This window comes from Coregonus lavaretus, assembly GCF_964263955.1.
Source record: "Coregonus lavaretus genome assembly, chromosome: 11".
In the NCBI taxonomy this organism is placed as follows: Eukaryota; Metazoa; Chordata; class Actinopteri; order Salmoniformes; family Salmonidae; genus Coregonus; species Coregonus lavaretus.
Window position 1 is genome coordinate 11,508,632 of NC_139998.1, and position 72,089 is coordinate 11,580,720.

A 72,089-nucleotide genomic window follows, 5' to 3' on the forward strand; every position below is an offset into this window, starting at 1 on the left:
TAAACATATTCCAAAACATGCATCTTGTTTGCAACAAGGCACCAAAGTAAAACTGCAAAAAATGTGGCAAAGAAATGAACTTTATGTCCTGAATACAAACATTATGTTTGAGGCAAATGTTTTATTTCTTTTCTTTTCTTTTAGTCATTTAGCAGACGCTCTTATCCAGAGCGACTTACAGTTAGTGAGTGCATACATTTTCATACTGCCCCCCCGTGGGAAACGAACCCATAACCCTGGCGTTGCAAGCGCCATGCTCTACCAAATGAGCTACACAGGGCCCTACACGGGGCCCTACAAATCCAACACAACACATCAGAGTACTCTCCATATTTTCAAGCATTCTGGTGGCTGCATCATGTTGTGGGTATGCTTGTCATCGGCAAGGACTAGGGAGTTTTTTGGGGATAAAAATAAACCGAATAGAGTGAAGCAAAGGCAAAGTCCTAGAGGAAACCCTGGTTCAGTCTGCTTTCCAACAGACACTTGGAGACAAATTCAGCAGGACAATAACCTAAAACACAAGACCAAATATACACTGGAGTTGCTTACCAAGATGACATTTAATGTTCCTGAGTGTCCTAGTTAAAGTTTCGACTTAAAATCGTCTTGAAAATGGCTGTCAAGCAATGATCAACCAACTTGACAGAGCTTGAATAATTTTAAAAAGAACAATGTGCAAATATTGTACAATCCAGATGTGCAAAGCTCTTAGAGACTTATCCAGAAACACTCAGCTGTAATCGCTGCCAAAGGTGATTCTAACATGTATTGACTCAGGAGTGTGAATACTTATGTAAATTAGATATTTCTGTATTTAATTTTCAATACATTTGCTAACATTTCTAAAAACATGTTTTCACTTTGTCATTATGGGGTATTGTGTGTAGATGGGTGAGAAAAAAATGAATGTAATCCATTTTGAATTCAGGCTGTAACACAACAAAATGTGGAAAAAGTCAAGGGGTATGAATACTTTCTGAAGGCACTGTACATTAGAACAGCAGCGTTGACTCTGTGTGTCAGTGTGTGTGTGTGAGCTATGAGTACATGTGTGCTTGTGTGTGTGTTTATGGATGTTTGTGTGAGTGTGTACGGGTTGGATGTGTGGGTAGTCAGTGCAAATAATTTCTAAGGTGCATATAGTTTCTCCAGTGCAAATAGTCTGTAAGGTGCAGGTCTGTGCAGGGAGACAGCTAGGTTTAGCTTTTCAGCAGTCTGATGGCCTGGTGGTAGAAGCTGTCTCGGAGGCTGTTGGTCTGAGACCCGATGGTAACGGAGTGAACAGTCCGTGGCCCGGGTGATTGGAGTCCTTGACGATCTTTCGGACCTTCCTCAGACACCGCCTGATGTCCTGGAGGGCAGGAAGCTCTCCCCCAGTGATAGTGGGCCATTCGCACCACCCTCTATACAGCCTTCCGGTGGAGGGTGGTGCAGTTGCCGTACCAGGTGGTGATGCTGCCGGTCAAGATGCTCTGTGATTGGACAATGTCAGGTTCTCTGTGACATGCACACCGAGGAACTTGACCCGCTCCACTGCAGCCCCGTCGAGAGAGAGAGAGTGTGAGGCTGTCTTACCTCAAGTTATGTGTTGTTTTCAGGGTAGTGGAGATGCCCTATGCCTTCCAGTGCTGTGCCTTTGTAGCTGGCCCTGGTGAAAACTCAGTCTCCCAACATCTGAAGACCGAGAACATCAGTAAAGACCTTGTCACTGGAAAGGAAATACACACCATAGCCAACCAAGGTGGAAACATTACTTTAAAAAAACAGCCCTAAAATATGATTTTGTTTGGGTTGGTGTATTAAGTGAAAATAATGATGACTTACCATTTGCTTATAGAAGATAGAGACCAGGAGAACTTCCTTGTGGCGAGTGAGGCAGATGCCAGACCCCAGCACTCTGTCCACTGTTGCACAGCTCCAGGTAAAAAATCTGAAGATTGATTGGTTGAATAAGCCTGAACAAAAGCCTTCACACTCTGTACCTCTATAGGACTAAGTTCGACACCTTGCCCATACATACCTAATTTGACACAGTTTAAATCTAATACTGTGGTTGTTGACCAACATTTCTGTTTGTCCCCAGGTCCCTTCCGGCCATGTCAAAGCCTTGTTGGGAGCTGGCCGGTACGACTTGGTGTCATCGTCATCCACTCCTTCGCTTGTAACTCCTTGGTCCTAGTCTCCATCTTCCTGTCCTCAGCGACCCACTCCTCCTCTACCCAGCACTTACTGGCTGTCCTGGCATGGGTCCACCTCCTCACTGGGCTCTAGCGCCGCCCAGGCTGTACTGGACGCCATTACTTTTGACCACTATGCTGATTATGGTGCATGGTAGGGTAGGTTGTAGGGTCTTTGACTTCCTGTCTGTCTTCTTCCCGGAGGCCAGTGTCTTCCTGTTGACGGCAGTTGTCGTAGAGCGTGGATATACTGGAAGTACTGTCCGTGGTTCAAAACGGTCTGAGACAGACTGGGAGCAGGAGAAGTCCATTGGGCTGGAGCCATTGCCGCCTTACCTCCCCTCACTATGAACGAGTATGGTCTCTCCTCTCTCTGTGTGGCCTCTCCCTATGGACACTCCTCCTGTTTGGACTACAGCTACTCCACAGCCCTGGTGCTGCTCAACTCCCTGTGCTACCTCCTGATGACAGCCACCTAAACCAGACTCTACTGCCACATGGACAAAGGGACACCAGAGACCGACTCTGACCAGCACCAGGACTGCTCCGTGACCAAGCTGCTGGCCAGTCTCCTCTTCACCAACTGTCTCCTTTCTTTCCCCGTGGCCCTGCCCTCCTTCTCCAGTTCTCCATCCCTGAGGTGGCTAAGCCAATCCTGCTCCTCGTGGTACCCCTGCCCCCATGTCTTGACCCCCTGCTCTACATTCTCCTCAGCCCTCATTTGAGGGAGGATCTCAGTAGGCTTCTATTGGACAACATACAGGCTACAGCGCCGCACCAGTTTGGTCTCAAGGAACTCGGAAGACGCAGAGAAACAGTCATGTGACTCTGCAAGCACTGGTCTCTCTTGCACTGTAGATGGAGGACATGACACCTTACTGCTCACTGGTACTAGTCCCCCTGTCCTCTCCCAGGTGTAGTCCTAGGCATGTGCTGTGCACTTCTCTCCACACTCAAACTCTCTAATTCAGGTGTCAAGCAGTGTCACATCAGCAAGTCTCAGTATACTGAAACAGTGTGGAGAGATAGTGACAGGTTGGGGGATGGATATACATACAATAGGTAATGATGTAGGGGTAGGGCCCTGTGTTTTGGTTAATCATGTTGCGACCTGGATTTACACCTTTATTTTGAGGGCTCGATTCAATCTGTAAAGCTGAAGCTTAACATATTCCACGTTAGAAATGTAAGAGTAATTTCCGATTGAGCAGTTTCCGCTAAACTTCAATCACGCTGTAAAGCTGAACTTCCGCGATGCAGATTGAATAGGGCCCCAAGCCTTTTCTAGAAATAAGAATTAGACTGAAAATGAAAGGAATTGTCTGAGGATGGAGCTGGACCATCTGACATGAAAATAAATAAGCTTTAAATAAAAGGTTAAAATCCAAGTCATGTGACATGATTAACAAAAACACAGGGCCCTGATCATGAGGTATGTCCAAAGGTACAGATAACATGGTGACCATCAGATACACATGGAAGTGGTCATGTAACTGTGGTATTTTTAAGCAACTCAAGTACATTAAATATAAAATATCAGTACGGTTACTGTGACAACGACCCATTTGGAATAGTTTTTAATGAATTACAATATTTAAACATTTTGTTTACCTTTCTTTAACTAGGCAAGTCAGTTAAGAACAAATTCTTATTTACAATGACGGCCTACACCGGCCAACGCTGGGCCAATTGTGCGCCACCCAATCACGGCTGGTTGTGATACAGCCTGGAATGGAACCAGGGGGTCTGTAGTGACGCCTCAAGCACTGAGATGCAGTGCCTTAGACCACTGCGCCACTCGGGAGCCCAGTATACTAGGCCTATACTTGAAATGTCATATTTATACAAAAATAATAAGGACATGTTAATTGCCTTTTTTGCTACAAGTTCAATGATATTACCAAATGTCACACAGTAAGGTCAGATGTCTTAAAACTTGTATATAAAGTGTATGTTAATTTAAAATGTAGTGTTTGAAATGTGTAATGCAAATTATTTAAATCATGTCTGTTATTCATGGTCTGACTGCTATGTATTTGATGGAACACTCAACATTTAAATTTTAAATGCCATTTAGCAGACGCTTTTATCCAAAGCGACTTAGTCATGTGCGCATACATTTTTACGTATGGGTGGTCCCGGGGATCGAACCCACTACCCTGGCGTTACAAGCGCCATGCTCTACCAATTGAGCTACAGAGGACCACAACATGTTCTCACTCCAGTTGACAAGTTACCTCTTTGACCTAACCCACTAAGTTTACACAGTTAATAAAGACAGAACATAATAAATTCATTAGATAATAATTTAATATAAACACATTCAACATACAAAAAGTGTTGAAAGACTCATCCTTGGCTCCTCTCAAATAGTCTAATAATTGTAATATATTTTTGACAAAAACAAAATTGCACATGAGAACATTTAAACTAGATGTTTGTGACTATCCTCGCCTGGAGATGTGTTTAAAGGGTCTTCCCCGCTGGTCGACTGTCTGGCAGAGAGGATATCACAGCATTCAGCAGTCTCAAAAATACATGGGACAATGATGAGGGGCCAAATATAAATACTTTTGCAGGAAGCCATTTTGAAGTCACCATGGCCGGCCCTTTAAATTTTCATGCGGTTGTTAATGTTTTTTTAATCACTTAAAACAAATAGCGAAATAAACAAGTCATTTTATCTCTTCCCTTGGGAGACACTGGAACAAAAAAGTTACACATACTGTAGAAGGCAGCAGCGAGCATCACTATTTGGGGAAAACATCCTTTAAAACACTCAGACAGACGCCCGTCAACATCCCAGTTAGGATGTCATAGTCAGTCAAAACTCTTCAACCTCGTACGTAAAGGTAAAAGGTCAAAATAAAATTAAGTGACATTACGAGAAAAGGAACATGTAAATTAAAAAGGGAAAAGCAAATACTTGTCACTTAGGTAGCAGGTCTATACTTACGTACATGATGTAAGGTGATATAACCCTGAGTGCGTGGCCCAGAGTTTGGACAGGGAGGGAGTTCATTCATTGGCTTCGGTGATGAGCGAGCAACCGTCCTGCCCACAGGCGTCTCCTGGCTGGAGAGAGTCCTACTGCGGGAGGGTCTGCCTCTAGAGTCTGCCCCCCTCTCACTGGCTAACCTAGGCAGTGGTCTGGTCTGATTGGACTTCGATTTAATCTAGTTATTTATTTATTTTGAGGGAGGGGGGGGGGGGGTGGTGATCTTCAGTGATCCTCTCCCTCCATTTTGCTCGAGCCTAAATTTAGGGGCTCACTTAGACTCACTCCCACCTCTTGACATTTGTCAACAAGTTTCCTCAGTTTATCAGTTTTACCTCCCTCCGCAGCTTCAAACAGCAGGCGCTGGAAAGGGAGAGAGAGGAGGGGGAAGGTGGGGCAGGTGAACATGCGTGCATTACCTGTTAGGTGAACAAAAAACGAACTTTTTTTGTTGAGAAGTGTGTGTGTGTGTGTGTGTGCAGAGAGATAGTAACTGAGGGGGAAATTACATCTTTCCATAGGATGGCACACAGTGGAAGCTTCTGCAGGGCTTGCTGATAGAGAAGCCGGACCTACAAAAACAAACAAAAATACCGAACGCGGGAGCCACGTGTCAGTTTAGCAGAGGACAAGGACAAAACAGGAGAAAGAGTGTGGAATGAGGTCAGTGGTTTTAGTAACTAGTTTAGTTTGTCTCTAATAGACCAAACTGTTACCGAGCAACAAAATCCAACCATTCCATTTTGTCCCCACCGTCAGTTGTAAGCCTTAACTGTCATACATTACATTGTGGCGAACACTGACAATAGCCTGTAGGGAAGAAATAGATTACAACAAAATGAAGGGAAGATTATGGAACAGCTGGGTCAAGGTAAATATGCAAAGCGAAACACTGAGACACAAGAGGTTGGGACAGCAGCAGAGTCATCAACAGGTTAACAGAGCAACATACATTATATAGTGTACATCCACACAACCCCCTGCTAACTTTACTGTCATATCTCCCTCCATGTCATATCCCTCTCCCTAAACTTTAACCTTCATCCATCCACTCCCTTACCAGCAGGGCTCTACAGTGCGTCCATTTTACTCGCATATGCGCCTAAATATTTTGCGGTGCGACCTGGAATTTTCAATTAGGAGCACCAGTTCACCTAGAAAGAAATGAATCACCCAGATGATAGTTACAATGATTATTTCACTGTACCGCAGCCAGAGTGCCACGGAGAATACACTGAGCGCAGATTCATGACCATCATGCCTGCACCATTACTAAAGAAAACGGCTTGTTACGTCAAATATTTTTCATTGTGGTCCTACATTTGTGGGCTCTTACATTTTTCAACTCCTTGTACAAAAGGTCAGCGTAGAGCCCTGACCAGTCTTTTGCGCTTCTATTTTTACTCAACCAGTCTTTCCTTCTTTCACTCGCCCGTCTCTCACTGCCCCTACTCACTTCTCTCATTTCCCCCTGCCCACCCACCCCTGCCTCCCTCTAACTCACCTCGGAACGCTCCTTGAGTTCCCTCTCCACAGCGATCGCTCTGCCGAGAAACACAGCACAAAAGCCTGTCAGCAATTCCTGCTTTTCAAGTGCAGCAGCTTTTCAAAGCTGTGATTGAAGCATGACAGAAGCCACATTTTGTACGTGAAAAAGGGCATTGGAAAAGTGCATCAGAACAGTGAGAACCCATCTAGAAAGATATTCACCTTGTTGCCATACCAGCAGCACAAGTGCTGTTCAGCGCAGGAGAAAGTTTGGACTTACATTTTCCAGTTGGCCAGATAGTTTGGAATGCTACTGCTCAACATTCTGGCCTGGAATTTCAGATGTTCTATATTTCCGTCCTGCCATTCTTGATGCAGCAACCTATACAACAACAACAACAACAAATCTAATCTAACCGTCTGGACAGTACAGCCTAGACAACAACAAAATAAGACCGGATCAGCAGTTATAAACACTATAACCTAAACAATAGACTCCACAAACAGATAAATGCAGACGTAACAACCAGTAACTAATATAACAAATAGAGATTCAACAAATGAAACAATAACAAGGCACTAAAACACAGTTCCAACTTGAATATATTCTGACTCCTATCACCCTCTGTCCATGTCCAAGCAAGCAGGACTAGTTTACAACAGGTTTAGGCCTGTAGTGTTGTGAAGTGGCGTTGGGTGCTTTGGGTACCTCAGGGCCAGTTCAGCGTTGGTGGGCATGGTGTATTTTAGTCTCTCCAGGATATGGGGGTGCTGGGATTGGGGCAGACAGCTCAGGTAGTGGGACATAACCTGAGAGTGGAGAAGTTTGCAACTGCACATTTCAAATACCACAAACCAAAAAGAAAAGTGAAAACGCTAACAAAAGGATTCAACTTCATAGTCTCTTCCTGACCAACATTGGCTCTCTGGATTTATTTTAGTCATTGGGGCTCATCTGATCAGTGGTTACAGTGAAGATAACAAGTCCAGTTGTATTACCTTGTTGTGAAATCTGAAACAGCTCCAGTACTGGGCCGTGCTGAACGGAACCTCCAGCCTGGAAGGGACAGTTACTAGGCAACGCTGGACAAGTTCTGATAACATCCGGAGCTCTCGGCCGTTGGAGGGGCTCCCAGCTAGCTTACTGCTGGTAAAAAGGAGATAACTGGAGAGAACAGTAAGATGGTTAGTTAGGTCTCTGGGCCTACCCCCACCTGGACGTGTGGACATGCTAATGCTAAGGCAGCCCCTGGGTGGAGGATAGCCGCTAATCAACCACACTGGGGTTGGTTAGTTGGTAAGGCCTTCTGATTGGATGCAATGTCATCCTGATGAAAGCCTGCACTCCCTCTTGGGGACCCTTTTATTGTATGTGTGCCTGTTATCATTGCTATAAGAGCTTAAGATCTGTCTTGACCCTCATCAGATGTGGCCCCTTCAGCCCATGGGACGATAGTACTATCATTATGGCGATGGTGGTGAGAGGATGAAACAGATGCATGCTAAGGAGTTGGTGTAAGACATTGTAAGACTTGACTCACTCCATCCATAGCTTGTGAAGGACATCTAGCTGCATTACGGCTCCCAGGGCTCTCTCGAAGGCATCAATCGCCTCCCCAACATTACCGTGCACCCACTGCCACAGACTGCAAAACAAGACACCAGAAAACATAACACTGTCTCGAACTGTATGAAATGACTTATGATCAGGAAGCCCAACTGTCTTCATGTTTTATTGCATTTATAAATGAATTAATAACCGTTAATAACCCTTTATAAAAGGTAACCTTATTGTAAACTGTTACCGGTAAATGTTAACGATGGTGCATTGAACTGCCATATATGAATAAGAACTGGGTTTATGTGTAGTGCAGGGTCAGCCGGCATATCACAGCACAATACTTACCAGTGGACGAGGTTCAGGTAAGGCTTATGGTGACTAAGCTGCCCTTGAAGTTGCTTTTTGATAACTGGGCATCTTAGGATGTCTTCCGTTGGAATACCAAGGATGTACCTTGAAAATAAATGGAGATTGCATTAATTCAAGGAACATTTAACCATATACCAATCTACAAAAGGAAGCAACTTTGTTTACAAAAAGTTAGTTGTTTTTTTTACATTTTAGGAGTTAGGACATTCATTCCTGCTTAAGTTCTAGGAGAAAATGTCCTACCGTAGTACATCCACAGGTTTCTGTTCACTTCTCTCCCCATCACAGAAAGATAGGACAAACTCGCGGAACAGAGGAGTGATGCAACTGGACTTCTCCTGTTCAGACATATACAGTGCCTTCAGAAAGTATTCACACCCTTGACTTTTTCCACATTTTGTTGTTACAGCCTGAATTTAAAATTGATTCAATTGAGATTGTGCCACTGGCCTACACACAATACCCCATAAAGTGGAATTATGTTTAGAAATGTTTACAAATTAATTCAAAATGAAAAGCTGAAATGTCTTGATTCAAATATTCAACCCCTTTGTTATGACAAGCCTAAATAAGTTCAGGAGGAAAAGAATGCTTAACAAGTCACATAAGTTGCATGGACTCACTGTGTGTAATAATAGTGTTTAACATGATTTTTGAATGACTACTGCATCTCTGTACCCCACACATACAATTATCTGTAAGGTTCCTCAGTAGAGCAGTGCATTTCAAACACAGATTCAACCACAAAGGGAGGTTTTCCAATGCCTCGCAAAGGGCACCTATTGGTAGATGGATTTTTTAAAAAGTAGACATCGAATACCCCTTTGAGCATGGTGAAGTAATTATGTACACTTTGGATGGTGTATCAATACACCCAGTTACTACAAAGATACAGGCAAACTTCTTAACTCAGTTGCCGGAGAGGAAGGAAACCGATCAGGGATTTTACCATGAGGCCAATGGTGACTTTCAAACAGTTAGAGTTAATGGCTGTAGTAGGAGAAAACTGAGGATGTAAACTACAACATTGTAGTTACTCCACAATACTAACCTAAATGACAGAGTGAAAATAAAAAAATATGTCAAAACATGCATCCTGTTTGCAATAAGGCACTAAAGTAAAACTGCAAAAAATTTAACAGAAATTAACTATGTCCTGAAGAAAAACCACTCTTCATATTTTCAAGCATGGTGGTGGCAGCATCATGTTATGTCATCAGCAAGGTCTAGGGTGTTTTTTGGGGATAAAAAGAAACGGAATAGAGCTAAGCACAGGCAAAATCCTAGAGGAAAACCTGGTTCAGTCTGCTTTCCAACAGACACTGGGAGACAAATTCACCTTTCAGCAGGACAATAATCTAAAACACAAGGTCAAAAATATACTGGAGTTGCTTACCAAGACGACATTGAATATTCCTGAGTGGCCTAGTTACAGTTGACTTCAATCGTCTTGAAAATCTATGGCAAGTCTTGAAAATGGCTGTCTAGCAATGATAAACAACCAACTTGACAAAGCTTGAAAAATAAATGTGCAAATATTGTACAATCCAGGTCTGCAAAGCTCTTAGAGACTTACCCAGAAAGACTCACAGCTGTAATCGCTGCCAAAGGTGATTGTAACATGTATTGACTCAGCGGTGTGAAAACATATGTAAATGTAAGTTAGCTAGGTCATGAAACTATGTGTACAAGCAACTTGAAAGAGACACATCCTGTTAAGAATCTTAGTGCAAAAAACACAAAATGATGTTGCTACATGTAAATTGACTTTCTTAAAATTGCCCCCGTGAGGATATATAACATTTGAAATGACCAGGAGTGCCACCCAGACCACTGACAGCCAGACTAACCTGTGCCATAAGGAATTTGCAAGTGTGGTAGAAGACCTCTGCGTTGTGTGGACACTGGGACAGAGACCGTAGCCACACCCAGACACCCTGCTCACAGTCCCCCTTCCCCACGTAGAGCCCTGACAGGGCATCTAAAAGGACACAGGACTGCGGGCACAGCGCCAACAGGGACTCACACAGCTCCAGGCCTGCATCGTACCTACGGGGTGCAAGTCAGTTTTACGTTAAGACTAGCAGTAGCTAGTGAATGACACACCCACCAAACCACACACATTAAGACCTTTCTTGTCCAATCACAAAAGTAGGACGGGGCAATATGGCCAAAATGTCATAATATTTTATCATTTGTGACGGTATGGCAGTATTTGACAATATGATGTTTTTGAATAATAAAAGTTCTAAATATTTATGAGTAGTTCGTGAACCTAGGGTGGCAACACATACTATATATACACAAAAGTATGTGGACACCTTCAAATTAGTCGATTCGGCTATTTCAGCCACACTCGTTGCGGACAGGTGTATAAAATCAAGCACACCGCCATGCAATCTCCATAGACAAACATTGGCAGTAGAATGGCCTTACTGAAGAGCTCAGTGACTTTCAACGTGGCACCGTCATAGGATGCCACCTTTCCATATTTCTGCCCTGCTAAAGCTGCCCCCGTCAACTCTAAGTGCTGTTATTGTGAAGTGGAAACGTCTTGGAGCAACAAAGGCTCAGCCCCAAGTGGTAGGCCACACAAGCTCACAGAACGGGACCGCCAAGCGCTAAAGCGCGTAAAAATCGTCTGTCCTCGTTGCAACTCTAACTTAAAGTTACAAACTGCCTCTGGAAGCAACATCAGCACAATAACTGTTCGTCAGGAGCTTCATAAAAAGGGTTTCCATGGCTGAGCAGCCGCACACAAGCCTAAGATCACCATGCGCAATGCCAAGCGTCGGCATGAGTGATGTAAAGCTCGCCGCCAATAGACTCTGGAGCAGTGGAAACTCATTCTCTGGAGGGATGAATCACGCTTCACCATCTGGCAGTCCGACGGACGAATCTGGGTTTGGCGGATGCCAGGAGAACGCTACCCGCCCGAATGCATAGTGCCAACTGTAAAGTTTGGTGAAGGAGGAATAATGGTCTGGTGCTGTTTTTCATGGTTCGGGCTAGGCCTGACAATGCCCCCGTGCACAAAGCGAGGTCCATACAGAAATGGTTTGTCGAGATCAGTGTGGAAGAACTTGACAGGCCTGCACAGAGCCCTGACCTCAACCCCATCGAACACCTTTGGGATGAATTGGAACGCCGACTGCGATTAATGCCTAATTACCCAACATCAGTGCCTGACCTCACTAATACTCTTGTGGCTGAATGAAAGTAAGTCCCCGCAGCAATGTTCCAACATCTAGTGGAAACCCAGCGTCGTCCAGGGTAGGGGAGGGAATGGCCAGCAGGGATGTAGCTCAGTTGGTAGAGCATGGCGTTTGCTGTAAGTCGCTCTGGATAAGAGCGTCTGCTAAATGACTAAAATGTAAATCCTTCCCAGAAGAGTGGAGGCTGTTACAGCAGCAAAGGGGGTACCAACTAGATATTAATGCCCATGATTTTGGAATGAGATGTTCGACGAGCAGGTGTCCACATACTTTTGGTCATCTAGTGTACATTATAAGGGATTTCAATGGGGCCTTCTCCATTCTGATCGTTTTATACTGTTCAATCCAACTTATACCAAGTGCTCGAGCAATTCCACTCTTCTTGACTGACAGGGGGAAGGGCTTGGTGTGACAGAGTGGCATGAAGGAGGAGAGAGATGACCCAAGTGGCAAACGCGTAAACTATACTAAACAAAAATATAAAACGCAACATGTTTCATGAGCTGAAATAAAAGATCCAAGAAATGTTCCATATGCACAAAAAGCTTATTTCGCTCAGATTTTGTGCACAAATTTGTTTACATCCCTGTTAGTGAGCATTTCTCCTTTGCCAAGATAATACACCTGAAAGGTTTGGCATAACAAGAAGCTGATTAAACAGCACGATCATTACAGGTGCACCTTGTGCTGGGGACAATAAGGCCACTCTAAAATGTGCAGTTTTGTCACAACACAATGTCACAGATGTCTGAGGGAGCGTGCAATTGGCATGCTGACGGCAGGAATGTCCACCAGAGTTGTTGCCAGAGAATTTAATGTTAATTTCTCTACCATAAGCCGCCTCCGTCATTTTAGAGAATTTGGCAGTACGTTTAACCGGCCTCACAACCGCAGACCACGTGTAACCACGCCAGCTCAGGACCTCCACATTTGGCTTCATTGTCTGAGACTAGCCACCCAGATAGCTGATGAAACGGTCTGTAATAAAGCCCTTTTGTGGGGAAAAATTCATTCTGATTGGGTTGGCCTGTGCCCTCCCAGGCCCACCCATGGCTGCACCCCTGCCCAGTCATGCGAAATCCATAGATTAGGGGCTAGTTAACTTATTTCAATTGAGTAATTTCCTTATATGAACTGTAACTCGTTGAAATTGTTTCATGTTGAATTATATTTGTGTTCGGTATATAAAAAAAAAGTCCATTAAAATGCGCCGGAGTTACGTAGCACATTTAACAAACCAAACATTGAAATACCATTATACAAGGTAAAGTAAAAACCCAAACCGGTCCGTGTATCAATACCGGTATATAGTAAAATACGGTTTACCGCCCAGTGCAACACACAAGACAGATTTTATTGGGGGCCACACACACACCCCTAGCTAGCAGAATGTCAGTGTTGAGCTCACTTTCCCAGCAGGCTGTAGCAGGTGATGAGGTTTGTGTATAGAGGCAGACAGGCCAGGGTTCTCTCACTGGGAGGCAGAGTCTGGTCTGTGCACTGACGTACTGCATCTAGCATTGAAAAAACAAGTATGAAATCAATGCCCCTCTCAGCTGTAAACTACATTTACATCAATAATGTGGCAGTAATTGTAGAAACATTTAAGAAGTGACTGAGTGGAAATAGTCGAACTGGAAGCGTAAAATTTTTATGCGTGCAAATAAACAACATTTACCATGAGTAAGTGTGGAAAAAGTGAACATTTATAGATTGTGGGAAAAAGCTAATTAGGAGACCTGTAAAAAGCATGGACAGTTCCCTTGTGAGTCATTGAACCCTGTGGCGATGGTGAAGGCTCACCTTCGAACACAGCGATAAGTGTATCAGGCTCGGTGCGGACGTCGAGCGGCATTCTCCAGGGGAGGGCGAAGGCCTCGGTGCTTACCACCCGGGAGGGGTTGGAGTTGGCTGGGTCATACAGGCTGGCCGGCAGGCGGTCAAACTCTGTCAGGTGGATGAAGGACAGCCAGACCAGGCAGCGGTCACTCACGGTCAGGTGGTCAGCAATGCACTGCTCAGTGACTGACTTCAAGGCATTCTGGAATGAACAGGGATGCCATTGAGGTTATTGATTGTCCTCGAGCATCTTGTGTATTTTGTGTAGCAGTAGCTAATCCAAGAGCTATGAATCGGTTTGGCCTGATGGTGGAAACAAGATGCCATGACTTGGACCCCGGGAAATTGATGTGTGCAGCTATATTGGTGAAGCTCAAGGTTCTTTTTTTTTACAGTTCCTTACCTGTAGGATGGCCAGGGCATTCTGTATCCGGCCTGTGAACACGCTGAGTTGGACCCTGTAGAGTAGAGTCTCCAGCAGCTGGAAGGATAGCCTCTCAGAGCGTCCACTAGTCCAAGAACAGTCTAGTAGGTACTTCAGCAGACGACCACACACGAAGTCCTTCCCCTCAAACGAGCTCTCCATGGTTAGGTACTGTGGTGAGGGGGGGGGGGGGGGTTACATTCTATTTCACATAGTTAGGGGAAAAGGGCAGTGTGTACTTCACTCTCCAACAACATTAAGTGCTGGAAGGAAATAAAAACCAGCAGGACTGCAGAACCAGAGAGCCTGAGTTGTGCACCCTGCCCTTATCTAGGGCTAAACTAGTAGTAGGTATGTAGACTGTAGAGCAGTGGTCACCAATCTTTTCTGAGTCAAGATCACATTCGCAGTCAAAAAGCAAGCAGAGATCTACCGCTCAATTATTATTTTTTTTACACGACTTCGAAAATGTAACATTAACCTAATAAAAACAGATCTGTAGGAATGAGGTTTGCCACTAGGCCTAATACATTATAACAGCATATTGGCTATATGCTTGGCCTACCAATATTGTTCTTCTCAGACCAGATTATATTTCAAAACTCGAGCTTTGATAACAAAATAGATCAGTTGGTGTAGCACTTGCGAGGCACAGCTGAGCATAAATGTAAATCATTTGCAAATAATTCCCTTTATTTTTCTACTGATGGTACCTGCATATGATGGTCATGGTGCTTTCAAGACAACTGGGAACTCTGAAAAAACAAGGTCAAATCATGACGCCAGTAATCTTCAGGTCGGAGCTCTAGAAACATGCCCGATCAAAACGATTTTCCCGAGTCGGACCTCATTATTTTCCAAGTTCTCAGTACTGAACACGGCATTAGTCTCAGCGGAGGGGGGGAGAGAGCAGCAGAGGGTCCACCTCTTACGGTCCCTGCTCTCTCCTTCCTTTTCTCCGGTGAAACCGACCAAAGAGGGGACACCGTCTTCCACCTGATGGCGAAAGTCAAGTCGCACCGCATCTGCCTCACGCACAAATTAATGTTGTTCCTATGACCAGAGAAAGTGAAATAGGCCTACTCCTCAATATTAAAATAGACACGACGAGCTGCTAATAATAATACTAATAATAAAAATGCAGGGCTATAGACACACTTGGCTACTCATTCATTGCAGCTGCAGTGGAAGCAGATAGAAGCACGTTTTATGTTCTGTAATAGTGTTGAATAAAAAGTTGACAATACTGAATAAAACTTAGACATGAACTCATAAAAACAGCAGCTCTTTGCCATATTCTTTTACAGTCTCTGGTCATGGTTTTAAAAGTTATGAAATCTCACGTAGGCTAGTATCAAACTTTGCTGAGGCCGGGGTAGTAGAAGCTGTAGGTAGGCACAGCGATTTCAGCTATCCGATTGGCCAGCGCAGTAGGCGCACTCGATTTGGTCTGCCGGGTAGGCAGAGTTTGACTTTTCAGACAAATAAAATAGTTCAAAAGGGAACTCACGCCTACCCGGTACGCAGGGCTTCTGAGTCAAGTGCACCCACCGCCAATAACGCAACACGGAAGAACAAAAAAATTACCGCAAGCCGTTATGCTTTTATCGTTGGCTTTTCTACAGAAATGTTTGGTGATCGACTAGGAATGCCTAGAAGATCGACCGGTTGGTGACCACTGCTGTAGAGGGTAGGTTGGACATGAAAACTTACACTCCACCAGACTTGGTAGTCGGGGGCGTGTTCCACAGCCATCTCACACATCTCCTGCACCTCGTCCCTCTTCCCTCGGCGGGAGAACAGAGACAGGTAGTGGCACCAGATCTCTGGGTTGTCCCGGTTGTCTTCCAGGGCACGAGACAGCGTGTTCAACGCAGCGTCCAGGCATTCAGCCGCTGAGCTACAGGGAAGCAACACGATACAATTCTTATATCACGTTATATTACAACAAATATACAGTATAATACATATCCAATCTGATACAAATGTATCACCCCAAAAAATTACTATTTCACAGCAGATCCAGATTTGAGTATGCCTTGAGTAGAGGGTCATATATATATATGTATATAGAGAGAGAGAGACTAGAGGGTTTCTTTCAGGCCGAGGTACTTACTTACGTTTCTTTCTGGCTGAGGTATTTCCTTACTTTTCTTTCTGGCTGAGGTATTTACTTACGTTTCTTTCTGGCTGAGGTATTTGAAGGCCAGTTTGATCCAGAGCTGTGCGTCGCGGGGGCTCTCCAGGACACTGGTCTCCAGGTTAGATATGTCGTCAGTCTCACTAATGAAATAACGCTTGTCGTCTGGGGTCACACACACGTCCATGGCAGCAGACAAACTCCTCTTGGAACAACCGTCTATGACAAGGAAAGAAACCAACAAACAGCAGAGGATAACGGTCAAATCTCCAGGAGAAAAACGAACAGTTGTGATCTGCACAATTGAAGAGAAGCAATTGTTGTGTTAGTGCAGCTTCCATCATTTACACTGCGCTTCAGATCAGTTGTAATTCTGCTCGTCCATTGTGGTTTGTTGTTGGGAGATGAACCTACAGACTGACTCACCGTATTTGACCGGACCAGGGTTGGCGTCTGCACTTTCGTCCCCGCTGTCGTCCCCTGCGTTTGGGCTGGCCTGGCGAGTGGGCTGAGGCCTCCACCTCCTGAGATCCTTACACGTGGTGAAGGGAGGGACTAGACAAAACACAAGAGAGACTAGAGTCAGAATGCTTCTATTGTTGAGTAGGTTCCTTAAATACTCAACATATTGTTGAGTGAATAGGAGATATAAGGAAGGACATCTCACCATGTCTTTTGCTTTCATTCACTTTGCTCAAGAGTAGGACGGCCTTCTGGTCCATTCCCATGCAATCCTTGTTTGTCCCAAAGAGCTTTTTGATATACTTTTCTGAAAATAGGACACAAGCAACATTGTCACAACTGACATTGTCAGTGAACGCTTCAAACATGTATTTAACATGGAATAAGAGGTTAAAGATAAAACATATGTGCATTAATCAGTCGCCAGTCCATAACTTCTAAGCTCAATGGCATTTCAATATTGCCAGGTGGCAGTGTGGTTCTGTTACCTGTGGCAACACTGATGTCATCAGTAGTACTGCTCTCCGAGCAGCCAATCAGGGCCAGGTTGTACGACAGGATATCATGGAAAAGCTGGTTTCCACCAAAAGTGCAGTTTCTCATATGCTGCCTAGAAACATAGACCAGGAGAAACCAACATTAGATCACCCAAAAGACAAGGAGATGGGGTGATTATAATGAAACAGAAATGAGTCTAGATTCACATGCATGTTTACACAAACACACTAAGAGGACTGACTTACCACTTGCAGTCATCGTCATTGCATGTGCCTGTGAGGTCGAAGCGACAGAAACACTTTTTGGGCGCTACAACGTTGCTGTAAGACACAGAACTGAGTGATAACTTCTCCTTGGTCCGAAAGTATGGACTGAACCTGAAGAAAGGCAAATCGAGAAGAGGAAAAGGTGAGAGGTTCTTATTGATGGCAGGATGTTGTCATTCTTGGCACTAGTAATGTACAATTGGGAGATGGCCTAGCAATGAAGTAACCACCTACCTGTAAGACTTGAAGACCAGGAGAGGGCTGCGATATTGTCCGAACGGGACAGGCTTTAGCTCAGCACGGCTTGACTGGGCAGCCATTATGTCTACATCCACCTCTATCACCTGAACATGAAAACATGTCAGTCTTACCATGGAGAATGAATAGAAAACAGTTCCAAAACAGGACATGTGTGTTGTATGCTAGTCCAGAAACGGTACATAACCAACTAAGTAGCATTTAAACCACAACAAAAGGCAATTTGAATTCAGTGCGTGTAGGTTCCAGTTATATTATGCTTTACCTTCCCAGCTGGAGTTCTCTCCACAGTGCCACCTAGCACCCGTAGTTCCCCAAGCAGCAGCTCTCCCAGGTTGGCCTGCTGCTTGTCCATCCTCTGCAGGGCCTCCACCTCCAGCCCTAGGAACAGCTCCCCAGGCCCAGCGGCCTTAACCTTGGCTGACTTGGCTGGACAACCCTTGACCAGCCCAGTCCCACCAGGATCCAGTTTAGGCTTGGTGGGGGCGCCTGTCTCTCTGAAAGAGCGTCTGCGAACACTCCGGGCCGAGGCGGTGGGCGTGGCTGCAGCGGCGGGTTCCATGTCGCTGTCCTCCGTCTCAGTGATGTCCTCATTGCTGACCAGTGTGAGTTTATCCTGGGTGAGGTCGTGCAGGGAGGGCTGGGGCAGGGGGAAGGGGCTGGTGGGGGGGGCGCTGGGCTGGCGAGCCCTGGGGAGAGGGGTGGAGGTGGCCTGGGGTGGCGGGGGTTCGGGGACGGCTCCTCGGTTGTGGAGGGCCTGGGCCTCCTTCAGTTTCTGGATCTTTAGGGCGTACTCTGACTCTAGCAGCTGCAGACGCTGCTTCTGGGCCAGGAGGTCGGCGAAGTGGCGTTCAGTGCCGCGGGGAGCGACGGAGACTTCCACACGCAGACGCTTCACAGGCTGTGGAATGGAGGCAGGGCAGAGAGACTTTAGAGAACTCTGGCCTTTACTTATGGCTGGGTCGTGTGCAGTTGAAAGGAAATGGGAGAAGACATTGCGAAACAGAGGTGGTGTTACAAGTCCAATAACACAGACATTTTCCACTTCAAAGCAATTTACGATGTTGTGCCCTACTGGACAAGGCCTTGTTGAACACATGTACAGTGGGGGAAAAAAGTATTTAGTCAGCCTCCAATTGTGCAAGTTTTCCCACTTAAACAGATGAGAGAGGCCTGTAATTTTCATCATAGGTACACGTCAACTATGACAGACAAAATGAGAAACATTTTTCCAGAAAATCACATTGTAGGATTTTTTATGAATTTATTTGCAAATTATGGTGGAAAATAAGTATTTGGTCACCTACAAACAAGCAAGATTTCTGGCTCTCACAGACCTGTAACTTCTTCTTTAAGAGGCTCCTCTGTCCTCCACTCGTTACCTGTATTAATGGCACCTGTTTGAACTTGTTATCAGTAGACACCTGTCCACAACCTCAAACAGTCACACTCCAAACTCCACTATGGCCAAGACCAAAGAGCTGTCAAAGGACAGAATTGTAGACCTGCACCAGGCTGGGAAGATTGAATCTGCAATAGGTAAGCAGCTTGGTTTGAAGAAATCAACTATGGGAGCAATTATTAGGAAATGGAAGACATACAAGACCACTGATAATCTCCCTCGATCTGGGGCTCCACGCAAGATCTCACCCCGTGGGGTCAAAATGATCACAAGAACGGTGAGCAAAAATCCCAGAACCACACGGGGGGACCTAGTGAATGAACTGCAGAGAGCTGGGACCAAAGTAACAAAGCCTACCATCAGTAACACACTACGCCACCAGGGACTCAAATCCTGCAGTGCCAGACGTGTCCCCCTGCTTAAGCCAGTACATGTCCAGGCCCGTCTGAAGTTTGCTAGAGTGCATTTGGATGATCCAGAAGAGGATTGGGAGAATGTCATGTGGTAAGATGAAACCAAAATAGAACTTTTTGGTAAAAACTCAACTCGTCGTGTTTGGAGGACAAAGAATGCTGAGTTGCATCCAAAGAACACCATACCTACTGTGAAGCATGGGGGTGGAAACATCATGCTTTGGGGCTGTTTTTCTGCAAAGGGACCAGGACAACTGATCTGTGTAAAGGAAAGAATGAATGGGGCCATGTATCGTGAGATTTTGAGTGAAACCCTCCTTCCATCAGCAAGGGCATTGAAGATTAAACGTGGCTGGGTCTTTCAGTATGAAAATGATCCCAAACACACCGCCTGGGCAACGAAGGAGTGGCTTCGTAAGAAGCATTTCAAGGTCCTGGAGTGGCCTAGTCAGTCTCCAGATCTCAACCCCATAGAAAATCTTTGGAGGGAGTTGAAAGTCCGTGTTGCCCAGCGACAGCCCCAAAACATCACTGCTCTAAAGGAGATCTGCATGGAGGAATGGGCCAAAATACCAGCAACAGTGTGTGAAAACCTTGAAGACTTACAGAAAACGTTTGACCTGTGTCATTGCCAACAAAGGGTATATAACAAAGTATTGAGAAACTTTTGTTATTGACCAAATACTTATTTTCCACCATAATTTGCAAATACATTCATTAAAAATCCTACAATGTGATTTTCTGGATTTTCTTTTCTCATTTTGTCTGTCATAGTTGACCTGTACCTATGATGAAAATTAAAGGCCTCTCTCATCTTTTTAAGTGGGAGAACTTGCACAATTGGTGGCTGACTAAATACTTTTTTTCCCCACTGTATATGTTCTTTCAAACAACAAGTACGGGCTCCGGAATAGTATAGTGTGGGTCGGTACGTTGTGGTGCTCACCGAGGGGTGGCGGACTTCCGTGCGTCGTTTCTGACCCCCTGGCTCTCTGCCTGCGGCAGCCTGGGCTTGAACCAGCTCCTTCTGTAGCTTCAAGCTGTGGTTCTTCTTCACTGACACACGGAGCTGAACACGATGAATCTATAGGGTGGGAACATACATGGAGTACACAAAACATTAAGAACACCTGCTCTTTCCATGACAGACTGACCAGGTGAATCCAGGTGAAAGCTATCATCCCTTATTGATGTCACTTGTTAAATCCACTTCAAAATCAGTGTAGATGAAGGGGAGGAGACTGGTTAAAGAAGGATTTTTAAGCCTTGAGACAATTGAGACATGGATTGTGTGTGTGCCATTCAGAGAGTGAATGGGCAAGACAAAATATTGACAGTGCCTTCGGAAAGTATTCAGACCCCTGGACTTTTTCCACATTTTGTTAGGTTACAGCCTTATTCTAAAATTGATTAAATCCCCCCCCCCAAAATATATACACACACACACACACACACACACACACACACACACACACACACACACACACACACACACACACACTACCCCATAATGACAAAGCAAAAACAGGTTTTTAGAAATTTTTGCTAATTTATAAAAATATAGAATTATCATATTTACATAAGTATTCAGACCCTTTAATCAGTACTTTGTTGAAGCACCTTTGGCAGCGATTACAGCCTCGATTCGTCTTGGGTATGAAGCTACAAGCTTGTCACACCTGTATTTGGGGAGTTTCTCCTTTTCCTCTCTGCAGATCCTCTCAAGCTCTGTCAGGTTGGATGGGGAGCGTCTCTGCACAGCTATTTTCAGGTCTCTCTAGAGATGTTCGATTGGGTTCAAGTCCGGGCTCTGGCTGGGCCACTCAAGGACATTCAGAGACCTGCCCCGAAGCCACTTCTGCGTTGTCTTAGCTGTGTGCTTAGGGTCGTTGTCCTGTTGGAAGGTGAACCACCGCTCTGGAGCAGGTTTTCATCAAGGATCTCTGTACTTTGCTCCGTTCATCTTTGCCTCAATCCTGACTAGTCTCCCAGTCCCTACCGCTGAAAAACATCCCCACAGCATGATGCTGCCACCACTATGCTTCACCGTAGGAATGGTGCCAGGTTTGCTCCAAACGTAACGAGTTCAATCTTGGTTTCATCAGACCGGAGAATCTTGTTTCTCATGGTCTGAGAGTCTTTATGTGCCTTTTGGCCAACTCCAAGCGGGCTGTCATGTGCCTTTTACAGAGGGGTGGCTTCCGTCTGGCCACTACCATAAAGGCCTGATTGGTGGAGTGCTGCAGAGATGGTTGTCCTTCTGGAAGAGCTCTGTCGGAGTGACCATCGGGTTCTTGGTCACCTCCCGACTAAGGCCCTTCTCCCCCGATTGCTCGGTTTGGACGGGCAGCCAGCTCTAGGAAGAGTCTTGGTGGTTCCAAACTTCTTCCATTTAAGAATGATGTAGGCCACTGCGTTCTTGGGGACCTTCAATGCTGCAGACATTTTTTGGTACCCTTCCCCAGATCTGTGCCTCGACATAATCCTGCCTCGGAGCTCTACGGACAATTCCTTCGACCTCATGGCTTGGTTTTTGCTCTGACATGCACTGTCAACTGTGGGACCTTATATAGAGAGGTGTGTCCCTTTCCAAATAATGTCCAAGCAATTGAATGTACAGATGGACTCAACCTGTTCTCATTTTGTCATTATGGGGTAGTGTGTGTAGATTGCAGAGGATTTTTATTTATTTAATCCATTTTAGAATAAGGCTGTAACGTAACAAAATGTGGAAAAAGTCAAGGGGTCTGAATACTTTCCGAAGGCACTGTAAGTGCCTTTGAACATGGTACGGTAGTAGGTGACGCACTGGTTCTTGACACGCACCGGTTTGAGTGTGTCAAAAACTGCAACACTGCTGGGTTTTTCACACTCAACAGTTTCCTGTGTGTATCAAGAATGGTCCACCACCCAAAGGACATCCAGCCAACTTGACAACTGTGGGAAGCATTGGAGTCAACATGGGCCAGCATCCCTGTGGAACGCTTTCGACACCTTGTAGAGTCCATGCCCTGACGAATTGAGGCTGTTCTGAGGGCAAAAGGGGGGTGCAACTCAATATTAGGAAGGTGTTCCTAATGTTTGGTATCATCAGTGTAAATGACAGATATGAGAGCTAAAACATAACGACAAGTATGATAACTGCAATAATACTTATTTTTTCCCCATCTCATCAGAACCTTGATTAGGAACACTAGTCACTTTAATAATGTTTACATATCTTGCACTACTCATCTCATATGTACAGTTGAAGTCGGAAGTTTACATACACATTAGCCAAATACATTTAAATCAGTTTTTCACAATTCCTTACATTTAATCCTAGTAAAAAATTCCCTGTCTTAGGTCAGTTAGGATCACCACTTTATTTTAAGAATGTGAAATGACAGAATAATAGTAGAGAGAATGATTTATTTCAGCTTTTATTTCTTTCATCACATTCCCAGTGGGTCAGAAGTTTACATACACTCAATTAGTATTTGGTAGCATTTGCTTTAAATTGTTTAAATTGGGTCAAACGTTTTGGGTAGCCTTCCACAAGCTTCCCACAATAAGTTGGGTGAATTTTGGCCCATTCCTCCTGACAGAGCTGGTGTAACTGAGCCAGGTTTGTAGGCCTCCTTGCTCACACACGCTTTTTCAGTTCTGCCCACCAATTTTCTATAGGATCGAGGTTAGGGCTTTGTGATGGCCACTCCAATACCTTGACTTTGTTGTCCTTAAGCCATTTTGCCACAACTTTGGAAGTATGCTTGGGGTCATTGTCCATTTGGAAGACCCATTTGCGACCAAGCTTTAACTTCCTGACTGATGTCTTGAGATGTTGCTTCAATATATCCACATAATTTTCCTTCCTCATGATGCCATCTAGTTTGTGAAGTGCACCAGTCCCTCCTGCAGCAAAGCACCCCCACAGCATGATGCTGCCACCCCCGTGCTTCACGGTTGGGATGGTGTTCTTCGGCTTGCAAGCAACCCCCTTTTTCCTCCAAACATAATGATGGTCATTATGGCCAAACAGTTCTATTTTTGTTTCATCAGACCAGAGGTCATTTCTCCAAAAAGTATGATCTTTGTCCCCATGTGTAGTTGCAAACTGTAGTCTGGCTTTTTTATGGCGGTTTTGGAGCAGTGGCTTCTTCCTTGCTGAGCTGCCTTTCAGGTTATGTCGATTTCGGACTCGTTTTACTGTGGATATAGATACTTTTGTACCCGTTTCCTCCAGCATCTTCACAAGGTCCTTTGCTGTTGTTCTGGGATTGATTTGCACTTTTCACACCAAAGTACGTTAATCTCTAGCAGACAGAACGCATCTCCTTCCTGAGCGGTATGACGGCTGCGTGGTCCCATGGTGTTTATACTTGCGTACTATTGTTTGTTCAGATGAACGTGGTACCTTCAGGCATTTGGAAATTGCTCCCAAGTATAAACCAGACTTGTGGAGGTCTACAATATTTTTTCTGAGGTCTTGGCTGATTTCTTTTGATTTTCCCATGATGTCAAGGAAAGAGGCACTGAGTTTGAAGGTAGGACTTGAAATACATCCACAGGTACACCTCCAATTGACTCAAATGATGTCAATTAGCCTATCCGAAGCTTCTAAAGCCATGACATCATTTTCTGGAATTTTCCAAGCTGTTTAAAGGCACAGTCAACTTAGTGTATGTAAACTTCTGACCCACTGGAATTGTGATAGTGAATTAGAAGTGAAATAATCAGTCTGTAATCAATTGTTGGAAAAATTACTTGTGTCATACACAAAATAGATGTCCAAACCGACTTGCCAAAACTATAGTTTGTTAACAAGAAATGTGTGGAGTGGTTGAAAAACGAGTTTTAATGACTCCAACCTAAGTGTATGTAAACCTCCGACTTCAACTGTATATACTGCATTCTATTCTATAATATTCTACTGTATCTTAGTCCATGCCGCTCTGTAATTGCTTGTCCGTATATGTATATATATATATATATATATTCTTAAATCTCATTCCTTAATAGTTTTGTGTGTATTGGGTATATGTTGTGAAATTGTTATATATTACTGCACTGTCGTAGCTAGAAGCACAAGCATTTCGCTACACCCACTATACCATCTGCTAAACACGTGTATGTGACAAATAACATTTGATTTGATTTGATTAGCTGAATCAGGTGTGTTGAGAGTGAAAGACAGCTCACCCCGTAGCTCTCCAAGGAGGAGGCGTGACCACACCTGCTATATACACGGAAAGGAGAATTGAATGAAGTGTGCCGTATCCTTTAGCTTGGCATTTTCCCAACATTCCCAGTAGAAACAATTCCTATTCCACTGAGTAAAACCCTCAGCCATCCGACTCATTGCTCTCAGCTAGGAGTTTACTTCACACTTCATTCCCTTTTAGTTTAATTTCCCCTGGGTTCCTTCCTAACTGATCACACACCTGTTCCTGGAGCCTGTTGAGGAGTGTCTTGTTGGCGCTGACGATCTTCTCTGAGGCCAGGAGCTGTTCTTTGAGCTTGGCCACCTTGGCCTCAGCTGCCTTCAACACCTCCTTCTTCTTCTGCTCCTGCTGTAAGAGCTGCCTCAGAATGTTGTCATCCTTCAGGAGCAGGTTTCTGGGAGGAGGGGGAAGGGAGAGAGGGGAAACCATAAGTCCAAGTAATTCCCTAATGTGAGACAATTACTGAAAATACCAATGTGTTTGGGGGCCTCACCTGTGTTTGGTCAGGTTGGTCTCTGCCTCGGTCAGCTGTAGCTTGGCCGCTGCCTTGGCAGCAAAGTCCACATCGGGATCAGAGCCTGCAGGAGAGGACACAGCTCGGGGACTGTGGTCCATCAGAACCTTCTGTTTCTCCCTACTGCAGTTAGTCAACAAATAAAACAGTGAGAAATGTGTCAGTGTTTTTATTTTAAACTTTATTTAACCAGGCTAGTCAATTAAGAACAAATTCTTATTTACAATGACGGCCTGGCAACAGGCCCCCTGTGAGGACTAGGGCCGGGATAAAAAATAAATAAAAACAAAGATTAAACGGACAACGCAGACAGAAGACACTGGCAACAGCACAAATACAACAGCAAACAAACAGGCATGTGAGTGAAGGAAAAGATGCTTCCTTACATAAGGCAACGCAAACTATTGACAACTAGAAACAACTACATGTCTCAACAACCTGTTTATCTATTTGTCCTTTGAACTCCTCCAGGGACACCAGGTCCTGTTTTAGGTTGGCTTGGAGGGAATTCCAAGACCAGGGGGCTAATTAATAAAAAGGACCATTTGTAGTCTATAGTGTGCCGCCATTCACATCTTAAAGGAATCTCCTTCCTCACTTTGGTGCCTTTAATATAGCTATGCTTGTTAATGAATGGTTATATCCATAGATAGTGCCTGGGTAGAAAAACTATGTCACTATGTCAGACCATCCTCTGAAATCCATACCTGGCTATTTCTTCTTTCAGCAGACGATACTCAGCCTTCTTTGCATCAGGTAAAGCCTCAGGGGTTCTGACCGGATCGTTCTCCTCAGATCCTGATGTCGGTTTGGCTTTTGCTGCCTAGAAGTTCAGAGAAAGAAAACGCATTAACAGCCCGTCCCCTCAAATCACATACAATTAGCACACATCTCAAATTATAATTCTGCCATTCACATATAAATTGAGATGAGGTCCTGGAGGCTAAACTGGTCGGCCACACTCACGCACGTACCTCTGCAGTCCTGCGGGCCTCCTTGATCATGAACTCCAGGCCTCCAAAGACAAACTGTGTCTGTGTAGAGCTGCTGCAGGCCTCCATGTCTGAGTCACTGTCGTCTGAACCGTTGAGATGTACTACCACCGCCTTGTGCCGCGGGAGCTGGGGGAACAATAAAATGTATGAATTGAATGGGCCATTGTGAGGAATGGGCACTGACTTCACAACTCCAAATCAATTCATCTCAAAGTGGGAGTGCCAATTTACGATCAGATCCAGTCTTATTCATTTTGATCTGAAATGCAAAACTGAGCCTAGACCAGCCCTCCTACTCTGACGCTTTGTGAATACAGGCCCTGGGATGCAGTCCAAGATGAGCTTATTGTTCACGGGCTCTGGGAACATAGCTGAGGCCAGGCGTCATTGGGCACACATGTACTGCTGTAATGTCACACAGGGACCCACAAGTGTTGCCTATGGCAATCACAGTGTGAGTTCTAAGTCATTGTTCTCATAAGACAGACAGACACAACGTTACTGAGGACAATGATACCTGTGCCTTCCAAAGCCCTGTTTTACACAATTTAGCTGCAAAAACAGCAGAATATGTAGTTCTTGGAATTATGACTATAAAGTTGAGCATATTTTCAATAGAGAATATTAACAAAAATATGTATATATATCAATGTTTTCAGCACTCTCATTCACGAATCTACTGACTTATTGCTTCAATATACTTCCATGGCTGTGTTTGAAATATAGGTGAACAGAATGAATGCTATCCGGAATATTGTGGTTGAAAGTGTCAAAGAATGAACGCTATTCATGACATTGTGGGGTTTAAGGTATTTACATTTTAGTCATTTAACAGACGCTCTTATCCAGAGCGACTTACAGGAGCAATTAGGGTTAAGTGCCTTGAGCAGGGGCACATCAACAGAATTATCACCTAGTCGGCTCAGGGAGTTGAACCAGCGACCTTTCGGTTACTGACCCAACGCTCTTAACCGCTAGGCTACCTGCCGCACCGGAATGTTAACTATTTGGAACTCTGCAGTTCTTCACATGGAAGGGCAGATGTCTGGCCTTCACTTATGTTATGATTTCCTTAAATGTTTAGGTTCGGTTGGAACGCCAACAGGAACTAAATTTAAACTAAAAAGTTGAGATGAACATGTTTACTGATTAATTCAGCAAGAACTATGTATTAGCCTATAGTCTTATCTCCATTGTATTATTATCCTTACCACCAGTGGGAGCCTGGGGTGGTGATGCCCGCGGCTGAACTTGTTGCTCCGTGGCTGGGGTGCTGTGTTGAGGCTGACCACACTCAGGTTGCTCCTGGGCACCGGCTGGACCAGACTGACCAGGGGAGAGGGAGAGGGGGGGCCGCTGTCAAGGGTAATGTCCTAAGGGGGAGGAAGACATTTTTAAAGCCAGATTCACCAAGTCCACTGTTCAAAGACAATGATTTGCTGTAGTAATGGAAAATATCATGACTGAGTTGCCCATCTCATATAGCCGGGTAACGAGATAAGTTAACATTGTTCAACACCTGTAAATGAATGGAGTGAAAAATATGCATCTTCTGTTGAGCTGAATTAACTTTCTAGAGCAGGGCTGCCCAACCGTCTTCCTGGAGATCTACTGTCCTGTGGGTTTTCAGTCCAACCCTAATATAACACACCTGATTCTACTTTCTAGCTGCTCAACAAGACCATAACTAGCTGAATTAGATATGCTAATGAGGGTTGGACTGAAAACCTACAGGACAGTAGATCTTCAGGAAGAGGATTGGGCAGCCCTGTTCTAGAGTTTGACTAGGAACTTAAGGCTACCCTCCTCTACTCCTGACAATACAGATAACACGGGCATGTCACTTTGCGCTCCTGTGGTGCCATCTGGTGTTGTATCGCAGGAAGTACCACCTTCTTGTTGGCCATGGACATGAGGCAGGTCTCTCTGAGCAGCATCTCCTCCTCCTCTTCCTCGTCAGCGAACGGCGGCTTGGGGGGCGGCTCCAGCTCATCCGGGGGTGGGGGCATTGGGGGTAAGGGTGGAGGGGGCGCGGACGGAATGACGGACAGGAAACGCGGCTGTCCCAAATCCTGGAAAGAAAGAGGAAGCTGTTTAGTTACCCCTATAAGAGATGCATGGTTTAGAGTTTAGAGTGGAACGTACAATTCTGTATTGAGGGGAGTCCACAGGGTAAGGCATGTGAGTGAAACATCCTGGGACCTCAAATGGATCATGTACTGGAGAAGACGCTGGAAAGAGACAAGAACAGAATTTTAGCCAATCAGATTCTGACAGAAATAAGACTGTCAAACATCACAATAAACGGCATGGATTGATGATCATGTCCCTACATACAATCATTTCACGATGCAGGATGGGTTCTATATAACACCTTCAGAAAGGTTGAACAGTGCAGTGAGTGCATTGGCAGGTGAGCTGGTTGCTCACCAGGAGAATTGGTCTCACTGTCAGTATCCATGGCAACCTCATCATAGTTGTCATACTGGTAAAGGTTCCCTGAGGAGTCCAATCCCTGTTTACCAGAAGACTTCCTGGTGTGGTCGCTGTCTCTGGACTGAGAGGGACAAATAGACATTTCAACATTTTCTCTCATCTGGGAAAGTGAACATTTCTGACGCAGAGCCCCATCACTAGCCCCTGCCTCATAACCACTTGTGTAGATCTGTAACGATTGGATAGATATAAGAAATACGGTGAAGAATTCACCAAGTATATCAGACGGCTAGGTACAGCCACCGCCATATTACTTACTCATATCCAATCCTTTCGGAGTTACATGAAGTGCCTAGGGTGTAGGGGCTAGGCCATTCTGGCCTGCGAGTTGTTTGAGTAAAAAAAAAAAAAAGATTTTAAACATTAAAATGACTAAAATAAAATCGAAAATGTGTAAAAATTATAAATGGGCCAACATTTATAGTCTCTTCACTCTGTCCTGCTTGCTAACAGTCATCGAGACGAAAGCTAGCCAGTCAGGGAACATAAAAAAAATCCAAAGTGATGGCTAGAGGATTATATTTTGCCATTTTGCCAGCGAGGAAATATAATGCATTTTAAGTGCGGCCCTCCAGACCTCGTTGAAGACCGAATGCGGCTGCGGGTCAAAGTGAATTCGACACCCGTGGGCTAGGCTCTAGGATGTGTTTCTGGACAGGGCCTCTCTCTCCCCTTACCTTGCTCCAATTGCGCGGCAGTGGCGGCTTGGACCCCCCGACCAGCTTCATGAAGCGGTTGTACTGCTCGTCCTGATTGGACAGATCCCGGATCTTGCGGATCTCTTCCTCCCTCCTGCGGCGTTCCTCCTCCTCCTGTCTCCGCTGCTCTTCCTGGTCTCTCTGCTGTTGGAGCTTCCAGGTCCTCAACTGCTGCTTCCGGAACGCCTGCTTGGCCACCGAGCCTGGGGGACAGGAACCAAGAGGGGGGACATTTTGGGGGAAAAGCAATACATAAGCAGTTTTGTAAACTCAAGTTTGAGCTTTAGAAATCTAATGAACTCCATGTTGGCACCAAATGTTCCAAGACTAGAATGTCAGTTTCATGGAACGTTTGGTGCCAACATTGAGGACAGTTTGGATCTGAAAAAGCAGAAAGGCCCTCCTCACCTGGGCTGATCATCTTCCTCCCTGGATACCCCTTGACCGGAGCTTTGCCCTTCTCCACTGGAGGCTTAGCCCCAGCCTTTGCCTTCTCCAGGGGCTTGTTGGCCAGAGCTTTGGCCTTCTCCGAGGCAGCAGAGGAGGCAGACCTGGTGGTGACTCTGCCCCTTTCGGCTGGGTTGGCACTGGATGTAGAGCTGGAGGTCTTCTCCTGGGAGGGCTTGGCGTTGGTGATCTTCTCCTTGCCCGCCTTCATCACCTGCTGTTCTTTCTGCTGCCACTTCCTGCTGGCTGACTGCAAGGCCAAGAGACGCAGCTGCAGCTCAGACAGCTCCTCGTCTTCATTACTCCCTTTCACTTTAGGCTGCAGGGGGGGGGGGGGGGGGGGGGAATTATAATGGTATTTTTAAATGGGAATGGCCAGATGACCTGGAGCCTAACTTGACAATGGATAAAAAAAATTTGCAAGTGTGCATTGGTGTCAATGGACATTTCCACATCTCAAGTCAATATTTGTGACTAAACCTCTTTTAAACTAGATAAAGCCTAATGCCTTGATATAAAACATTTTAACTAGGGCTGTCAAACCATTAAAATAATGAATTGAGTAAATGACATTAATCACAATTTTTGAATTTGCTCAGATTTTGCCCTAAATAAATATTTTTCACTTACAAATCAGTGTACTGAGTTACAGACATACTACGATTTGATAAGTGACGGAAACACAAAAGTCAACATACAGCTATTAATGCTCCCGATGTTTAAGTAGGCCTACTCCCTCTTATCAATGTTTTTGAAGTGTAACACTTGCACACAACACACCCAAGCTTTAAGTATGGTTAAAGCTTTAGGCATAGGAAAAAATAACTGACTATGGATACAAAGAGCTTTCAAACTTGGCCAAGAATGTTATGAAAACACTGTAACCATCTGTACTGTTCAGATAACTTTACACACATAGGCCTACACTCTCCCTCCCACACCATTTCTCTCTCACTTACTCCCACACAACCCACTCTTGCAGCCCATTTTTAAGCATCTCTCCGAGTAGCCTAATCTTTTTGAATTTCTCTTGTGCCATCCAAATTTGTGCATAGCCTAACCAGTGGTCAAGTTATCGGGTTGCTAGCTAGGTAACATGACTAACTAGCTAAACAATGTTGTTTGTTATCAAACAAAACAAATTGTCAGGAGTAGTTTAAAACGGCCTGCGACGTGCACCAAACAGCGGCAGAAAGAAAAAAACAGCTCTGGTAATACTGGGCATAACATGACATAGTCATAGTCTCCCGAGTGGCGCAGTGGTCTAAGGCACTGCATCGCAGTGCTAGCTGTGCCACTAGAGATCCTGGTTCGAATCAAGGCTCTGTCGTAGCCGGCCGCGACCGGGAGACCCATGGGGCGGCGCGCAATTGGCCCAGCGTCGTCCAGGGTAGGGGAGGGAATGGCCGGCAGGGATGTAGCTCAGTAGATAGAGCATGGCATTTGCAACGCCTGGGTTGTGGGTTCGTTTCCCACAGGGGGTATGAAAAAATAATAATAATATGTATGCGCTAACTGTAAGTCGCTCTGGATAAGAGCGTCTGCTAAATGACTAAAATGTAAAATGTAAATAATTTTGGCAAAAGGCACATGAGCTGTGTTCAAATACTCATACTAACTGTACTATTTGTGACGTAAATTGAGTATGTAGTATGCTTATTGGTCATAGTATGTCAAATGTTCCCAGATATACTAAATTCCCCAAAATACGAAGTATACACGCAGTGGACACTATTTCCGTGCTTTTAGGGCCCATAATGCAATTGTTCAGAAAATGGGCGTGGTTTCAGAAGGTTTTCAGATTTTAAGAAATGTATGGAAAGTATAAAGCCTAAGTCCGACGAGAGTGGATACAAATGTATTGCTTTAACTAATGACAAATGTTAAGAATATGTAGAGCAAAGTAATGACTTCTCAAATAAGTTACACGTTATGTTGGCTGACAATTAGTTAGCTACGCTATCCTTACAAACCGCATAGCATTACAGCAGTATGTACCGTATGTTAGCTAGTTACCTAACGTTAGTTGGCTACTAATACAACGAACTTGCCAGGCAGTATATTAACTATATGCTATCTAACTAACTACCCAACGTTTATTGACTTGATTATTCACATCATTCTTAGCTAAGTCGTATAGTCGGTGTGCGTTCTCAATGGACATTGTTAATTCTGGCTATCTACTCCGATTTCAGAACACTCATCGGAGTGTGTCAGAGCGCAGAATAACTGATTAATTTACGAACGCTTAACACCCGTTGAATATGGCCAGTGTCAGTAAACGTCTGCAAAAAAACGCGTAATTAAATTGTTGCCAGCAGCACAGTTACTGTCACCAACGCTCTGGATAACATGAAAACAGCCTAACCAGCTCTGCTAGGGTAAGTAAAATGGTCAGAGTGAGGTGTTCCCTCATTTGTGTCTGGAAGTAGCTAGGTTGGGTGCTTGACTGCCGTTGTGAGGTCAGAATGCTCGGATCAACCCTACTCCTCGGCCAGAGCGTCCAGTTTGCGCTCTGAACGCTCCGAGAGCGAAATGCTCTGAATTTACAAACAGACAATCTGACCACGCTCTGGATTTATGAACGCTCTGGATTTACGAACGCCCAGAGCGCACTCTGGCACTCCAGACTGAATTTACGAACACACCCGAACTCGTAAAACATCTAGCTAGTCATTTGTTACGCTAACAAGCTAGCAAGAGGTTGCATAGCAACAGCATCAACTTCCGGTAGACAGCGAAGCCCTAGTCCTCTGTTGCTCCGCTGGTAGAGCACGGCGCTTGTAACGCCAAGGTAGTGGGTTCGATCCCCGGGACCACCCATACACACAAAAAAAATAAATGTATGCACACATGACTGTAAGTCGCTTTGGATAAAAGCGTCTGCTAAATGGCATATTATTATTATTATAACTGAAACGATACCGTTCGTTTACAGTATACTAAAATGAACTAATAGTATATAGTGAGGGAAAAAAGTATTTGATCCCCTGCTGATTTTGTACGTTTGCCCACTGACAAAGACATAATCAGTCTATAATTTGAATGGTAGGTTTATTTGAACAGTGAGAGACAGAATAACAACAACAAAAATCCAGAAAAACGCATGTCAAAAATGTTATAATTTGATTTGCATTTTAATGAGGGAAATAAGTATTTGACCCCTCTGCAAAACATGACTTAGTACTTGGTGGCAAAACCCTTGTTGGCAATCACAGAGGTCAGACGTTTCTTGTAGTTGGCCACCAGGTTTGCACACATCTCCGGAGGGATTTTGTCCCACTCCTCTTTGCAGATTTTCTCCAAGTCATTAAGGTTGAGGCTGACGTTTGGCAACTCAAACCTTCAGCTCCCTCCACAGATTTTCTATGGGATTAAGGTCTGGAGACTAATGTGGTTCTTCTTGAGCCACTCCTTTGTTGCCTTGGCCGTGTGTTTTGGGCCATTGTCATGCTGGAATACCCATCCACGACCCATTTTCAATGCCCTGGCTGAGGGAAGGAGGTTCTCACCCAAGATTTGACGGTACATGGCGCCGTCCATCGTCCCTTTGATGCAGTGAAGTTGCCCTGTCCCCTTAGCAGAAAAACACCCCCAAAGCATAATGTTTCCACCTCCATGTTTGACGGTGGGGATGGTGTTCTTGGGGTCATAGGCAGCATTCCTCCTCCTCCAAACATGGAGAGTTGAGTTGATGCCAAAGAGTTCCATTTTAGTCTCATCTGACCACAACACTTTCACCCAGTTCTCCTCTGAATCATTCAGATGTTCATTGACAAACTTTAGACGGGCATGTATATGTGCTTTCTTGAGCAGGGGGACCTTGCGGGCACTGCAGGATTTCAGTCCTTCACGGCGTAGTGTGTTACCAATTGTTTTCTTGGTGACTATGGTCCCAGCTGCCTTGAGATCATTGACAAGATCCTCCCGTGTAGTTCTGGGCTGATTCCTCACCGTTCTCATGATCATTGCAACTCCACGAGGTGAGATCTTGCATGGAGCCCCAGGCCGAGGGAGATTGACAGTTATTTTGTGTTTCTTCCATTTGCGAATAATCGCACCAACTGTTGTCACCTTCTCACCAAGCTGCTTGGCGATGGTCTTGTAGCCCATTCCAGCCTTGTGTAGGTCTACAATCTTGTCCCTGACATCCTTAGAGAGCTCTTTGGTCTTGGCCATGGTGGAGAGTTTGGAATCTGATTGATTGATTGCTTCTGTGGACAGGTGTCTTTTATACAGGTAACAAGCTGAGATTAGGAGCACTCCCTTTAAGAGTGTGCTCCTAATCTCAGCTCGTTACCTGTATAAAAGACACCTGGGAGCCAGAAATCTTTATGATTGAGAGGGGGTCAAATACTTATTTCCCTCATTAAAATGCAAATCAATTTATAACATTTTTGACATGCGTTTTTCTGGATTTTTTTGTTGTTATTCTGTCTCTCACTGTTCAAATAAACCTACCATTCAAATTATAGACTGATCATTTCTTTGTCAGTGGGCAAACGTACAAAATCAGCAGGGGATCAAATACTTGTTTTCCTCACTGTATACTCATTAAGTATGTAGTATACAGTATGTTAGTATTGCTATTCGAACACAGTTATGGTCTTCAGTGACGTAAAGGCCCAAGCATTGACTGTAGCTGTGTTTGTGTGGTATACTGCGCCTAAAAAGGTCAGTGCAGAAACGTGCGGTGTAATAATGGGGACGCGAATAACACAAAAAAATGTGCGCCGATAAACATGTCACGCGTTATTAACGCGTAAACTGACAGCCCTAATTTTAACAGATGCCTACCTTGATAGGGGATGGAGTGGAGTCCTCTGATGACACGCTGCAGCACACACAACCGACTTTCGGATTCTTCTTCTCCCCCTCTTTCTTCGGGTCATCAGATTTTCTGCTGCAGCACACACAGATTTTGTCCTTCTCCCCTTTCTTGTTAACCTCTTTCTTCAAACCATCTTTCTCCTCCTTTTCCTCTTCTCCTAAATAGTCAGTAGACAACACAAACATGGTCTTAACATTGTGGCTGATAAAAAAAAATACAATATTGATTATAGTCAAGTCAAATCTGCTTCACAATGTTTCCTTAGTTTGTTACCACCACCATAGCCATTGCTACAGAATTGTGTTATATAGTGGCTTTGTTACACACCTTTGGGAATAGCAGCCGGGATAGCAACTGGTTCCTCAACTGTACCTCTTCCACTCTCCATGTCACTGTCCTCTTTCTCTGGATCTCTCTTTTCCGTTTTCGTTTTGAGTGCATCAATTTCTGCAGGAGTGAGGAGTTTCTGTCGTAGAGGTTTGAGGTTGAATGCCTGAAAGACCTTCTTCTCCTCCGGCTTCTCTGGGCCTGGCGTCTCTGGGCCTGGCGTCTCTGGGCCTGGCGTCTCTGGGCCTGGCGTCTCTGGGCCTGGCGTCTCTGGGCCTGGCGTCTCTGGGCCTGGCGTCTCTGCAGCAGCGTCATTTGGAATACTGTTAGTGTCAGGTAATGGCTCGGTTTGGGGATTACTGGCAGAAACTTCAGACTCGTTCAGAACCGACAGGTCTTCTTTGGGCTTCAGAACCATGTTTTCTTCTTTTCTAATACATTCCAGCTCCAGCTGAATCTGTTTGTACTTGGTGAGCAGATCCTCAAAGCTCTCGTTAACACCATTCTCGGGTTTGGCAGCATTGTTGTGCATCATCTGCTTGTTTCTTACCTGATTCCTCCCCATCATTACCTTCTCTGAGGTCATGGAGTGAAGGAAATGCACAATTAATGAGTTTGATTACATGGGTAGACTACATACAAAGACTTTGACCATAATAACAAAATGTATTTAGATCCAAAATCAATTTCCAGGTCAAGAGCAGAGTATTTTGTTTTTAACTCAAAATACTACCAATCAATTGAGCCTTGACGGCAGGGAGGGGAATACTGTGTAAAATCAAATGTTACAAAATGGCAGATCCATTGTTAGCTAGATGCGATATGGTAATGCCAATCAAGGCTAGTACAACATCCAAACAGACAAATCTGTTACAATGTGTTGTTACATTTGTTAGGCTTTTACCTTAAGCAACATGGCATCACAAACTTTATAATCATACAGATGCCATGACATGAGATGAATACCAAAGGATACGTTTGTTTCTCGTGGGAGATTCTTTCTTGTTACTGTGATTCTCTCCGGGCCCATAACGACCCGGGGGAAGCCTACCAGTCTCTCTCCCTCCCCCACATCCGTCTCCCCAGCCTCCACGTCCCCAATCCCCGCGACCGTCATCTTCTGGTTTCCCCCGGTGCCTGAATCGACCCAGGGCTGTGTGACTTCGTTCCCAGAAGCTGGAACGTGGGCTCTGGTCAAAGTGAGGCCCCAGTGGCGGCGGCCGGTCGGGTCCGCTTTGCTGTCTGTGGTTCGGGGGAAAGGGACTGTGCAAATGTGGTCCGCGGTTGTATGGCATTAAAAGTCGAAAATCTGTAGGCTGGCTACACATAAGAGGAGGTAAACTTCGCGCCGATGGATTCGATTTCCGTCTATTTCGTGATGAGTTGGTGTTACTCGTACTACTAGGCCTAATTGTATCCTGCATTACAAGCACCTTTTCGTCGGTGTCATCATCGCAGATCTCTCCGTCTTCGAGTTCCTCTTCTTCCGTCGGAGACCGATTGCTTGACTTTGAATCCATTTTGTAGTCGAATCAGGTATTACCTTAGTTAGACTAGTACTTAAACGCACAACATCCGTTTGTAATTACAACATTGGATGTATTATTGGGTTGTTACGCCAACGTTAAAGAACATAACGCTAACTACGCTCTTCTTCTTCTGCTACTGCTTCAGTGTGTTTTAGGGCGGACTAAAATGTGTGAAGCCTGGGGAAGTTCCATGGCAGAAATTGAGGGGGGAGGGGGGACCCGGTGAAAATTAGTGACGCCTTGCAACACGTCAAACCAATAAAATGCCTCGCTTGGGCGGAGCTCCAAGGGCAGTTATAACCTATGCTGACTTTACTAGCACAACCTGTTAAGCGAAACAAGACGTGCACAATCTGCTTGTTTGTTTTGGACTTCGACTGATAACGCACACTACATATTTTCTGGAGGCAAGCCGAAATTCGGAGCCGAAGTCTACGCCCCTTCTTCGGTGATTGGTCAACAGTGGGGATTCTTCAATAAAGTATTCAAATCAATTGTTATTGGTCACACAGATGTGTTAAGCAGATGTTATTGCGGGTGTAGCGAAATGCTTGTGTTTATAGCTCTAACAGTGCAGTAATATCTGACAAGTAATATCTAACAATTTCACAACAACATATATCCAATACACACAAATCTAAGTAAGGCAATGGAATTAAGAATATATAAATAAATATATGGAAGAGCAATGTCAGAGCGGCATAGACTAAGATACAGTAGAATCGTATATAGAATACAGTATATACATATGAGATGAGTAATACAAGATATGTAAACATTATTAAAGTGACTAGTGTTCCATTTATTAAAGTGGCCAGTGATGTCTAATCTATGAATATAGGCAGCAGCCTCTAATGTGCTAGTGAAGGCTACTTAATAGTCTGATGGCCTTGAGATAGAAGCTGTTTTTCATTCTCTCTGTCCCAGCTTTGATGCACCTGTACTGACCTCACCTTCTGGATGATAGCGGGGTGAACAGACAGTGGCTCGGGTGGTTGTTGTCCTTGATTATCTTTTTGGCCTTCCTGTGACATCGGGTGCTGTAGGTGTCCTGGAGGGCTAGTAGTTTGCCCCAGTGATGCGTTGGGCAGACCGCACCACCCTCTGGAGAGCCCTGCGGTTGCAGGGGTTGCAGTTGCTGTACCAGGCAGTGATACAGCCCGACAGGATGCTCTCAATTGTACATCTGTAAACGTTTGTGAGGGTTTTAGGTGCCAAGAAAAATGTATTCAGCCTCCTGAGGTTGAAGAGGCGCTGTTGCGCCTTCTTCACCACACTGTCTGTGTGGGTGGACCATTTCAGTTTGTCAGTGATGTGTATGCCAAGGAACTTGAAGCTTTCCACCTTCTCCACTGCTGTCCCGTCGATATGGATAGGGGGGTGTTCCATCTGTCCACGATCATCTCCTTTGTTTTGTTGACGTTGAGTGAGAGGTTATTTTCCTGGCACCACACTCCCAGAGCCCTCACCTCCTCCCTGTAGGCTGTTTCGTCATTGTTGGTAATCAAGCCTACTACTGTTGTGACGTCTGCAAACTTGATGATTGAGTTGGAGGCGTGCTTGGCCACGCAGTCATGGGTGAACAGGGAGTACAGGAGGGGGCTGAGCACGCACCCTTGTGGGGCCCCAGTGTTGAGGATCAGCGAAGTGGAGGTGTTGTTTCCTACCTTCACCACCTGGGGGCGGCCTGTCAGGAAGTCCAGGCCCCAGTTGCACAGGGCAGGGTTCAGACCCAAAGCCTCAAGCTTATTGATGAGCTTGGAGGGTACTATGGTGTTGAATGCTGAGCTATAGTCAATGAACAGCATTCTTACATACAGTGGGGAGAACAAGTATTTGATACACTGCCGATTTTGCAGGATTTCCTACTTACAAAGCATGTAGAGGTCTGTAAGTTTTATCATAGGTACACTTCAACTGTGAGAGACGGAATCTAAAACAAAAATCCAGAAAATCACATTGTATGATTTTTAAGTAATTCATTTGCATTTTATTGCATGACATAAGTATTTGATCACCTACCAACCAGTAAGAATTCCGGCTCTCACAGACCTGTTAGTTTTTTCTTTAAGAAGCCCTCCTGTTCTCCACTCATTACCTGTATTAACTGCACCTGTTTGAACTCGTTACCTGTATAAAAGACACCTGTCCACACACTCAATCAAACAGACTCCAACCTCTTCACAATGGCCAAGACCAGAGAGCTGTGTAAGGCCATCAGGGATAAAATTGTAGACCTGCACAAGGCTGGGATGGGCTACAGGACAATAGGCAAGCATCTTGGTGAGAAGGCAACAACTGTTGGCGCAATTATTAGAAAATGGAAGAAGTTCAAGATGACGGTCAATCACCCTCGGTCTGGGGCTCTATGCAAGATCTCACCTCGTGGGGCATCAATGATCATAAGGAAGGTGAGGGATCAGCCCAGAACTACACGGCAGGACCTGGTCAATGACCTGAAGAGAGCTGGAACCACATTCTCAAAGAAAACCATTAGTAACACACTACGCCGTCATGGATTAAAATCCTGCAGCGCACGCAAGGTCCACCTGCTCAAGCCAGCGCATGTCCAGGCCCGTCTGAAGTTTGCCAATGACCATCTGGATGATCCAGAGGAGGAATGGGAGAAGGTCATGTGGTCTGATGAGACAAAAATATAGCTTTTTGGTCTAAACTCCACTCGCCGTGTTTGGAGGAAGAAGAAGGATGAGTACAACCCCAAGAACACCATCCCAACCGTGAAGCATGGAGGTGGAAACATAATTCTTTGGGGATGCTTTTCTGCAAAGGGGACAGGACGACTGCACCGTATTGAGGGGAGGATGGATGGGGCCATGTATCGCGAGATCTTGGCCAACAACCTCCTTCCCTCAGTAAGAGCATTGAAGATGGGTCGTGGCTGGGTCTTCCAGCATGACAACAACCCGAAACACACAGCCAGGGCAACTAAGGAGTGGCTCCGTAAGAAGCATCTCAAGGTCCTGGAGTGGCCTAGCCAGTCTCCAGACCTGAATCCAATAGAAAATCTTTGGAGGGAGCTGAAAGTCCGTATTGCCCAGCGACAGCCCCGAAACCTGAAGGATCTGGAGAAGGTCTGTATGGAGGAGTGGGCCAAAATCCCTGCTGCAGTGTGTGCAAACCTGGTCAAGACCTACAGGAAACGTAAGATCTCTGTAATTGCAAACAAAGGTTTCTGTACCAAATATTAAGTTCTGCTTTTCTGATGTATCAAATACTTATGTCATGCAATAAAATGCAAATTAATTACTTAAAAATCATACAATGTGATTTTCTGGATTCTTTAGATTCCGTCTCTCACAGTTGAAGTGTACCTATGATAAAACATTACAGACCTCTACATGCTTTGTAAGTAGGAAAACCTGCAAAATCGGAAGTGTATCAAATACTTGTTCTCCCCACTGTAGGTATTCCTCTTGTCCAGATGGGACAGGGCAGTGTGCAGTGTGATGGCGATTGCATCGTCTGTGGATCTATTGGGGCGGTAAGCAAATTGAAGTGGGTCTAGGGTGACAGGTAAGGTAGAGGTGGTATGATCCTTGACTAGTCTCTCAAAGCACTTCATGATGACAGAAGTAAGTGCTACGGGGCGATAGTCATTTAGTTCATAGTCCCGTGTAGCTCAGTTGGTAGAGCATGGCGTTTGCAATGCCAGGGTTATGGGTTAGATTCCCACAGGGGGCCAGTATGAAAAAAAAAAAGTATGCTCTGGATAAGAGTGTCTGCTAAAATGTAAATGTTCAGTTACCTTTGCTTTCTTGGGTACAGGGACAATGGTCGTCATCTTGAAGCATTTGGGTACATTAGACTGGGATAGGGAGAGATTGAATATGTCCGTAAACACACCAGCCAGCTTATCTGCGCATGCTCTGAGGACACGGCTAGGGATGCCATCTGGTCCGGCAGCCTTGCGAGGGTTAACACGCTTAAATGTCTTACTCACGTCGGCCACGGAGAAGGAGAGCCCACAGTCCTTGGAAGCGGGCCATGTCGGTGACACTGTATTATCCTCAAAGCGGGCGAAGAAGGTGTTTAGCTTGTCCGGGAGCAAGTTTTCCTTTTGTTGTCCGTGATTGTCTGTAGACCCTGCCACATAGGTCTCGTGTCTGTGCCATTGAATTGCAACTACACTTTGTCCCTATACTGACGTTTTGCCTGTTTGATTGCCTTGCGGAGGGAATAACTACACTGTTTGTATACTGCCATATTCCCAGTCACCTTGCCATGGTTAAATGCGGTGGTTCGCGCTTTCAGTTTTACGCGAATGCTGCCATCTATCCACAGTTTCTGGTTAGGGTAGGTTTTAATAGTCACAGTGGGTACAACATCTCCTATACACTTCCTGATAAACTCAGTCACTGTATCAGTATATGTCGATATTATACTCTGAAGCTACCCAGAACATATCCCAGTCTGCGTGATCAAAACAATCTTGAAGTGTGGATTCCGATTGGTCACACCAGCGTAGAATAGTCCTTAGCACGGGTACTTCCTGTTTGAGTTTCTGCCTATAGGAAGGGAGGAGCAAAATGGAGTCGTGGTCAGATTTGCCGAAAGGAGGGCGGTGGAGGGCCTTGTATGCATCCCGGAAGTTGGAGTAGCAGTGGTCGAGTGTTTTAGCAGCGCGAGTACTACAGTCGATGTGTTGCTAGAATTTCTGCAACCTTTTCCTCAAATTTGCTTTGTTAAAATCCCCAGCTACAATAGATGCAGCCTCAGGATATGTGGTTTCCAGTTTGCATAAAGTCCAGTGAAGTTCTTTGAGGGCCATCGTGGTATCAGCTTGAGGGGGGAAATACACGGCCGAGACTATAACCGAAGAAAATTATCTTGGGAGATAATATGGTCGGCATTTGATTGTGAGGTATTGTAGGTCGGGTGAACAAAAGGACTTGAGTTCCTGTATGTTATCACAATTACACCATGATTCGTTAATCATAAAACATACACCTCCGCCCTTCTGCTTCCCGGAGAGATATTTATTCCTGTCTGAGCGATGAACTGAGAACCCAACTGGCTGGACCGACTTGGACAGTAAATCCCGAGAGAGCCATGTTTCCGTGAAACAGAGGATTTGTTGTCATTCAACGAGAGACGACTCGTTTTCATGCACATTTTTTCATTGAGAAATACTGAACCAAAGATCTTAGTTAGATGTAAAATTGCGTGATTAAGATCTCCTCTGCAAAAATTGTTTTCCCCTTTTTCTCCCCAATTTCGTGGTATCCAATTGGTAGTTACAGTCTTGTCCCATTGCTGCAACTCCCGTACGGACACGGGAGAGGTGAAGGTCGAGAGCTGTGCGTCCTCCGAAACACAACCCAACCGAGCCGCACTACTTCTTGACACAATGCACGCTTAACCCGTAAGCCAGCCGCACCAATGTGTCGGAGGAAACACCGTACACCTGGCGACCGTGTCAGCGTGCACTGCGCCCGGGCTGCCACAGGAGTCGCTAGTGCGCGATGGTGTTGTTTCTAAATAATAATGCTAATTATGCTGTGAGACCAAGGAGTCCGCTTACACTGTACTTTGATTATAAAGGTTTATTTTTATCACAAGATTTCAGCGTAAGTTTACAGACATCTGCAGGCATCTGGAGAACAACGACCCAAAATAATATGATGTTTTGTCCTCCTTTGTTTTAACAGTGGTATTTATATCCTATGCCCTATGTAACATAATATGGCTGTTTTCCCCTAGAGACCAATCCCATGACTCCACACAACAGACTTCCTCTGTTTTATGGGGTGCCCCTATAAAACTGCTCCCCAAATGCTTCCCTAAGCTGAATCAAAATCCTCCAAGATACCATTTGCAAACGTTAGCAAAGTCATAAATTCCTTAGACACCACATATTTCCCCCCTTCAAGACTAATGTAGTCTCGAAAACAAAATGAATAGGATTATGACAAATAACAATTTATCTTATTGAGTATCTTTAACAATAAACCAAAAACACATTTTTCTATGGAGTGTAAATACATTTCTATGAAATATAAACAAATCTTTATGGAGTGTGAGAGCGAAAAACCTGTCTGGCAGCTTTCTTTCCAAATATCCATCAATCAATCAAGACAGTAAAATTCTCTCACGGCCCCTCTGCCCCAGGCAACCACCTAAGTACTCCAGATCAATTCATAAATCTTTATCAATGCATTTGAAACTATGATGCAATTTGAATACACATGAAAGCCTCAGCAAACAAAATACAATTAAAATGTCCACATTCAGGCTGGTCGACCCATCGGACCCTCCTGTGGATTCTCTCTATCCCTGCCTAGACCCAATATCCCTAAGCATCCACGAAATAAACAAAAACATCTGAGATCCCCACATGTACCCAATAACAGCAAATATAATTCTTCAAAAATTAATACAGAAAGAATATGACACAAAATATGTATTACACATGCAAATATGTCTATATATCATTGCAGACACTGGAATGTAGTCCACTACACTTCATCTCCTCAGCAGTGTCGACTTCCAATGTAACATTGATGATGGAATCTGAACATTTCCACACCTTCCTTGTTCCACTTCCTCCAGTCCATTCATATTGTCCTTTCATATTGTCCATGTTTGAGTATTTGAATCCCCTCTACACATTCCCCCATATGCTTCTGGAAGAAAAGAAAAGACCAAACAGTATCTTTTGCAAAACAACACATTCAAATTAAAACATCAATATCAACTGAAAATGACATATAAAATTATATATAAAATGAATCACATACCATTTCCCCCCTTTGATTCATCACAAAATACTAAAATCACACTAACATTTAAAAACATTTGAAAAATGATCAGATATTCAAAATGGATATCTATCCATCAATACTCCATCCAGTCCCACTTGGTCATCTTCATCTATATCAGTAACAGTTAACAACGGCATCTGAGTGTTTTCTCCAGGCATCACAACTCCAACCCATCTCAATATCATAGCCTTCGCAAAAGTCAATAACAAAGTACAAAAGCAAAACATCACACGCAGCGCTATCAGAGCTGCTACTAAAATCTGAACAATCACTGCTCCCACTGGGCCTAACTGATCTTGCAACCAAGCCTTCGCTGACCATCCAGCTCCTTCAGATCTACCAAACGCATCCCTTATATTCTTCAATGCATCTATAACACTAGTGATCTTATCGGAACTATCTGGGATCAAAGTATAACAATCATCCCCCGTCAAATTCATAGCCAAACATAAGCCACCTTGTTTTGCTAAAATATAGTCAAGAGCCATGTCATGTTTCAACAGCGTCAGTCTGTGACTTCTTTGAGTATTCGACAGAAGGTTAAACCCTCTTATCGTTTCATTTGCAAAACCCTGCAAAGTATAGGTAATATTATCAATGTGATCTGCCAAAAATGTTACACCATACCATGGAAAAAGTCCCAGTCCCCACTTCTCTCCTAGACTTATCCTCCAATGGTAGGCTTCCAGACTATGAAATTCCGCCATGTCCCTTTTCACCCTATTTCCAAACCTAGACTCAGATTTATCTGTGTCCGGTGCTTCCCCTCTTTTAATGGTAAAAACCTCATATGGAAGCTTCAACGTCGACATGTAACAACATCCTGTCCATCCATAGGGTAAGAATATATACGCTTTATCACCACAAACCCACCAAATATCTCTAAAATGTCCAATAGTCACATTACCAGGCAAAAGCTGATCTTTCACCATCAAAGTCCTGCTCTTCTTACTAACTGGAACATAAAAAGTTACATTATATTTCTCATTACTAACCTTATGTTCATGCTTACCCAAAGTCATCATATAATCATCACAATCTGATATTCCCATAAACATACCCTTTCCATCATATGTTTTATTAGAACAAAAACAGCTTTTAGCCCTCACTGGTTTCACCTCCAATGCTTCAGGAATTGCTGTTAACTGATTTTCCTTCCCATCTAACAAATTCACATAGGGTAATTCATTTAACCAAGAACACTTAAACCTAGGCCTAAACAAATGTTTCGACAACGACATTATTGTATCTATTAATGATTGTTGCTGATACAACAGCCATGATAAAGCATAAGATTGACACTTACTTGATAGAGGTTTAGCTACCGTCTCTAAGATAGAACCCCATGTGCCTGGTGCTGGAATTCTCAACAGACATGGACCCTCAAGATTCCTCACTGATCTTACAGAATGAGTTAACTGCTGGAACCAAAGATTCCTACCTGCCCATCCATCTTTAATTTGCAAAACAGAAGAATCAAATCCATATGCCTTCCATTTAGTTTCTCTCTTCCCTAATGAGCGGTATAGATCAGATATATCTTCTTGTCTTCCATTAAAATCAAAGAACTCATCCTGTACCTCCATGATAGTATTCTGCACTATTTCAGATGAATCTACATCATTCTCTACTACCATCTGCTCTCCTATTTCAACACTATCCTTACTACCATTGACAGCACTCTCCATCCGTATCATAAACTCCTGAGTCACTCTTGCTACATCCTTTAGTTTCAGAAAAGTTGTTGTTGGTGTCTGTGTCATATTTCCTACATTTGTTATTGCCGTCGTACCATTAATCTCTTTCAAAGTTGCTATTAAAATAGTTGCTTTAGTTGATGTATTAACACTCTTAACTATTTCCAGTGGGAAAGTTACAGATATCCTCTGTGTATTATTTACTGTTGGAGTGGCTACTGTAATATACTTCTCCTGAACTCCTTTGGTGACTGTGGAAGCTTCAACAGACTTCAAATCTTCCATCATAAGCGTCACCTTATGAGTTACATAGCCTTTTAACCAATAATTCTTAGCCGGAACAAACTTTAAGGCTTGCACTAAATAAGTACACATATATTCTCCCTGATCTTTCCATGTTACATTACGCAAAATAAGTGAGCAATCACTCATAACCCTCTTCCACTTCATATCGTTGTACAAAATACACTTCCTTTGACTAGGGGGCACAGCTTCTACTTCTGGTCCTGATAACAACACTTCTTCTCCATAATTATCTCTCCATGTGGGAGGAACGTCACCACCCCCACTCCATCTCTCACATCTACAAGGAAGATGAGCTTTACCACCGATCCTAACCCTAATGACAGTCTTTTCCTCTAAAATTGGTGCTGGAGCGATTGGCTCCCTTGTAATCAAATGTGATACATTTATAGCTTTAATAACTGTCAATGTTGAAAGAGTTGATTTGCTTCTCACTGTTGTTATAATATGCTGAAGTGTTGATGTCATTGTTGTTGATTCATCCATTCTCCCTAAAGCTTTTAACTCTTTACTTGTATTTCCATCTATCACCACTAGCGTCACTACATTAACTCTCAGTCCCAACTCTAATCCCTCACTTTCAAACTGTTGATTATAAAAAATACATTTATAATCACCTTGATCTTCCTGCTGGGAATTGTAAATATAGATACTGCAATCACCCTCAATCTTCATTCTTCTCTTATCATTCAGCAACGCATACTTTCTCAATGCAACTGCTCCTAACAGATCTAAACTCCTGCCATATCTATCTTCCCACTGAACTCTAAATTTCCCTTCACCACTGTTCTCTCTCGTGCACTTACATGGGAGCTGAGCTGACTGTCCCAGAGTTACTTCAACCCTAGTTTTCGTAACGTTTTGGTCTGACTTTTCTCCTAACTGGTCTGGGCCTACTTTGTCTAACCGAATCACCAGCTTCTCCTGTAACAGAGTTGCCCTGGGTGATCTCTGCTGCTTCACATTCCACTGAAATATTCCCTGTTGTTTCTGGGACGTATTGAAAATCAATTTCCCCAAATCTCCTTTCCTTTCCCTCCATTGCAGAGTCATCTCTGACATCATCAGAAGTGTAAACATTATCATCAACGTTATCCATAACATTGACAATCTCTCCTTCTGGGTTTTCACTCTGGATATTGTCATGCATCTCTCCTTCCTGTTCTCCCCTATCTCCATCCTGCTCTCTTGAGCCTTCAACATCCTCTCTCTCTGCGCGTGGCACCTCTTCTCCAGGCGCTTTAACACAATGTGACAAATGATACCACGTGGGAGACCCTTTAACCTGGACAGCTGTTCCAGTACTACGAACAACTTCAAATGGTCCTTCACGACGTTCGTTATACCACTTCCTTCTAAATACCTTCACGAACACCTTGTCCCCAGGTTGCACTGTACTCCTTTTTTTCTCATCAAGCTCCTCCTGCACCTCTTCTTTTCTTTGCCTGTCAGAAACATATGTGGACAACTTTTTATGAAAATTGGCCATATATGTAACGTACGCTCTCATTTCATCTTCCAAAAGAGCCAAGCTTGGACCCTTTCCGCTTGTTCGCAAACAAGGCGTAGGCATCCTTCTTCCTGTTACCAATTCATTGGGTGTCATACATAGATCACGCAACTCACTTGAGCGACACACCATTAATGCTAAAGGAAGCGCCGCTATCCAGTTTAGACCCGTATGCTGACAAATTTTGACAATGCGATTTTTCAAGACACCATTCATTTTTTCACAAATCCCTTGACTTTGTGGGTGATAAACTGCTCCAAGACGTTGCTTAATTCCCAATTTTTGCAACATCAATTTCACTGATTTATCCACAAATTCCTTCCCATTATCTGAGGATATTCGATCGGGTAATCCCCACCTGCTTATGACTTCTTTACACAAGAACTTGGCAACCGATTGAGCATATTTTCGCTTGGTTGGACAGGCCTCCGGCCATCGTGAAAATCTATCTACAACCACCAACATGTATCTTTTCCCATCAACTGGTTTTATCATATCAACAAAGTCGATAACCAACTCACACATAGGACCTCTCGGTGTAGGAATGTAACCAGGAAGAACGGTCACACCCCTGCGAACATTATTTTTCAGACAGATTGTGCACCTTCCTATTATATAGTCAATCTGTTCAAGCAAATATGGTGCCCAAAAACCATACTCCTTTGTGATCTTTCTCCTAACCTCCCCCCTTGCAACATGAGCTAACCCATGTGCTTCCTGAATCATCAGACCTAATAGGTCTAGAGGCGCTACTATCAACCCCTCATGGTTTCTCCAAAGACCAGTAGCATCTTTGACCGCCCCTCGGTCTAGCCACAGCTGTTTGTCGATCATAGAAGCAGCTTCCTGCATCAAAATCACATCCTTAAGCGTAATTTTGTCTTCCAAGTCCACTCCATGAGTGACCAGAAAAACCTTGCCCAATTTGTCCGCTCCTGTGACGGCTTTTGCAGCTTCATCAGCAGCTTTGTTCCCTTGTGTGACTTTTGACACATCTGTTTTATGAGCTGCACACTTAGCTATCGCTATCTCTATAGGCTTCATCATAGCATGCAACAGTTTCATTATTTGCGCATGATGTTGTATCGGAGAACCATCCGCTTTCTTAAACCCTCGACCTTTCCATACTGCCCCAAACAAATGACATACACTATGTGCATATGCTGAATCAGTGTATATTGTCACTCGCTTTCCTTCTGCTAACAAACATGCTTCTGTTAGCCCCACAAGTTCAGCAAGTTGTGCAGACGCAGGCTGTGGTATTACTTCAGCCTTTTCAACAACAAATCCAGTTCCTTGGGCTTTAACTACTGCATAGCCAGCACACAATTTATCTCCCACACGATAACAAGACCCATCAGTCCAATACTCCAGGTCTGCCTCACGTAATGGAAAGGCTTGCAAATCTGATCTAATCCTCGAGTATTTCTCTGCTTCTTGGACTCACCATCCTCTGAAGTTGGCAAATTCTCGGCTGGATTTACCGTATCACACCTCACTAGGGTGACATCTTCCTGCTCTAAGAGCCTATGATAGTCTCTGAGCCTAGGCATAGTCAATGTATATTTCCCATAGTTCAGAAGATTTCTGAGACTATGATGGGTAAGAATTGTTACTGGGTAACCCATCGTAACCGATGATGCTTTGTCATACATTGAATATACTCCCACCATGTCACGATTTAACTGGATATGAACCCAAATGCAGACAACTACACCGAGCCAGAGAAGGTTTAACAGGTTTATTTACAAAGTTCAATTGTCCAGGTTTCCAAAAATAGGGGAAGAGCAAGTCCAGGTCTACAGGGAGGGTAACAGATCCAGGTTCTGAGCAGGAGTGGTACCGTAACATCCTAGTGTCCGTGGTGAGTCCAAAAGGGAGGTCCAGTAGTGGAAAGCAGGATGGTGGTGGCAGGAGTGAAGCGGAGGCAGGAGTCAGGTTCCAATAATCTGTGGCACAGGAGAAAAGTAAATAGAACAGGCCAAAAACACAAAGAGCGAAAACAAGCAGGTTGAGTCAGCAGCGAGACTAACATGGTCGTCTTGACTATGATCTGACGATGAGTGGCAAGTTTGACCGGGTCTTTAAGGCTGAGGTGATTATGGTGAATGAGCTGCAGCTGGAACCCTGACTCCCGCACACCAGACTTCACTCCTGCAATCAAGAACAGACAGAGGGGAGGGGGAGAGCAGAGAGAGAGCTACCTAGCAGCAGTAGGCCTAACAGTACCCCCCCCCCCCCCTCTACGGACGCCACCCGGCGGCCGACAGGGTTTATCAGGATGTAACCTATGAAAATCATGGACCAGAGCAGGATCCACAATGAAGCTCCTGGGAACCCAGGAACGTTCCTCAGGACCATAACCCTCCCAATCCACCAGGTACTGGAAACCACGACCCCGGCGGCGAACATCCAGAAGTCGCCGGACAGTGTAGACAGGACCCCCACCCACGATCCTGGGCGGAGGAGGGGGACGAGAGGGCGGGCACAGAGGGCTAACAGACACAGGCTTAATCTGGGACACATGAAAAGTGGAATGAACCCGTAGGGAGGCAGGAAGCTGTAGTTTAACCGCGCAAGGGTTAACAATAGACAGTATTTTGAACGGTCCTATAAAATGCGGCGCCATCTTCTTAGATTCCACTTTCAATGGAAGATCACGTGACTTAAGCCATACCTCTTGACCAGGAGAGTAACCGGGAGCCTGGGACCGGTGACGGTTGGCTTGCCTCTGCATGTACGACGAAGCTCGGGACAGAGCTACCCTGGCCTTCCTCCAGACCTTGAAGCAGCGGCGCATGTGGGACTGCACCGAGGGTACCGCCAGTTCCCTCTCTTGAGAAGGGAACAGGGGAGGTTGATAACCCAGAGCACACAGAAAGGGAGACAAACCAGAGGAAGCGTTAGTCAAGGTGTTATGAGCATATTCCACCCAGGGGAGCATGGAGCTCCATGACCCAGGGTTAGACCCTGTGACACAGCGGAGAGCGGTCTCCATCTCCTGGTTCGCTCTCTCGGCTTGCCCGTTGGTCTGGGGGTGATATCCAGAGGACAGGCTGGATGTGATGCTCAAAGCTTTACAGAAAGCTTTCCATACCTGGGAGACAAACTGGGGACCCCTGTCAGAGACAATATCAGTGGGTAGACCATGAGAGCGGAACACATGTTCAACCAAAATATCAGCCGTTTCTCTGGCAGTGGGCAGTTTAGGTAGGGCCAAAAAATTAGCAAACTTAGAAAAACGATCAATCACAGTCTTTCCAGACGAGGGGGGAAGTCCAGTGACAAAATCCAATGCAATGTGGGACCAGGGCCGGCTGGGTATTGGCAGAGGTCGTAGATGACCAGCGCTGGCCTGGGTGGAGTTCTTACTTCGTGCACATACCGTACAAGCAGCAATGAAGGCTTGAGTGTCCGTCTCCATCCTGAGCCACCAGAACTTCCGTCGCAAAAATTAAAGGGTCCGAGTAACTCCAGGGTGACAGGTAAGGGGAGACGAGTGAGCCCACTGAAGTACCTGGGAGCGAACAGACTCAGGGACAAACAACCGGTTAGGAGGACCGCTCCCAGGGTCAGCTTGTAGATGTTGAGCCTGTCTAACAATCCCTTCGATGTCACATGTAATGGCAGCAATACTGCAGGTAGGAGGCAAGATGGGTTCAGGGTATCTACCAGTATAAACAGCAGAATGAACATGAGACAGGGCGTCAGGCTTGACGTTGCGTGACCCAGGACGGTAAGACAGAGAAAAATTGAATCTCCCAAAAAATAGTGCCCACCTGGCTTGACGGGGATTGAGCTGCTTCGCTGACTGGATGTAAGCAAGATTTTTATGATCCGTCCAGACGATGAAGGGTTGTTCCGCCCCCTCCAACCAATGCCGCCACTCCTCGAGAGCCAGCTTAACGGCGAGCAGTTCACGATTGCCCACATCATAATTCCTCTCTGCCTGAGAAAGTTTCCGTGAAAGAAAGGCACAGGGATGCAGTTTGTTATCTTCAGGTGAACGTTGTGACAACACCGCACCTACCCCAGTGTCGGATGCATCCACCTCCACGACAAACTGGCGGTCGGGGTCAGGCTGCATCAGAATGGGAGCCGAGGCGAAGCGATGTTTCAGCTCTTCGAACGCTGATTCGGCCCCTTCATTCCAAGCGAACGGTAGTGAGATGGAGGTGAGAGCGGTGAGTGGCGCAGCAATGCGGCTGTAGTCCTTGATGAACCTCCTGTAGAAGTTCGCAAACCCCAGGAATCGTTGAAGTTGTTTGCGGGTGGAGGGGGCTGGCCAGTCCGTGACAGCAGAGATCTTAGCTGGGTCCATCCGCAACTCCCCCTGAGCTATTATGTAACCCAAAAAAGAGGTTTCAGACACATGAAATTCACATTTCTCCATCTTCACAAATAGTTTGTTCTCCAACAACCTTTGCAACACCTGGCGCACATGCCGTTCATGTTCCTGGGAGGACTCTGAGAAAATCAGGATATCCTCCAGATAGACAAAACGATTCAACATGTCCCGAAGGACATCATTCACTAGTGCCTGAAAAACAGCAGGGGCATTAGACAAACCAAAAGGCATAACCAGATACTCAAAATGTCCCAAGGGTGTGTTGAAGGCAGTCTTCCATTCATCACCTTTACGAATGCGCACCAGGTGATACGCATTTCGTAGATCCAGTTTCGTAAAGATAGTTGCACCATGAAGGAGGGGAAAAGCAGAATTAATTAAAGGCAGAAAATATTTGTTCTTAATAGTGATGTTGTTAAGTCCACGGAAATCAATACAGGGTCTGAGGGTCTTATCCTTCTTTCCAACAAAAAAGAATCCCGCTCCTACAGGTGACGAGGAAGGACGAATAATACCTGCCGCCAAGGAGTCCCGAATGTGGTTCTCCATAGCCTCCGTCTCCAGGCGGGAGAGATTGTACAGGCGACTGTTAGGGAGAGGGGCTCCTGGCTGGAGGTCAATGGCGCAGTCGTATGGCCGGTGAGGAAGAAGAGAAGTAGCTCTGTGTTTGCAGAAAACGGATGCCAGGTCATGATACACGTCAGGGACAGCAGAGAGATCCATGGACTCCAGTGGAGGTTGAGGCACAGTGCTGGCAGGGGTCTGAGCAGAACACAAACAGTTCACATGACAAAATGTGCTCCATGAAACAATTCTACCTGTCACCTAATCAATGTGTGTATTGTGTCTTATGAGCCAGGGGATGCCAAGGACCAGGGGGGTCTGTGGGCAGTCAATTGTGTGAAATTGAATGTTCTCCTGATGATTACCCGACACTCTGAGACAAACAGGAACAGTCTGATGAGTAATACGGGTCAACAATTGTCCATTTAGACCCTTAGCCTGCAGCGGACGGTCCATAGGAACAGTCTCTAAATCCATTTGTTGAGCCAACTCTCGATCCAAAAAGCTTTCATCGGCACCAGAGTCAACCAGCGCACTAACAGGGAAATTCTGGGACTGCCACTGGAGGGATGCCTGGAGCAGAATGCGGGGAGAAGAGGAAGAATCCGCTGCTCGGCTCACCAAAACTTCTCCCATTAATGATGAGCCGGCCCTTTTCCCGGACGAACTGGGCAGGAAGGAACGAAATGACCAGCTTCTCCACAATACAGGCAGACCCGAGCCTGAATACGACGTGCACGCTCCTCTGAGGACAACTGTGCACGACCCACCTCCATGGCTTCGGGTTCAGTGCTCCTAGTATCGACTCGGGAAGACTCGGCCTTCTCCGTAGGGAAGAGGCGGGGAGGAGTTGGTTGACGACAGACAGGTTGCTTGGAACTAACACTCCTCTCCCGGCGGCGCTCCCGAATCCGATTATCCAACCTGATGGTGAGTGAAATAAGATTATCCAGCGTAGGCGATTCATCATATGACACCAATTCATCTTTCAAAGTCTCAGACAAAGCATTAATGAACACTCCTTGTAATGCCTCGTCATTCCAACCACTCACTGCCGCTAAAGTCCGAAACTCCACTGCCATCTCCGCCACACTGCGAGACCCCTGCCGAAGAGAAAACAACCGTTTAGCAGCCTCCTTGCCCCGTACGGGGTGGTCGAAAACCTTCCTCATCTCAGTGGTGAAGGCAACGTAAGCGTTGCAAATGTCCGACTGACTCTCCCAGACCGCGGATCCCCAGGAACGAGCGGAACCGCTAGTAGAGTTGATAAGGTAGGCAATACGGGCTCTTTCTGAGGCGTAGGTGAGGGGCTGTTGTTCAAACACTAACGAGCATTGAGTCAAAAAATCACCACAGGTTCCCATGTTCCCGTCATAGTGCTCTGGAGCAGGAACAAAAGGCTCTCTGATCTGGGCTGGAGGAGCAGGAAAAACAGGCGGAGCAGGAGAAGGAGCAGTTTGTATGCCATGAACGAGGGGTGCATTATTAACTTGGGTAGTAAGGGCAGACACTTGATTGGTGAGTAATTGAACCTGATTAAGCAGCATCTGACTGTTCTCAGAAATAGTCTTAAACAAAGTATCATGTTGGCCAAGTAAAATGCCCTGATTGGCTATGGCAGTCCGAATTTGAGTGCACTCTGGGGTGGTATCCGAGCTACTGTCTGCTGGGTTCATGTTGGTCAGATCATACTGTCACGATTTAACTGGATATGAACCCAAATGCAGACAACTACACCGAGCCAGAGAAGGTTTAACAGGTTTATTTACAAAGTTCAATTGTCCAGGTTTCCAAAAATAGGGGAAGAGCAAGTCCAGGTCTACAGGGAGGGTAACAGATCCAGGTTCTGAGCAGGAGTGGTACCGTAACGTCCTAGTGTCCGTGGTGAGTCCAAAAGGGAGGTCCAGTAGTGGAAAGCAGGATGGTGGTGGCAGGAGTGTAGCGGAGGCAGGAGTCAGGTTCCAATAATCTGTGGCACAGGAGAAAAGTAAATAGAACAGGCCAAAAACACAAAGAGCGAAAACAAGCAGGTTGAGTCAGCAGCGAGACTAACATGGTCGTCTTGACTATGATCTGACGATGAGTGGCAAGTTTGACCGGGTCTTTAAGGCTGAGGTGATTATGGTGAATGAGCTGCAGCTGGAACCCTGACTCCCGCACACCAGACTTCACTCCTGCAATCAAGAACAGACAGAGGGGAGGGGGAGAGAAGAGAGAGAGCTACCCAGCAGCAGTAGGCCTAACACACCATTGCTCTGTAGCACAGTGGTAGCCCTAGTTCTACTTCTGAATAGGCAGTAGAGTAGTAGGAAATAGGCTGAGGATTCGTCCCTGTGCCTGTCGGCTGACAAAGAATTGCACATGCATATCTACCTCCAGTAGAAGTAGACACATATAGCAAAAAGTTCTTTGAGTAGTCTGGTTGTATAAGTGCAGGTGCCTCCTGCAACCTCTGTTTGATCGTTTCAAATGCCACATGGCCTTCCTGTGTCCAGGAAAGATTGCTATGGAGTTGTCCACTTCCAGTATCCTTAACCATAGCTCTCAAAGGTCCCATCAAACTAGTATAGCTCTCCACCCAAGCTGAGGAATAACCAGCAATACCAAGAAATGTCATCATCTCTCTGACAGTTCTAGGCTTCGGAGCCTTACGAATAGCTTCCAATTGACTGTCCGAAATGCTTCTGTGTCCATGTGTTATTTTCTGACCCAAATAAACAACCCTCTCCTGGCAATATTGCAACTTTTTCTGTGAAACCTTATGCCCCTTTTCTGCCAATACCTGTAGCAATTTAATTGAGTCTCTATGACATGTTTCCTTATTCTGTGAGCAAATAATTATATCATCTACGTACTGAATGACAGTGCTTTGCAATATCTGATCTATCCCTACCAAATCATCCTTCAGTACTTTATTGAAGATATGAGGACTATGCTTGTACCCCTGTGGCAAATGACTGTACTCATAGAATTGTCCCTTATATGTGAACCCAAATAAACTCTGACTTTCTACACTAAGTGGAACACAAAAAAATGCACCACATAAGTCTAACACCGTAAAATGTGTCGCATCAGGAGGAATTTGGGCTAACAAGGTATGCGGGTCTGGCACTTCTGCTGGAAAGTCAGTCACTACCTCATTCACTGCTCTCAAATCATGAACCACACGATAAGTTTTATCTGGTTTTTTCACAGGCAACAAAGGCGTGTTACTCTGAGGGTTTTTTGTTGTCCTTAAAACACCTGCTTTCGAAAGTCCTTCAATTTGTGGTTCAATCCCTTCGATTGCTTCATCTTTCAATTGATACTGATTCTTCCAAGGAGGTCTGGCTCCTGGTCGAAGTTCAACTTTCACAGGTTGGGCTGATTTCACAAGTCCAATATCGGTACTGTGTTGAGACCACAAACATTCTGGAACTTGTTCCAACATCTTCTCTTTCATAGGGTCTGAATTCATCTGCACACTGCAAATAGATTCATGTGTCATCCGTACAGCTTGTGGCTCTCCTTGTCCTTGAGCCGAAATCATTATTTTGAGAAATCGCTGATCTTCACTCCTCCAAATCGCCAAATTATCTTTCATCGGTATGAAAACAGCTTTCTCTGCTTCTGTCATCATTTCTCCTATTTGCTTCTGCTCATAGCCTTCCGAAACCAACATGGTCACATGTGGCACACTCTTCTCAATCTCAAATTCTTCATTCAGATAATCGTCTGTGTTTATCTTTATAGCTGCTCCTTGTGGTCCTAAAATAATGCAACATAAGCTGAGTTGAACATTCTTTGGTTGAAGACTCAACCATTCCCCTGAGTTTGATTGGGCAGCATTCTTGAAATACTTGAGCGTACAATGAAATGGATATTCCGGAAGCCTCGCATCTGGCATATTTGCCACAATAAATTTCTCCCATATCTTAGCCTGCTTCAAAAAATCTTCACTGAGATTTCCAATCCAGAATACTGAAGACGAATCCATCTCTGTCATCATCAACAATTGGTAAACCTTTTCCTTTGGCACTTCTACCAGACAGCCGTCTGGTGTACACCTTATTGTACAGTTCAACTTACACAATGCATCTCTTCCCAACAATGCAATAGGTGTATGTTCTGATACCAGTATGGGTATTGTAATTTTTTGATTTTTATAGCAGAGCTCAATTGGTTCCGTAAGAGGAATCAGCTGTTTTACTCCCTCGAATCCGATTGTCCTAATTAGTTGATTGGACATAAGGAGATGTGTAGCATCTTCAGGCCGAACGCAGGTAAAAGCAGCTCCGCTATCCGCCATTACTTACAATGGTCGGTTGTTTATTTTCACCTCAATTGTTGGATCTTTTTCCGGTCCTGATGCTACCAGCTGACACCCCCCTTTCGGATCTTCTAGGCACCCCTAGAATCCTTGCTCCGGGCCCCTATAGGGGTTCACCGGTCCTCCAGATGATCTTGACTGACCCCTGTATCTTCCTCTGAAATTCCCTCTGATGTTTCCTCCTGGCCCATTGCACTCACGGGCAAAGTGACCAACCTGTCCACAACTATAACACACTTCTGAAGGTTGCTGGAAGTATGGCTTAAATCTTCCTCCTCTTCCTCTTTCTAAGCCTTCTCGTCCTCTTCCTCTCCAATTCTGTGTCTGTCCAGAAACTGGCTGTGGATATGAAACAACTGGTACCGCTATTGGTGGCTGGTACAATTGCGGTTGGAACTGGTCCGGTTGAAGCTGTGGCAGTGATTGTTGATTTGGTGCACACTGATTCTGCATAACCAAAACTTGTTTCTTCTCCTTCTTATTCTCCACCAGTTGTATTTGATTGAGTTTTCTGAGAGTTTCTTGGTCCTGTTCTTTCTGGTTGTGTTCCTTTTTCCTGTACAGATCCACTTGATGGGCTATATGATCTGTATAGACGCCTTTTGTCATGCTTCCAAGTCCAACCACCTCTGCCAGTTTGCTCCTTACTGGTGAGGGCAGTCCCATCTGCAGTTTAGCTCTCAAAATTGACTGCTCAATTTAACTCACATCTGGATCATTTCCGGTAATATTTCTCCACACTTGATGGACTCTTGACACATAGGCTCTCAGATTTTCTTGTTGTCCTAGTGGATCAATCAGAATGTTGTCAGGATGCACATTTGTTGGAAACTTATCTTTCAGTGCTCTCCACAGCCGATTCCTACTTGCAGCCAACAATTCAGGGTCGTTCACTGCAGTCCCCACATATCTATTGAGTCCCGCTCTCTGAAATATTTCTTCCATATCTGGAATCAGAAGGAGATTAGCCAAAAGTCTCTTAATGTCTCCTATGGCTGACTGTGTTCCCACCGTAATTTCTTCCAATTTTGAAATCCAAGGATATGCTCCATCTTGAAGAGTAGACAGCTTCTCAAGTATATCTGACATATCGTATTTTGCAAAGGCTTATATTCTAGGTTTTGTCCTCGAATGATCACTGGCATCATTTTCTTACTGGTGCCCTCTTTCCTTGGCCTCAATGTATACTTTTTCTCCAATTCTTGGGATCCTTTTCTCAGCAGTTTTTTCTTCTGTATTGTCACGGTTTCGGCCGAGGCTGCTCCTCCTCCTTGTTCGGGCAGGCTTCGCCGGTCGTCGTCCCCGGAGTACTAGCTGCCACCGTTCGATGTTTCATGTTTGTTTGGTTTTGTCTGTTTGTACACCTGTCCCTTGTTAGTGTTTGATTTGGTTGCCTATTTAGTTTTCGTGTGTGGGGGCAGGTGTTATGTGGTATTGTTTATTGTCAAGCTGTTGCTCTTTTGTATTACTCTCGTGTTTGTTGTTTTCCGAGAGTCCGCACTGTGTGCGCTATCTTCATTTTACGCACTATGTGTGTTGTGCGTAATTTGTATTTTGCCTCCCGGTTGGGTTGGCTGTTCGCCTGTTTGGTGCTGCATTTTGTTAACTAAAGTCTGTTGACGAACGCCCGTGTTTCCTGCGCTTGATTTCCTCACCGCATCTACACTCAGCTACTGACATGTATCTTCAGCTTCTTGAGTTGTTGTTCCAGTTCTCTTACTACTTCTAAATTATTCGCTTTATCCAGGCATGATACGCATCGGTCTATATCTCTTTCTATTTCTTCTGTGCTAGTCATTGTAGGATAAAATCCTCTTGAATATGAAGCACCTTTAATCTCCAAATCGTTATCGCTGTCTTCATCTTCGCTTTCATCAGAACTAGAATATCTTGTATTCTTCTTCTTCAAACATCCATCACCCCTTCTTTCCGCTCTGGCCAACCTCCGTCTGATCACAGGGTCATATCCACCCATGATATCTTCTGAATCACTCTGATCATCATCATCATCTTCAAGTTCCATCCTCCTGAACCTCACTCCACCCTTAGTTTCCAGACATCTCGTTTTCTTCTTACTTTTGGAGTTTGGATTCATTTTTATGGTCGTTTCCGCTTGTCCTCTCTCTATTATTCGTTCATCTTCATCTCTGATGCAATAATCACCCTCCTGAATGATCACTGGAAGCTGAGGATAGACGTCCTTAAACTCTACTTCTTTCTCATAAGGTGGGGGTCTTTTAGCTGAATCCGTATGTGAGAAAGGTGTACTGACTTCTGTCATTAGTTTTTCTGTCACCTTCACTTCTTTTACAATTTTCTCTATATCTTTGTTTCTTTTATCGTTGGTATCTTTCATCAGTTTTTGTCCTTCATTTTCAAACAGCTTAAGAACACCCAGCTCTCTTGGTCTCTTTTCTTTATGTTGTTCCCTTGTTTTTCTTTCTTTTGATCTGCCTTATGAATTGACAGAAGCACTTTCATTATGTTGATGACGTCAGGGTTAAGAGTCCCTTCCACTGGCCATGGTTGTTCAATGTCAGGCCAACGTTTATTCCATTTTCCAGATAATCTTGCAATACCATTAACTAGAGGATTACTATTTTGTACTACATCAACAGGAGTAATTACTTTCATAGTTTTGATGTCCTTTTTCCCCATTGTAACAACTCTTTTATATTCCTTTATTGTGAATTATTTTATTATTTTAGACTATATAGCTTATGGTTCCCTCCCTTTTTAATAATACAATTTGAAAATATTTTTTTATTTATATATATATATTTTTTATATTTTTAAATTAAACAATTAATTAATTAATTAATTAATTAATTAATCAATCAATATATGTATAATGTTTTTTTTAAATGTTTTTTTTATTTATTTATGTATTTTACCAATTTATTAATTAGTGGCAATCTTACCACATCTGATCAGGAAAAGTAAAGGAAAGTAGTCAACTTCAGAGCAATCCAAAAAAGAAAGACCTATAATCCAGCAACACTACAGTACTCACAAACCAATTGCTTAATAAGCACCCAATGACCTTAATTTTACAGAATAATGTCAGTACTCGATTCCCAACACAACTCTAATCAAACCAACTTATGCACAAAAACTCCAATATGCAATTACATCAATTGATCAGTCTGTTGCCAAGTCCCTGTCAAATTGTCACAACATCAAATATGCTAGGCACACAAAATATCCTGTATGGGAAGGTAAGTTTTGTAAATAGAACAGTACTGGCCTTAGTTTGACTGGATCCGTTGCAGCACACCCTGTCACGTGATGTACTTGTTAGCACCTCCTCTCTCTCTCTCTCTCTCTCTCTCTCTCTCTCTCTCTCTCTCTCTCTCTCTCTCTCTCTCTCTCTCTCTCTCTCTCTCTCTCTCTCTCTCTCTCTCTCTCTCCCTCCTTCTCGTCTCTCATATGACAGAAGAACAAAGGACAGACAAGAATTTAGTATTTTATGCACTCACTGAGTTATTTCAACCATTCAATATTCCTCTGTTCACATTCGCGCTAAAAAATAAGCAAACAACTTAACTCAGGAATATTTATAGATAGCTCAATAACATTTTATTTTATTTATTTTTAATCCGTCAACATATCTCTAGTTTATCAATTCGATAGGTCTCAAGAAAACAGTTTCATCGTTAAACAACAGCCGATTTAACAAACAGAATACACTATTGGTGTCTAAATCTTTCTCCTCTCTCTCTGTCTGCTCTGAGTCTGCATCTCCCAGCAGCTCAGTGCAGGCAGGGGAGTGGCATATTTGCCCTACGTAACTCTAAACTCATAAAATCCCACGCATGCGTAGTTCATACACCAATACGATTTCAGAGTGGGGGGAGCTCTCTCCCAGCTAAACAACAGAAAGTAGACATGCCAACTTTACCTCCGTTCTTCATGAGGCAAACAGTAACACTTAACAGAGCTCACAAACCAACATAAAACATTGAACACAAATCCTACTTTGAAGTTTCTTAACTTCCCTTTATCCTAATCTGCAGATTTATAGTTATTTTCTTATCCATTACAAAACATATCTATACACTATTAAAAACTCCTCCCTGTAGGCTCATGATATTCTAATAGTTAGTAAACGTTCTCTTTTTATAGAGAGTCATGACATTTTTAACCTTAACGTCCTTCCAGGGGGCTCACATATAGTTAACAACCACCAACGTTCTCACCCACGGAGACTCACAAGATCTCCAACACAAATCCCATCCCAACATGAGTCGAAACACAGCTCAGACACAACAGAGACGTCTCCACTCCACCATTTTTCTCTCTCCCACACACACATACACAGTTTAAGAGGCTTTTTCCGTTCCTACGGACCCCTAAGGCAGTATGCTACCTCCATTGCGCCGTATATTTCCATTGTTCCTAAATTTCTGCTACCACGAGTTCGCGGACATTCGATGAGCGGGTACATCAATCATATACTTCTTCAACTATAAGTTGAGCGGTAACTTGCAACCGAATATATATACCACTACCCCAAGTCCCCGGGACTTACCTAAATTCACCTAACGTGCTTTTAGGATTTTTCGGCCCATCCTAATGATCGCCTCGTTTGAGGGCTTCCATAGATTCGCAATGTCCTAATTTGTATACATTTACCTTGGCCTTATTCCTTCATTCTATTCTTCAATAGTTATAGATACTCCCCCCTGTTTGCGTTGTTACCAGCGCAAACAAATTTATAATTTTAGAACGGACTCCTATCCCACAGCAAATAACAGCAAAATTTGCACACATAAGTCTTTTAAACGGTACATTTCTCCAGCGCACACACCCATAAGCAAGCGAACCAACCAGCGCACAAAATTGTGAGAAATCTCACCTTATGAGCCGGCGTCTTGAGCGGGAGTCACTTCGCAGCTCATGAATGGAACACTGGAGAGACGCATCACGTCCCAAACGTTCCTCGTCGCCATTTCTGTTGTTTCTAAATAATAATGCTAATTAGGCTGTGAGACCAAGGAGTCCGCTTACACTGTACTTTGATTATAAAGGTTTATTTTTATCACAAGATTTCAGCGTAAGTTTACAGACATCTGCAGGCATCTGGAGAACAACGACCCAAAATAATATGTTGTTCTGTCCTCCTTTGTTTTAACCATGGTATTTATATCCTATGCCCTATGTAACATAATATGGCTGTTTTCCCCTAGAGACCAATCCCATGACTCCACACAACAGACTTCCTCTGTTTTATGGGGTGCCCCTATAAAACTGCTCCCCAGATGCTTCCCTTAGCTGAATCAACATCCTCCAAGATACCATTTGCAAACGTAAGCAAAGTCATAAATTCCTTAGACACCACAATGGGACAAGAACATCTCTGCCGGCAAAACCCTCCCCTAACCTGGACAACGCTGGGCCAATTGTGCGCCGCACCATGGGTCTCCCAGTCGCGGCCGGCTGCAACAGAGCCTGGACTTGAACCAGGATCTCTAGTGGCACAGCTAGCAAATTACAGATTTCTTGAGTTATCTTAGATTAATTCAGACTATTTTGCGGAAGTGTATACTGGCTACAGCATTTCAAAATGCACAAACAGTACTATTGGCGCTTTTTAGCTACGGACTTGAGCTTGCGTTGAGAAAAAATTACTTACTATGTGCACATGCTAAAAGAAAGGAACGAGGTGGGTGGATAACTAAGTGTGTCAGTGATGCTGCACAACATGTGCCTTAGGGCAGCAGAGGAGAGGCAGAGTCAGACCTACACAATGGCTTTCATCTGGGTGCCTCTGTGCTGCTCCGAAAGAAAATGCTGAACATACAATGGGGAAAAAAAGTATTTAGTCAGCCACCAATTGTGCAAGTTCTCCCACTTAAAAAGATGAGAGAGGCCTGTAATTTTCATCATAGGTACACGTCAACTATGACAGACAAAATGAGGAAAAAAAATCCAGAAAATCACATTGTAGGATTTTTAATGAATTTATTTGCAAATTATGGTGGAAAATAAGTATTTGGTCAATAACAAAAGTTTCTCAATACTTTGTTATATACCCTTTGTTGGCAATGACACAGGTCAAACGTTTTCTGTAAGTCTTCACAAGGTTTTCACACACTGTTGCTGGTATTTTGGCCCATTCCTCCATGCAGATCTCCTCTAGAGCAGTGATGTTTTGGGGCTGTCGCTGGGCAACACGGACTTTCAACTCCCTCCAAAGATTTTCTATGGGGTTGAGATCTGGAGACTCCAGGACCTTGAAATGCTTCTTACGAAGCCACTCCTTCGTTGCCCGGGCGGTGTGTTTGGGATCATTGTCATGCTGAAAGACCCAGCCACGTTTCATCTTCAATGCCCTTGCTGATGGAAGGAGGTTTTCACTCAAAATCTCACGATACATGGCCCCATTCATTCTTTCCTTTACACGGATCAGTCGTCCTGGTCCCTTTGCAGAAAAACAGCCCCAAAGTATGATGTTTTCACTCCCATGCTTCACAATAGGTATGGTGTTCTTTGGATGCAACTCAGCATTCTTTGTCCTCCAAACACGACGAGTTGAGTTTTTACCAAAAAGTTATATTTTGGTTTCATCTGACCATATGACATTCTCCCAATCCTCCTCTGGATGCACTCTAGCAAACTTCAGACGGGCCTGGACATGTACTGGCTTAAGCAGGGGGACACGTCTAGCACTGCAGGATTTGAGTCCCTGGCGGCGTAGTGTGTTACTGATGGTAGGCTTTGTTACTTTGGTCCCAGCTCTCTGCAGGTCATTCACTAGGTCCCCCCGTGTGGTTCTGGGATTTTTGCTCACCGTTCTTGTGATCATTTTGACCCCACGGGGTGAGATCTTGCGTGAAGCCCCAGATCGAGGGAGATTATCAGTGGTCTTGTATGTCTTCCATTTCCTAATAATTGCTCCCACAGTTGATTTCTTCAAACCAAGCTGCTTACCTATTGCAGATTCAGTCTTCCCAGCCTGGTGCAGGTCTACAATTTTGTTTCTGGTGTCCTTTGACAGCTCTTTGGTCTTGGCCATAGTGGAGTTTGGAGTGTGACTGTTTGAGGTTGTGGACAGGTGTCTTTTATACTGATAACAAGTTCAAACAGGTGCCATTAATACAGGTAACGAGTGGAGGACAGAGGAGCCTCTTAAAGAAGAAGTTACAGGTCTGTGAGAGCCAGAAATCTTGCTTGTTTGTAGGTGACCAAATACTTATTTTCCACCATAATTTGCAAATAAATTCATTAAAAATCCTACAATGTGATTTTCTGGATTTTTTTCCCTCCATTTGTCTGTCATAGTTGACGTGTACCTATGATGAAAATTACAGGCCTCTCTCATCTTTTTAAGTGGGAGAACTTGCACAATTGGTGGCTGACTAAATACTTTTTTCCACCACTGTATCTGCAATGTTGGCTGGTGATGGTATTGTTACGAACCCCGTGGCTTTAAAAGTCTAGGGTGGATGGAAAAGAGACCTGTAACATAATTCATGCAAATTAGAATCGTGACATGGAAACAGTGAGAACAAAAAATACACAACCATAAGCTACCGTCAAACATAAAATGTTTATTTTGAACACACGGTAAAGGTTTGGGAAAAAGGGCTGAGCAGGACCCAAGAAATGAAACAATAATGTAAAAAAAAACTAAACTGATCTTGCCTGTCTCAAGAACCGCTAAGCTACTGCTAATCATACAAAAATTACAGTGGGTGGTTCGCTCAGGTCTAACTAGTGTTTTTAGACAATTTTCTTCCTACGGGTAATGTATGCCCAAGGGCAACTTGCTTAAATCCCCCTTTTCCCAGAAACACACAACAAAGTTACCAAACAGAGTAACCAGCAAATGAGTGCGTACACAAAACACAGGACACCACAATATCCATACTCACATATGGAAATAGTCTCTCCCAACAAACACAACTGACTGGCTTTTAAATCAATGGGAGGTGTAAGTGAAAAACCAGAAACAGGTGGTGCAATACAGAGGAATGTCCACTGATTGGTCCACCTCAGCAATCAGCAGCCAAACGGATGTCGGACAGGTGGGACACCCCAACGACCACCCATCAGGAACATAAAGGACACCTGTGATTAGGGCAGAAGGAGGGGAAAAACACAAAAACACACACAGGATACCTGTATCCGTAACAGGTATGGTCAGGACTGATGTAGAGGTGGTGTACAGTGAATCAGAGGACAGTGACTCAGAGGATGAAAGTGTTTGAAGAATGTCTGTCTGTTTGAAATGGTATCCTTTGAGTTAGAAATATTATATTCCTGTTTTCCCAATGTATTTTTATGGAAATGGTATAGTTTGAGTTAGATATATTATATTCCAGTTATGCACTAATTTCTTCGTGATGAGTTTTATGACATATTTTATTTACATTTTAGTCATTTAGCAGACGCTCTTATCCAGAGCGACTTAAAGTTAGTGAATAGATATTTTTTTATACTGGCCCCCCGTGGGAATCGAACCCACAACCCTGGCGTTGCAAACGCCATGCTCTATCAACTGAGCTACATCCCTGCCGGCCATTCCCTCCCCTACCCTGGACGACACTGGGCCAATTGTGCGCCGCCCATGAGTCTCCCGGTCGCGGCCGGCTGCGACAGAGCCTGGATTCGAACCAGGATCTCTAGTGGCACAGTTAGCACTGCGATGCAGTGCCTTAGACCACTGCGCCTGTCAGCGGGTGCTGTAGGTGGGTGTGGTGCAGGAATCAGATGCAGGACGCAGAAAATAAGTCCAATAGACTTTAGTGAAAAGCACACTCAGAGTAACGAGTCAAACGCCCGGAGGCGAGAAAGTCCGCACACAGGCGAAAACCAAAAGGCGCACAAAACAGTGCGTAAATAACCTCCTAACACAGAGGAGGAAAATACGAAATGCACAAGGCAACAGTAGTGCACAAACACGACAGCGAAACAATCACACACAACACTAGACTAACACAACGAGAACTTATAGGACACTAATTAGTGCTAAACGAAAACAGGTGTACATAATACAGACAAAACCAAACGAACATCGAAACATTCAACGGTGGCAGCTAGTACTCCGGAGACGACGACCGCCGAAGCCTGCCCGAACAAGGAAGAGAGGCAGCCTCGGCCGAAACCGTGACAGTACCCCCCCCTTGACGCGCGGCTCCAGACGTGCGCCGACTCCGGCCTGGACGACCAGGGGGACGCGGAGCAGGGCGCGTAGGGTGACTATGGTGGAATTCTGTCAGGAGAGACGGGTCCAAAATGTCTCTCCTCGGCACCCAGCACCGTTCCTCCGGGCCGTACCCCTCCCACTCCACCAGATATTGGAGACCCCCCATCCGACGTCTCGAATCCAAGATGGACCGCACAGAGTACGCCGGTGCCCCCTCGATGTCCAATGGGGGCAGAGGAGTCTCCCTGACTTCATTTACCTGGAGTGGGCCAGCTACCACCGGCCTGAGAAGAGACACATGGAACGAGGGGTTAATATTTTTATACTCAATAGGCAGTTGTAATCTGTAACACACCTCGTTCAATCTTCTCAGGACTTTAAATGGCCCCACAAACCGCCGACCCAGTTTCCGACAGGGCAGGCGGAGGGGCAGGTTTCTGGTAGAGAGCCAGACTCGATCCCTCACTGCGGTGGAGATCGGCGCTCGCCTTCTGACGACGGAGGGCCCGCTGCAGGTGGACGTGTGCAGCGTTCCATGTCTCCTCCGAGCGCCGCACCCACTCATCCACCGCAGGAGCCTCGATCTGGCTCTGCTGCCAAGGTGCCAGAACCGGCTGGTAACCTAATACACATTGGAAAGGGGTTAGGTTAGTTGAGGAATGGCGTAGGGAATTCTGGGCCATTTCTGCCCAGGGCACGTACCTTGCCCACTCCTCCGGCCGGTCCTGGCAGTAAGATCTAAGAAACCTACCCACATCCTGGTTCACACGTTCCACCTGCCCATTACTCTCAGGATGGTAACCCGAGGTGAGGCTCACCGAGACCCCCAAATGTCCATAAAAGCTCTCCAGACTCTGGAGGTGAATTGGGGACCTCGATCAGACACAATATCCTCGGGTACCCCGTAGTGCCGGAAAACATGGGTGAATAGAGCTTCGGCGGTCTGTAGGGCAGTAGGAAGGCCCGGCATAGGGAGCAAACGACAGGCCTTAGAGAACCGGTCCACAACGACCAGTATAGTAGTATTCCCCTGCGAGGAGGGAAGGTCAGTGATGAAGTCCACCGAGAGGTGAGACCATGGTCGTTGTGGAACGGGCAGGGGTAGTAACTTACCCCTAGGCAGATGTCTAGGCGCCTTACACTGGGCGCACACCGAGCAGGAGGAGACATAAACCCTCACATCCCTCGCCAACGTGGGCCACCAGTACTTAGCACTAAGGCAGTGCACTGTCCGGCCTATACCCGGATACGAACCGGGCCAAAAATACGAACCGGGCCAAAAACATGTTCCACCGCGCCTGGCGAGGGTTCAGTCTCCTAGCTGCCCGGATGTACTCCAGGTTACGGTGGTCAGTCAAAATGAGGAAAGTGTGTTGAGCCTCCTCAAGCCAGTGCCTCCACACCTTTAGGGCCTGCACCACGGCTAACAGCTCCCTGTCCCCTACATCATAATTTCGCTCCGCCGGACTGAGCTTTTTGGAATAAAAAGCGCAGGGGCGGAGTTTAGGTGGTTTGCCGGACCGTTGCGAAAGCACGGCTCCTATACCGGCCTCAGATGCGTCCACCTCTACCTGAAATGGTAAAGAGGGATCCGGATGCGCCAGCACCGGAGCCGAAGTAAACAGGTCCTTCAGCCTCCCAAAAGCCCTGTCCGCCTCAGCTGACCACTGCAAACGCACCGGACCCCCCTTCAAAAGAGACATAATGGGAGCTGCCACCTGTCCAAAACCCCGGATAAACCTCCGGTAGTAATTCGCAAATCCCAAAAACTGCTGCACCTCTTTCACAGTTGTTGGAGTTTGCCAATTACGCACGGCTGACACCCGGTCAACCTCCATCTTCACCCCTGACGCAGACAACTGATAACCCAAAAAGGAGATCGACTCGTGGAAAAACAGACACTTCTCTGCCTTGACATACAGGTCGTGCTCCAACAGCCTCCTCAACACTCGGCGCACCAGGGCCACATGCTCGACTCGGGTAGACGAGTACACGAGAATGTCATCTATGTACACGACCACCCCCTGTCCCTGCATGTCCCTGAATATCTCATCCACGAATGATTGGAAAACTGAAGGAGCGTTCATCAACCCGTATGGCATGACAAGATACTCGTAATGCCCCGAGGTGGTACTAAATGCTGTCTTCCATTCATCGCCCTCCCTAATGCGCACCAAGTTGTAAGCGCTCCTGAGATCTAATTTAGTGAAAAAACGCGCCCCGTGCAATGACTCCGTCATGGTCGCAATCAGAGGAAGTGGATAACTGTACTTCACCGTGATCTGATTGAGACTACGGTAATCAATGCACGGGCGTAACCCTCCATCCTTTTTCTTCACAAAAAATAAACTCGAGGACGCAGGGGAAGTGGAAGGCCGTATGTATCCTTGTCTCAGAGATTCGTCTATGTAAGTCTCCATAGCTCTCTTCTCCTCTTGAGACAGAGGATACACATGGCTCCGTGGGAGCGCAGCTCCTGCCTGGAGGTCTATCGCACAATCTCCCTGCCTATGGGGAGGCAACTGCGTCGCCCTCGACTTACTGAACACAATAGCCAAATCCTCATACTCAGGGGGAATGTGCAATGCGGGCACCTGGTTTGGACTCTCCACCGAGGTAGCCCCCACGGAAACGCCTAAACATCGACCCACACACTGGGCAGACCACTCCATCAGAGCCCTCTCCTGCCACGAAATAGACGGGTTATGGATACTCAACCAGGGCATGCCCAGCACCACGGGATACGCAGGCGAGTCAATCCGAAACAGCTGGATAATCTCCTCATGACCCCCCTGCGCACACATCCTAAGTGGCGCCGTGACCTCCCTGATCAAGCCCGATCCCAACGGACGGCTATCGAGGGCATGAACGGGGAATGGGACGTCAACAGGAAGAAGGGGAATCCCTAATTCTAAACAAAATTTTCTATCCACAAAATTCCCAGCCGCGCCTGAATCTACCAGCGCCTTATGCTGGGAATGAGGTGCTACCTGTGGAAAATGCACAGGTATACAGAAGTGCGCAGCAGAGAGCTCTGGGTAAGTGGGGCGCCTACTCACCTGGAATGACTCCCCAGTGCGGAGCCTGTCGTCTTCTCCCCTAGGAGACCCTCCCCAGCACCTAGCCGCGGTGTGTCCTCCACGGCCACAGATGGTGCAGGAGACGGCCCCCCTCGTACTCCGACCCCTCCTCTCTCTAGCGCCAGCGCCCCCAAGCTCCATAGGGCTAGGCTCGGAGGCGCTGGAGGATGAAATGGACGGACCCCCCTCGGACCGTCCGCGGGTAGCCAGCAGGGTGTCCAACCTGATGGACATGTCGACTAACTGATCGAAAGAGAGGCTGGTATCCCTGCAGGCCAGCTCCCGACGGACGTCCTCTCGTAGACTACAGCGGTAGTGATCGATGAGGGCCCGCTCATTCCACCCTGCATCCGCCGCTAGAGTACGAAATTCTAAGGCGAATTCCTGGGCGCTCCTCCTCCCCTGTCGGAGGTAGAACAGACGCTCCCCCGCCGCTTTCCCCTCAGGTGGATGGTCAACGACATCCCTGAAGCGGCGGGAGAACTCAGAGTAAGTGATGGTGGTGGCGTCTATTCTCCTCCACTCAGCGTTGGCCCATTCCAATGCCTTGCCAGTAAGACAGGAGATGAGGGCGGACACACTCTCGTGTCCAGAGGGCGCCGGGTGCACGGTGGCCAGGTATAGCTCCACCTGGAGAAGGAAGCCCTGACACCCGGCCGCAGTCCCATCATAGGCCCTCGGGAGGGAGAGTCGAATTCCCCTGGGTTCCGGAGCTTGAATGGGCTGACTGGCTGATGTTGATGGCTGGGGAGGTGGAGTTGGGGGTGTCCCTCTGGTCTCCCAGCGTTGCAGGGTGTTAATCACGTCTTGCAGGGCGTTACCGATGCGAAGGATCTGGTCATTCTGTTCCCGGACCCGATCCTCCAGAGACTCCTGTGCTGCTGCGGCTCCTGCTGATTCCATCCTTCAGGTGTGTGATTCTGTCAGCGGGTGCTGTAGGTGGGTGTGGTGCAGGAATCAGATGCAGGACGCAGAAAATAAGTCCAATAGACTTTAGTGAAAAGCACACTCAAAGTAACGAGTCAAACGCCCGGAGGCGAGAAAGTCCGCACACAGGCGAAAACCAAAAGGCGCACAAAACAGTGCGTAAATAACCTCCTAACACAGAGGAGGAAAATACGAAATGCACAAGGAAACAGTAGCGCACAAACACGACAGCGAAACAATCACACACAACACTAGACTAACACAACGAGAACTTATAGGACACTAATTAGTGCTAAACGAAAACAGGTGTACATAATACAGACAAAACCAAACGAACATCGAAACATTCAACGGTGGCAGCTAGTACTCCGGAGACGACGACCGCCGAAGCCTGCCCGAACAAGGAAGAGAGGCAGCCTCGGCCGAAACCGTGACAGCGCCACTCAGGAGCCGTATGTATAGACCACTGCGCCACTCAGCCGCCGTATTTTATGTAAATGTTGTGCTAAGGTCCTTATTCTAGAATTGTATTTGCTGACTTTGTGTTACAATACTGTTGCTAACAGTTGTTGTGGAATTAGTGTGCTGTTTACATTGGGAATTTAGAACTTTACTAGTAACTATTTAAGTGATAATGTCCGAGAAGCCAGTGTTTGGAGGATAGTGCCTTCGGAAAGTATTCAGACCCCCTTGATATTTTCCACATTTTGTTACGTTACAGCCTTATTCTAAAATGGATTAAATAAAAATAAATCCTCAGCAATCTACACACAACACCCCATAATGACAAAGTGAAAACAGGTTTTTTGAAATCTTTGCCAATTTATTAAAAATAAAAAACAAAAATACCTTATTTACATAAGTATTCAGACCCTTTGCTATGAGATTAGAAATTGAGCTCAGGTGCATCCTGTTTCCATTGATTATCCTTGAGACGTTTCTACAACTTGATTGGAGTCCACCTGTGGTAAATTCAATTAATTGGACATGATTTGGAAAGGCACACACCTGTCTATATAAGGTCCCACAGTTGACAGTGCATGTCAGAGCAAAAACCAAGTCATGAGGTCGAAGGAATTGACCGTAGAGCTCCAAGACAGGATTGTGTGAAGGCACAGATCTGGGGAAGGGTACCAAAAAATGTGTGCAGCATTGAAGATCCCCAAGAACACAGTGGCCTCCATCATTCTTAAATGGAAGAAGTTTGGAACCACCAAGACTCTTCCTACAGCTGGCCGCCCGGCCAAACTGAGCAGTTGGGGGAGAAGGTTCTTGGTCAGGGAGGTGACCAAGAACCCAATGGTCACTCTGACAGAGCTCTAGAGTTCTTCTGTGGAGATGGGAGAACCTTCCAGAAGGACAAACATCTCTGCAGCACTCCACCAATCAGGCCTTTATGGTAGAATGGCCAGACGGAAGCCACTCCTCAGTGAAAGGCACATGACAGCCCGCTTGGAATTTGCCAAAAGGACTCTCAGACCATGAGAAACAAGATTTTCTGGTCTGATGAAACCAAGATTGAACTCTTTGGCCTGAATGCCAAGCGTCACGTCTGGAGGAAACCTGGCACCATCCTTACGGTGAAGCATGGTGGTGGCAGCATCATGCTGTGGGGATGTTTTTCAGCGGCAGGGACTTTGAGACTAGTCAGAATCGAGGCAAAGATGAAAGGAGCAAAGTACAGAGAGATCCTTGATGAAAACCTGCTCCAGAGCGCTCAGGACCTCAGACTGGGGTGAAGGTTCACCTTCCAACGGGACAACAACCCTAAGCACAGAGACAAGACAACGCAGGAGTGGCTTCGGGACAGGTCTCTGAATGTCCTTGAGAGGCCCAGCCAGAACCCTGACTTGAATCCGATCGAACAGCTCTGGAGAGACCTGAAAATAGCTGTGCAGCAACGCTCCCCATCGAACCTGACAGAGCTTGAGAGGATCTGCAGAGAAGAATGAGAGAAACTCCTCAGATACAGGTGTGCCAAGCTTGTAGCGTCATGCCCAAGAAGACTCAATGCTGTAATCGCTGCCAAAGGTGCTTCAACAAAGTGCTGAGTAAATGGTCTGACTACTTATTGTTAGAAATTGCGTAATTCAAATCTGGTATTGGAATAAGAGAAAACATAATCAAGAGATATTCAATCCAAGCTAAATTTATTGTATGCAAAATGTATGTATGATAAGTATGTTGGTTCGTATACGGGCTCACTGAAATACCACGCAGGGTAGACAGAGAACTAATCCATTGTTATGAGTTCTTCTTAAAATACTCTGACAGAGATAGTTCCTGCTCCCTGCTGGCCAATCAGAGTAGAGACTGAGCGTGGTTTAGACTTACTCAGCCTATCCGTTGGTGCACCGGCTGGTTCCAGCCCCTTGGCGCTCCACTGTTGCACACTGTTGCCAGGCATAAGTTGTTATAACAACCTGTAGAGTCAGCGCCCATAGACACCGTTCCACTGTACTCTAAGTACCTACGTTCAAGGACGGTTCACAGACAACGGTTCACAGACAACAAAGAGGCAGTGTTCGTATCTGTAAGAAATACAAGTCTTATCTCATCCTACCCCCTAACGTTCCTCACATGAATCACAGCTTGTTATGTGAAACAATTTATATCAGTACAGTACAAACGTTTTATGCTTATCATTAATGCATTCTTTCTAAGCTAGGTATCACATCCAGTTATGAGAAAATAGATCCCCACATTATGTAAATGTGATATTTCAGTTTTAGAGGTTTTTTTTATAAATTAGCAAAAATGTCTAAAAACAAGTTTTTGCTTTGTCATTATGGGGTATTGTGTGTAGATTGATGAGAGAAAAAAAACAATTTCATCAATTTTAGAATAAGGCTGTAACGTAACAA

General features: G+C 45.2%; 1 protein-coding gene and 1 pseudogene across 5 annotated transcripts in view; one reads left to right on the forward strand and one right to left on the reverse strand.

The window, feature by feature from the left end:
* The window catches only part of LOC311137019 (leucine-rich repeat-containing G-protein coupled receptor 5A-like), a 19,186-nt pseudogene extending 16,281 nt beyond the window's left edge, over nucleotides 1-2,905 (forward strand). Inside the window, exons 11-14 of the transcript in view lie at nucleotides 1,602-1,696; nucleotides 1,841-1,924; nucleotides 2,087-2,267; nucleotides 2,470-2,905. The product of the transcript in view is annotated as a leucine-rich repeat-containing G-protein coupled receptor 5A-like (transcript). The remainder of the gene's footprint in view (nucleotides 1-1,601; nucleotides 1,697-1,840; nucleotides 1,925-2,086; nucleotides 2,268-2,469) is intronic.
* A 2,476-nt stretch (nucleotides 2,906-5,381) lies between these two features.
* On the reverse strand, nucleotides 5,382-36,698 carry LOC311137321 (zinc finger C3H1 domain-containing protein-like). Of its 4 annotated transcripts, none has more exons than XM_084171758.1 (35): nucleotides 36,002-36,698; nucleotides 35,026-35,601; nucleotides 34,665-34,855; nucleotides 29,829-30,186; nucleotides 29,400-29,623; nucleotides 28,675-28,783; nucleotides 28,372-28,457; nucleotides 28,119-28,298; nucleotides 27,438-27,599; nucleotides 26,206-26,352; nucleotides 25,939-26,054; nucleotides 25,211-25,354; nucleotides 24,937-25,111; nucleotides 20,460-20,597; nucleotides 17,964-18,599; nucleotides 17,675-17,784; nucleotides 17,420-17,551; nucleotides 17,165-17,286; nucleotides 16,882-16,983; nucleotides 16,641-16,769; nucleotides 16,253-16,433; nucleotides 15,788-15,974; nucleotides 14,054-14,245; nucleotides 13,615-13,852; nucleotides 13,220-13,325; nucleotides 10,447-10,645; nucleotides 8,840-8,934; nucleotides 8,573-8,680; nucleotides 8,208-8,312; nucleotides 7,666-7,831; nucleotides 7,376-7,476; nucleotides 6,947-7,048; nucleotides 6,683-6,722; nucleotides 5,688-5,750; nucleotides 5,382-5,541 (listed from the first exon to the last, which is right to left on the reverse strand). In XM_084171758.1, exons 1-35 carry the CDS (start codon nucleotides 36,543-36,545, stop codon nucleotides 5,404-5,406), a joined length of 6,402 nt encoding a protein of 2,133 aa, XP_084027884.1. In that variant the 5' UTR covers nucleotides 36,546-36,698; the 3' UTR covers nucleotides 5,382-5,403. The 4 variants fall into 4 exon arrangements, 2 of the variants coding, with proteins under 2 accessions (XP_084027884.1, XP_084027883.1); XM_084171757.1 differs by having other exon boundaries at nucleotides 28,657-28,783; XR_014613941.1 differs by lacking the exons at nucleotides 5,382-5,541; nucleotides 5,688-5,750; nucleotides 6,683-6,722; ... (2 more) ...; nucleotides 7,666-7,831; nucleotides 10,447-10,645 and having other exon boundaries at nucleotides 8,223-8,312; nucleotides 28,657-28,783.
* Between the last annotated feature and the right edge of the window lie 35,391 nt (nucleotides 36,699-72,089).

What these genes read in the sequence shown, in the direction of transcription:
- LOC311137321 (XM_084171757.1), bottom strand. Translation starts at nt 36,545, where the DNA reads ATGGATTCAAAGTCAAGCAATCGGTCTCCGACGGAAGAAGAGGAACTC. An exon ending in ACTACCAAGTCTGGTGGAGT is followed by an intron (nt 14,246 to 15,787) that starts GTAAGTTTTCAT and finishes CCCTCACCACAG; the next exon opens with TACCTAACCATGGAGAGCTC. An exon ending in AACGCTGAACTGGCCCTGAG is followed by an intron (nt 7,049 to 7,375) that starts GTACCCAAAGCA and finishes GTTGTTGTATAG; the next exon opens with GTTGCTGCATCAAGAATGGC.